The 72,089-nt window shown below is 44.1% G+C and overlaps 1 protein-coding gene across 2 annotated transcripts; it reads left to right on the plus strand.

The window, feature by feature from the left end:
- Positions 1–3,274: 3,274 nt before the first annotated feature.
- On the plus strand, positions 3,275–47,880 carry LOC147700342 (uncharacterized). 2 transcript variants are annotated; one of them, XM_086935710.1, is made up of 4 exons: positions 3,275–3,356; positions 4,192–4,234; positions 6,760–6,883; positions 44,254–47,880. In XM_086935710.1, the coding sequence occupies exon 4, from the start codon at positions 45,403–45,405 to the stop codon at positions 47,491–47,493; it is 2,091 nt and encodes a 696-aa protein (XP_086791836.1). In that variant the 5' UTR covers positions 3,275–3,356; positions 4,192–4,234; positions 6,760–6,883; positions 44,254–45,402; the 3' UTR covers positions 47,494–47,880. The 2 variants fall into 2 exon arrangements, with proteins under 2 accessions (XP_086791836.1, XP_086791837.1); XM_086935711.1 differs by lacking the exons at positions 3,275–3,356; positions 4,192–4,234; positions 6,760–6,883 and having other exon boundaries at positions 45,503–45,714; positions 45,884–47,880.
- The last annotated feature ends 24,209 nt before the right edge of the window (positions 47,881–72,089 follow it).

Genomic DNA, 72,089 nt, shown 5'->3' on the forward strand with positions numbered 1-72,089 from the left:
AGAGAATAAGCAGATATCGGATGTGAGGGAGAGGGACACCTGAGGAAATCTCACTGGGGCGCTGTTGGTACAGGTCCTGTAATTTGAAGGATTACAGACTTATTATTATTTTCACTTACTTTTATGTCCATGTTATATAGATTACAGTGGTGCAGGGGATATTTTGCACCCATATTTACAGCTCCCGACATTTACGCTGTCTGACCACTAGAAAATAAATTGCCACTTGTTGAACTTTACATAAGTGCAAAATGGCGCCATAGTTGGTAAAACGTAACAAACCCAGGCCCCTGTGATTATTGCCAATTATGCCGTTTTGGGGCTAGTAAAAGCTTCTTAAAATGAAGCCTCTTCTTATTTTGTGATCACAGCCTCCACATCCCACTCAGATGGGTTCGCCTTTGACTGTTGTTAATCTTTCTGTTCCTATTTTCGCTCTTTCATCAGTTCTCATTGTTTCTGACCGTGGATGGGTGCGGTGGTTCAAACAGTTCATGCTTATAATAATATTGGAGCAGCTGTCTTTGGTTCTCGCTTAAACATTTGTGATCTTTGCCTGCTGCTTCTGTGTTGCTTCATATTTCACTCCTGCGGTGCCTCGTTCCTGTTTTAGAAAGCACTGGGCAGGGATGGGATTTAAGAGAATGTCAAAATGTATTTTGTGTTGCTCTACTGCCCGTGCGTGTGGCGCTGGAAACTATGAAAATAAAATGAAACATACTTACAAACCCTCACTAGGGAGGGAAACAAGGAGTTAACTCTGCTTTTCCACAGGATCAGGCTTTTTCACAGTTAAAAAATAACAAGAACATTCACACCTGGGCGTGCTAAGAGGCGCGTTCAGCAGCAGTTAACACCTTCTCGGCTGTTGCTTAACAGGGCTTACACGTTTGCTCAAGTTACTTGTTCTGGAACAACGGGCACTCACCACAAACACGCAGATGGTGGGAAAAAAACACGCCAGCCAGCTGCTGTCCTCCTCATTGGTGGTACGTCACTGATGACGTTCCTACATGCTGATTGGAGAAAGCCGGATCAGCAGCAAATCGAAAATCCTCATTCGAAATGGGTGAAGACTTGCGACGTGGGACAGTAGAGGAAAAAGATAGCAAAGGTAAAATCTTAGGGAGGAGTGCGCGCCCCCCCCCCCTGGGATGGTGGCACCCCCCCCCCCACACACAGATTGAAGAACTCTACTCTAGAAGATCCAGAACACAGCCGTCAGACTGATCTTCAACCTGCCCAAGAGAACCCACATCACCCAGGACCTGGAAGACCTTTACTGGCTACCGGTCCAGAAGAGATGCCATTTCAAGATTCTGACCCACGCCTACAAAGCCCTCCACGACTAAGGACCTGCCTAAATGAACCACCGCCTGCACTTCCACCAACACTCCTCCCAACCCCCGGAGCCTTCACTTCGCACACCCCGCTCTTGCACAGATCCCTTGCATACTCTGATGCTGCACCGGAGGACGCTCCTTCCCCCACATCGCCTCCTCCACCTCTGCAAAGCACCCTTGCTGACTGACTTCAGGAAGGGGCGCAAGGCCCGGCTGTTCGACTGAAGCTCTCAACAAGCGCCTGGATGCCCTCTCGGGTGACAATCTGCACGCTACATGTATGACTTGATTGATTGATTCAATTGCTGCATAGCCCCAGATATCGCACATCTTCAAGCGTTAGTAGTTGAACTGTGGTTATTGAAGGTCGGTGTGAAAACGTCTTTTCAAATAAAATCCTGCAACACTTTATCATTGCAAACAAATAGGTCATCATTCTGTGTTATGTAGGATATTTTTTTTACATTTCGGAACCATTATGTTTTATATGGAAAAAACTAACTCAATACTAAATGAGGTGTAAGCTTTGTAAAATAGAGTAGACAAAGGCAACACACAGTGAAAACAGGTGAAACACTAACATGGATAAGAGGTGGTAATTTGTTCAGTGTTGTATTGGCTATGGATCATTGTGTCCTTGGAAAGAAATAGATTGAGACTTGTCACACAGAAGTATTGAAATGCACACACATACACCCAGAAAATATAGGAATGTCACACATGAAAAAAATGCAAATCTGACAGCCATGCTGACCCAGACTGTTCACAGAAACTCCCTTCACAGAGTGCCCCTAGTGCTGTGTGGAGCATGGGGTGCAGGCAGGCAGGGCCGGGTCTTATCTTTCCCAGGGTGGTAGTGTAGTAACACATGTATAGCATTTTGATCATCCTAACAAATGTGCAGAGCACATTTTCAAAGGACGTAGCACAGTTTCCCTGCGTTGTGCTATGGATTGAACTGCATCAGGTATTTATGGATAGTGTTTTGATGGACATGAGGACCAGAGTTATCATTTTATCGTGTTTGTCATTGCAACGGTGCATGGATTTGATGCGAAAATGGGTGAGAAATAAGACATTTAAACTTGGGTGCCAGTGTTTGAATGGGTACAGACTGTGTGAGTAAATTATAGTTTGTATGGCGATTGTTTTGATGTTCTGGTATGGAGAGTCTGTATGCAGAGTCTGCTCAGGCCACGCCAGAGCAAGTGTGTAGCTTTGTCTGTGCACCAGTGTAGGGGAAAAGTGAGAGAAAAGATGTACTCATCACTGCAAGTGCTTACCTGCCAGTTTTGGTCTGGTCTTTCTTGGATGTGAGCATAGGAAGTTCCCAGACATGAGATGATACCAGTGGTATAATGAAAGGTTGTATCCGCCCCAAGAGTGGTATCATACCACTCTTGGGGTGGGTACAATGTTTTATTATTTACAGCACGGGTGCTAATAAACATTTTTGTAGGAGACACAAAACATTGGTGTGCAGCAGTAGCAGCTTCTGCATTAGGACATTGAGCCTCCACCCTTCTGATTTTCAGCTCTGGATTTTTTTCCATCTGTTCTTACACGTAATATGTACTTTCCCTTAGAGCATCAATTGCAGTCAGGCAATTATGGAATGACCATTGCGCGTGTATGGGATTCTTTCTGATAGTGCTTATCTTTTTACTTTCTTGATTGTCGAAAGAGAAGCTGAAGGAGTGACCTCATCATGCCAATGCAATTTAGTCTCAAAGGGCTTTGCCATGATGCAGTCAGACCCTATGATACTTCCTTGGTCTCTGTTTGCTTTGTTTGTTTTAGTTCAGTAACACAGGCCAACTACACGTCTTTCTGAGTAATCACATGTTTTATTGTTCTCCATTCATCATATAGACTCACATTCTTTAGAAAGTCCTTAAAGTCCTCACAGGATTGTTTCTTCTATTTTCCCTAGGCTTAGGCCCTGCAGACTCCTACTTGGCTCCAGAGAGCGGCTATGGCTCCACTTCCAGTGGCCTCAGATTAAAGGAAAATGTAAGTGTCATTTTAGCACAGGTCAATAATAAAAATCTCAATGATTGGATAGCCGATTCTTCACATCTATTCCTGTTCTTTCCAACTGTATCTTTTCCAGCCAAGTTCTTTCTATGGTACACTTGTGTTTCTTTCTCTTTCTTTCGCCTGCCTATTTTATCCTTTCTTCTGCTTTGTTTCTTATTTCTTCACACTCTTTTCTCTTCACCTCCCATCACCACAAGAATAAGTCCATTATTTACATTATTTAGACCATCAAGCCATACTTCTATAAGAAAAGAAACCCAGTGATTTTAGAGCTCGCCGTGTTAGCAGGATTCTATGCAAGGTTTTCATGTTTTTGCCCCCAGTTGTCCTCCATGGTCTCCGCGTCAGCCTCTACCTGTACTCTTCCCGACCTGTTCCTACCCCTGTCACTTACTGGGTCAGTCACGGTCCTCATCAGAACCATGGTGGGGCCACAGCGTTTCCAGGTGGAGTGCAGGCTCCCGTCTCAGTTGTTGGTCTGCATTTTGAGGTCTACCTCTTGGCTCTGTGGTCCTCCTTCCCCCAACAGCAGCTCCTCAGTTTCGATTCCTCCTGGCTGTCATCTGTGCTGTAGCTCCTCATTGTGTTCCCTGTGCAGCCGTGAGTCGACTCCTCACTGGTGGTCCTCCGCTTCCCAGGTCTTGGGATCAAAGATTGCCAGCATGAGAGAACCTTTTATAGTCCTTTGTTTGTTTTCCCTCTCCATGTCTTTCCTCTGTATTGCTCTTTCTGTCTTCTAGTTTTTCCTTCTTCCCTGTTTGTCAGTCTTTCTGCTATTTCTACATTTTCCTCTCTTCTTCCTTTGCAGTTCTTTGTCTGCTGAGGGTATCGTTGGGACTCCTCCTCCTTAGGTACGTACTCCCATTCAGCTCATTGTTTCCTAAAGACCAAACTGCCAAATCATACATTGTTCCTTTAGCTCTCTGTAACCAAAAAATACAACTCTGTACTTCACTCTCCATACTACTAGAAAGACATAATTAAAACCATATGTTGAATAACTAGCACATATTCAACCAACATGTTGTAGGCTAGTTTAGCATATGTTTTACTCTTGACACACAAAAAACATGAAACCAATATATAGGCATTTTCATTAACGCTGTGACTAATGACTGCATATTTTAGACCCTGAGCGCACTACACATGGTTTACATTGCCCGGACATACATGTACTTTTCTTTCTGCAAGGCTATGGCAAAAGTTAATTGACACCAAATGACTGCCCACAGCTCAGATGTCCTATGGTGTATACAAGCTATTTTTTGTGTATTACCATACCGTCCTCTACGAGTTCCTCATACTCAAACATATGATGCTCAGCTTCCCTATCCACTCTACCAGCAAGGGATAATGAAACCCAAAATTCATAGGGAAGCCACACTTCACATCAAGGGGCTTAATGTAAAAAGCAAAACCTGTGCTGCTCTTATACATCTTTTATAAGTGACCGTCATGTCTTACCACCAGTTCTGGTGTCTTAATCAACACGTACACTTCAGCGGAATGTTTGTAGCCAGACTTCACTTTCACTCTCGCAATGCCAAGTCTTCAAGGAACCAGGCAGATACTTAGGCAGTGGACTCTCAGCTGGGGGTCATTTGTCTCTGTGGTTGTTGTGCTTGGAATGCTCTTCAGGCAGAAACTTGAGCCGTGGATTGTCAGATGGGGTCATTTGTCTCAATGTGGATGCGTTACTTGGAATGTCCTTTCAGGCAGATACTTAGGCAGTGGATTGTCAGCTGGGGCTCATTTGTCTCAATGTGGATGCGGTACTCGGAATGTCCTTCAGGCAGATACTTAGGCAGTGGATTGTCAGCTGGGGGTCATTTGTCTCTATGTGGATGCTGTGCTTGGAATGTTCATCAGGCAGATACATAGGCTGTGGATTGTCAGCTGGGGTAATTTGTCTCTGTGAATGCTGTGCTTGGAATGTTCATCAGGCAGATACATAGGCAGTGGATTGTCAGCTGGGGGTCTTTTGTCTCTATGTGGATGCTTTGCTCGGAATGTTCAGCAGCCTGCTTGGCTCTGGAAGCCAAATTAGTTTCCCAGTAAATTCAGAATCTTACTTTGAACTAATTGCTGTCGGAGGCATCTCATACACTCCCACTACAAGCTTCCCGAAACATCCAGTGAGGAGCTCTATTGCCCAAAGTATTTTCAGGCCAGTAATCGGACCTTTTATTGGAATTTGGGCCTCAAAGCATCTGTTAATGAAGGCTGCAATCAGACTACTTACTGGAGCAAAACACATTGGGAAAGCCAGTGAGTCTCGCTTTTGGGAGCAAGGCCAAAACAAATGTGTGTCAGTTTTAGATGCACACATGTATGATGCACAAGCATGAGAGTTTGTGGAAAAATTGAGGCAGAATGAATATCCTGATCAGATTATTACAAAATGCTGTAAGCGAGCCAAGAACCAAAACAAAGAAAGACAGAGATCCAATAGAAATTACACCTAAGATCAATCCTCTAACTTATATTATTGTTTCACATTAGGAAAATCTTTACCAAAAAAGCAGGCATATTATCAACTCCAGGTCTTTTAACTTTCAGAAACCTAGGTTTGCGCACAAAAGAGGCTGTAAAGTACGGGATCATTTGGGCCACACTCTAACATACGCACCACCCACTAGGATAAACTCAGTATTGTTGTACTGTTGTGGTACATTTTTCTTGTGGCTCCTGTAATTTGTGTCATCTGACTAGTCCCACTAAGCCCATTGATTTTGGCCTAGATAAACAATGGGTGCTGAGAAGACACACCAATTGTAATACAACATACGTGATGTTCATGATCGCTTGTTCATGGAATTTGAGATTTACTGGGACAACCAGTAGGAAAATCAAGGTCTGGATAGGAGAACATAGGAGCAAAGTCCAGTGTAAAAAGGTTACAACTAAGATGAGCAGTCACTTTTTGACACCTAATCGCACCATTGATAGCTTACAGTGTGTTGTTCTGGAGACGATGGGTAAGGGCAACAAGAAAATAGACAAACTTCTCTTAGAAAGAACTTTAGATTTACTGCCCCCAGATGTTCCAGATTTAACTCGATGGCAATGGTTGGCTCTTTGATAACAAGCAAATATTCGTAAAGTGCTACGTTTTTACACATTTTTATTTGAGAGAACCTTCCACCCCCTGTTCTGTGTGTAGGGTTTACATCCCTGTTATTTCTCTGACATGGACTATTGCTACATTGGATGAAGCAATAGCTGGGATTGCTAAATGCAGGGTTCGTTTTCTGTGTAACGACTGTGGCCACAGTCGCTATAGCACTCCTTCTGAAATGCTCCTTTTGTTTTTGATTGGCACAGTCTTTAATTTCAGGATTATAATGATTTTATTTCTTTGGTTGTTTGTTTGCAGACATTCATCTAACGAGGTACTCCTTGACCCTCTAATTCACCACATTCAATCTTTCCGGCTTCTATGACCATTACGTAGATCTCATCACCAACCCCACTGAGTGGAAGCTTTACATACAGTTCAGGTTTGGAACTTTACCTCCTACAACATTTACAGCAAAATGGTCTGCTTCCACTGAGTCACCCTTGAAGTGCCCTGTCTGTAAGACCTCGAGGGAGTCTGTTGCTCACTTCTTGTTTGCCTGCCCTGTATATGAAAGATCAAGGCGGTCTTGGTTAAGACCAGTCTGTGCCCAAATGGGCACAGCAAGACATATTGAAGCTCTCAGGATCCTGAGGACTAATTAAACCCACTTTTATTTGGGCAGCGGCAAAAGTCTTGGTCAAGGCCTGGCCATTGAGGTGTAAATTAATGGTCCCTTCCTCCTAACCCCAACTCACACGCTAATACTCTATGACCTATGGTATAATCTTTTCTCACCATTGCACTGTACGGGGGCTTTTATTTCCGACGCTCATGGTGGACCCTTAGAGGTTTTTGTAGGGTTGGTAATTTGGCTGTGCCCGTTGTGCTTTTCTTTTTTCCTCTGGTAGATGGTTGAGCCTAGGGCACAAGCTCAGTGGCACAGGTATCATCGACTACTGTGGATCCTACACTATGCTGTTGCTAGACCAGCTGTGCTGTGAGTTCTAAAAATTATTGGCTACTATGCATCTAGCATTTTAGGTAATGTATTTCATGATTATCTTGCAATTTATACTTTTGAATTTTTACTGCATTTCATTGCACAAACGCCCTGTCTCCCTGGCCGCTGAGGCTGTTACCAATCTGCTGCCTACTGAACACTTCTGCTTCAGAAATGTCCTTTTCCATTGGGCACTAAAATTGTCTCCCATCCGCTGCTCATTGAGGCCACTTCATTCACAATGCATTTTAAACTCTTGCACTGTGCATTTTGCCCATCTGTGTGAACCCTCTTGCAAGCTAGACTGTTTACTATCAAATCTGGACACTTGGATACCGAACACAAGAATTTAGTTTGTTCCTCCAATTTGTATTCTTTTAAACGTTTTATTGTTTTATCTTTCTGTAATTGTATTTCAATCCTTGCACTTTTTTGCAAAACTTTGATGGCTCATATTGCGGAAATAATGTTTGATACATTGTGAAATTAGAGGATGTCTCCATCATAATGACCACTTAGACCATGTTCCCTCCAATTGGTCTTAATTTGACCTGAATATGAAGACAACGTCACTCATTCACACTGACTCCTTTTTGGCATCCATCGGTCTGTTGAAAAACATCACATGGACCACTTTCCTCTTTCTTTTTGTTTACAAGAGAAATTGCATTGAGTCCTTCATCAATGACTTGGACTGCCACCTTGCCCATCCCATTTCACGAACAACGCGACGCACACATTGACACTACGTAGGGGGCTGGTCCTTATTTGTACATGATGACTGGGTATCCTTCAAGACATCTGCCACTGCGTTAAAACTTTAATATGTATGCACGGGTTTTAAGGTAACCATAGCTTGGACCGTTGGGCTGGTGCCTTTGATGGCTGTGCTGAAACCTAAAGCACCGCGCCCAGAGGCAAAGCGGGCACCCTTGCAGGAAAGCATGTTTATCCTGCAATAGGAGAAAATCATTAAAGAAAATAGTGCTCACACACTGTAAATAAAACAACACAAGTAAAAGGGCAATCAGTACTCCTGGGAGGTTACATACGTAGAAAAGGTGGAACTAATGAGGGACTTCTAATCCATTTCATGAATCAAAAACAACAATTTAGAAAGGACTGTAACATGAGCCAATTGAAAAGTTGAAGAGCTTCAAGTCCATTCCTGAATTCAGCATGTCTTGCCGCCCAGGCTCAACCTAAACATGAAAGTCCATCACATCAGACATTTTGTGTCTTACAAATTGTAATAAAGGGGAATACTCTATCCTTCCAACAACAAACCCATTCAATATCTCCGCGATTAGACTCTCTACGGCTTGAACACATGCAAATACTCTAACAGAAAGTCCATTACCTTATTCTCAAGGGTGCAGTGGAATTGGTTCTGGAGCCGGAAAAGGGACAGGGATGATCTCTCTGATCAGTTGCTCCTTGAGGGAGTGCTGCAGGCGGTGGAGGGGCAGGGTGGGGGCCAGTAAACTCCGGCATACGGCCGAACAGAGTTAAGTAAATAAATAAATAAAACGATTTGCATGCGCGTGCTGCAACTTCAAATGGCAATGCAGTGCGCACAATGTAATTTATTTTCATTTATTTGTTTATATTGGTTATTTACTTAACTCAGTTCGGCCATATGCCGGAGTTTACTACACCCCACCCCCTGCCCCGCCCAGCAGCACTCCCTCGAAGAGTCGCCACTGTGCCTGATATTTTCTGATCCCCAAAAATGATAGCAGGTTATGACCGATCCTTAACCTCAAGAGTTTGAACTGTTTACTCATAAAGGAGATGTTCAAAAAGCTCTGGTCTGCTAGTGCTGAATGCCGAAGACTGGATGGTGTTTGTCGATCTGTAGGATGCCTATTTCCACATTCCTATCCTGAGATCACACAGGAAGTATTTCCAGCTCATTTTAGGATCAGAACACTATCAGTTCAAAGTCCTAGTGCTTGTCCTCACTTCCGCACCACGAGTCTTCATAAAGTTGATGCAAGTGGTAGCAGCTTGGAGTTCTGGACTTTTTGGTTCTGTCCAGAGGTGTCAGGGAACAACACCCAAAGACCCCGGAGTTCCACCTGCCTTGGTGCGCAAATGAACAGAAACACGGGCTTCTCGATGGTGGCGTCAAAGACCAAAGGTTTATTACTGCAGGGACACAGAAGTCACAGAAACCACACATGGGCAGTATCTAGGAGCCTGTTCGATTTGTACAAAGAGGGTTGCTCCTTATATACAGAAAATTGGGCTTCGGGCAAATTCTTCACATGTTAGTACATTCCCAAACCTTTGTGTCCTAAACAATAAATATTTGGCGTTGCACAGGAATCGTCGACAATATCTGATGACACAACATTACGAATGAGAGGTTCCCACTTTTCCATCATAATCTCATGTCAACTTTTCATTCAGAACCCGGACCGCCTCATCGTAAATTTCGTTACCTCCCCCTAATAAAGTTTCAGAAAGAAAGGAACGGAGCCAGGTGTGGAAGATAGAAAAGTGGGATATGAGATGTTTGTGGGTTGTAAATGGGCAAGGCTACCGGCTTCGGCCGCCTAATCATGATCAGGACAATGGACACGAAGACCAGTTTAACAGGACTGGCCTCGGGCAGAGGAGGCAGCCCTTGTCGAGTCATGCAGCTACAGCGTGATCTGTTTTAAGGTGCACGTGTCATGAAAAAGGTGAATCTCCGGCTAAGGCTACGTGTCCTTAATCGAAATGAAGTGATCAGAGGTTATTGCGTATGTGAGGGCAAGAAACACAAAATGGCTGCCATGATCTAAGATGGATGCCATGGGTAGATCAGAAATGTGTTTGTAACATGAGTACTCTTGCTCGTAGCGTAGCGAAAACACCAGGATATGCTAAATGGATCATTTGCGGTTCGCTGATACCAATATTATGTATTTCCGACAATATTGAAAACACGGGTTCAAATCGTCACAGAACCTCAGACCCTCCTTTTGCCCTTACATAGGCAATTACTCAGTCTATGTCAGAGTCTAATTCTATGCTCATCAGGTCAGTGACATGCTGTTGTATCATCATCCTTTCTCGTGCCTTTTCTCCAAACGCAGGTGGTTTCCTAAAACAGGTTGCAGCACAAAGACTACACAGAGCTGGACCACACTGGATAATCAGGCAGCATGAGAAGAGGAATACTAAGATGACACCAATGACCATCAGAACCTTCCATCCCCACGCTGATATCAGAGTCCAAAACCACTCCATGAAGGACCAGTTTCCCTTGTCTACATGAATAGAGTCGGAAATTTTGTGTAGCTTCGAGATCGCCTCATAGACTGTTGGAGCATTATTAGGAATAAAGACACAGCAGCTCGATTGGATCATTCTGCATACCGCACCTCGATCTGCAAGTATAACGTCTAGAACCATACGGTTCTGCAACGTCATGAGTCTATCCGCCTGAAGCTCAGCTGTCAAATTGCTAAGGGCACCAGCAGTTTCGGTAATAGTAGATTCAACTACCCGTGTTAGCTGACGTATGTTTCTACTGTTGGCCATAGGCCCCCAGAACGGAAGGAAGCCTTTAAAGAAGTCTCCAGCTTCCTGACCAGCAGTATCTTCCTTGCTGAAGACACCTCTCGCTACTCTGGTCCTGTGGTAATCAGATGAAGCAGTGTATGTTGGGGGCAACAATCGAGCAATATAGCATGAACCTGAAAAGTCAGCAGGCAACCATGTATATGCTCTGTCTCGACAGATGAAGTAGGTACCCCTAGCAGTAAGAAAGGCAGGGGAAGAGTTAGCCGGAAACACATAAGTCTCTACGCACTCACTCCTCCCTAGCTGAGCTCTCGGATTTCTCCCATTACCTTGCAAACAGACCTGACCTCGGTGGGGTACGACCCAGATTGGAGTTGAGCTTTTACGCTTGCTTTCTCCCAAACTAAGGCGATACTCTTAAGAATTCCAACTTAAATATACTCGCAATTCGTCTCTAGGGTAAGATGGAGTATTATTGACATCCTTGATCATGTCAATAATTCCCTGTACTAAAGCTTTGTTGGCAGAGTTATATTTAGTGGAACGTGGTGGACGTGGAGGATAGGTTTCAAGGGCATAAGCAAAGATGGTTTGAAGGGCCTGAAATGATCCATTGTAGCTGAAAGGCAAAACCAGATAGGGAATACCTTTATCCATAGTGTGGGGTATCAAGCCACACACCCAGCAGTCTGTAGTGTTAACTACCAGTTGGTGTTGATGCAAGAGCTGTACAAAAGTGTTATTGATGAATTCAGAGCATCGAGCTTGCTCATGTTCAGGAAACGAGTGAAAAGAGTGTATAGAGGAAACAGTAGAAGTAACAGGATCAAGGGGAGGTACTGTAGTTACTGGTACAAAAATCAAACTCATACCGAAAACGATTCCACCCACCAACATTATCAAAACAATCAAAAATGTAATGGCACATTGTATTAAAAAACATTTGCTGTGAAGAATTCTGTAATGTCTGTTTCTGCGAACATAAATCACATTTTCTCGTTACAGCGCAGGAAGCTCCATCTTCTACAATCCGCTCGCGACCACTGATGATGTGTACGTAGATGAAAATGCCTCTATCAGCCCTGGGAGTTCCCAGAACCAACAGAAAGATCGACCTTGTGTCAGACCCCCGCATATTCAACTAGGCACACAGCCACGACCCTACGGCTACCCAGACGGCAAGGCAATTTTAAAAACAATAAACAATAGCAAACTTCCTGGCTGAAGGCAAAAGTTCAAAATTTCAAAAATATCACAATGGGCAGTTGCCTGCTTTATTTGTCCATATTACGAGGTCGTAAATTGTATCTTTGCTTCGCAGGTACTGTTTGATCGGCAAATAGCATATCACTAGTAGTTGTTGCAGTGTTCAAGTTCGCAGATGACAGAGTTTTTCCTGATGCAGGGGACAAATGTTCAGAGTTCAAAGGAGTCGTCTTTTCAGTAGGAGAGTCAGAGTTTGGAGTGTCGGTGATCAATTTGGCATCGCTGAAAGGGATGAACTTTGGCGTACGTTCAAATTCGGAGGCACCAATTCCCTTCTTCACCCAGTCGTCGTAAGGAAGTGGCAAATGTACACGCTTGACATGAGATGCGTGCACCCAATGCTTGCGACCAGCTACACGAACTGCTGTTCTTGTTGTAAGCAGGACCTGGAAGGGGCCGATGTATCTGGGCTGAAGGTTCTTCGTCCTCGCGAAGTTTCTGATCACGACTTGATCGCCGGGTTTCAGCTGATGACCTGGACTCTCCGGAGGCTTTGGCAATGCATCGAAAACCTGTTGGTGAATAAGACTCAATTTAGCAGTCAAGTCGTAAAGGTAGTCTATCAACATAGGGTATTCTAGAGAACAAAACTCTTTAGGCCTCGGCACACCCCAAATATTTGCCGGGCGGCCAAAGACTATCTCATAGGGGCTAAGCCCCACTCTAGAATGTACAGTTGCTCTTGTTGATAGCAAAGCCAAAGGAAGTGCGTCTGGCCAGGGTAAACCTGTGGATGCTTGTATTTTAGCTAGTTTCAGCTTGAGGGTGCCATTGTAACCCTCCACTAAACCAGCAGACTGGGGATGATTCGCACTGTGGAACTTCTGTTTTATGCCTAGGCCGGCACACACACTCTGCATAACTTTCCCTATAAACTCACTTCCGTTATCTGACCATACAATCCGTGGCATTCCATATCTAGGGAAATATTATTTGAGAAGAATTTTGGCAGTTGATAGGGCAGTATTGTCCTTTAGTGGGTATGCTTCGATCCATCTGGAAAAAGCACAGACTACCACCAGGACGTATTTCAGATTATTACAGCGATCCATGTGAATGAAGTCTAACTGAATCACTTCAAAGGGGCAGGAAGGAGGAGCGAAGTGACCAGCAGGAGTTGGGGTTCCCTTGCCAGGATTATGCATCAGGCATACCATACAATTTTTCACCACTCTCTCTGCACATTTACTGATCCCATCATTCTTCCAGACTGGAGCCAGCATCTTACAGATTCCTTTAGAACTTATATGCGCTACTCCATGCGCCATTGTCACCACTGCAAGTACATACGCATCAGGCAACATCCAACGCTGCTGTTCTGTCAAATCAATCCAACACCCATTCGAATCCAACTTGCCCGTACTTTCTCTCCATACACGTTTTTCTTCCTCAGTTGCCTCTTTCTGAATCTCTTTCACACTTTCCATTGTATCCTCACACATTCCAGACTCAGCAATCCATCTCGCAGACGTAGCAACATACATTCTGCTCATCATGTCTCTAGCTGTCTGTTTAGCAGTTTCATCAGCAAAAGCATTCCCACGACCAACATCATCCGTGATTGCTTTATGAGCACTGCACTTCACAATCGCAACTTCAGTCGGCAAGGTTAGAGATTCCAACAAGTCGTTAACTAGCTGACCATGTTGAATCTTAGTCCCATGGGACGTAATGAAACCTCTTTCTTTCCACAAACGGCCAAAACTATGGGCCACGCCAAATGCGTACTGACTATCTGTGAACACATTCACTCTCTTTCCCTTAGCTAAAGCACACGCTCTTGTTAGAGCTATTAATTCTGCAGCTTGGGCAGAATTCTGACTCACTCTTGCAGTCTCCACAATCGTCTTCAAAGTCGTTACTGCGTAAGCAGCAGTCACATCACCATTCTCTAATTTAAAACATGACCCATCCACATATAGCGTGCCATCTGGATCTGATAATGGAGTATCTCTCAAGTTAATACGTCCTTTTGTCTCTTCCTCCGTTCTAAAACAACAATCATGTGGCTCGGAATCACTCGACTCTTGATTAGCCGGCAACAGCGTTGCTGGATTCAATACATTACATCTTTTGATCTGAATATGACTTGCTAGTAACGTCAGCTCATAACCAGCTAGTCTCGCACTGGTAAGGTGTTGTGTCTTAGTTCGGTTCATGAGTGTATCCACTGCATGAGGAACCATGACCACTAGCATGTTGTTCATCACCAAACCAGCAGATTGTCGAATGGAAGCCGCAGCTGCCGCTGTAGCTCTCAAACAACTAGGTAACGCTCTAGCTACCGGGTCTAATGTTGATGAAAAATACGCACAAGGGCGTTGTTTATCACCAAATTTCTGCGTCAGAACACTCAACGCGCAACCTTCTCTTTCGTGAACATAGAGCGTAAATGGCTTACTGTAATCAGGTGTACCCAATACAGGAGCTGAACATAATGCTTTTTTCGTAATTCAGTAAAACTCTCCTGACATTCATCAGACCATGGCACCGGACTCGGAACATTTTTCCCAGTCAAAGCTACCAACGGTTTTGCTAAAAGGGAAAAATTTGGGATCCACTGCCTACAGTAAGAAGTAATACCTAGAAAGGCACGCACTTCTCTATGCGTGCGAGGAACACTCATCTGCGTAATTGCTTTTATTCTCTCTGGGGTCAACTTCCTTCCCTCCTTTGACAAGAGATGACCTAGGTAGGTCACTTCTTGGCAGCAGTATTGCAATTTCGAAGGTGACACCTTGTGATTCAAATTAGACAAATGATGTAATAACGAGATCGTAGCTGCTTTGCAAGTTTCCTTGTCATCGGCAGCCACTAGAAGATCATCTACATACTGTACTAGAGCAGAGCCTGGAGGAAGAACAAAGGTATCTAACTGACTTTTTAATGTTTGACTGTAAATAGATGGGCTCTCACAGTAGCCTTGTGGAGCGCGTTTAAATCTGAAACTTCGACCTCCTAGACAGAAACCAAAAATATCTCTGCTTTCCTCCGCTATCGGAATGCTGAAAAAGGCATTCTTCAAGTCAATGACTGAAAACCAAGTAGCTGTAGCAGGAATCAATGTTAACAAGGCAGTAATGTCTGGAACCACAGGAAACTGCGGAACCACAATTTTATTAACTTCTCTGAGGTCGATGACAAACCTGTACACTGGAGGTTTTGTAGGATCAGTTCGTTTCAAAATTGGTAATACAGGACTGTTACAAACATTTCCTCTAGCTTCTTCAACCACATCTTTCTTAATCAAATCTTGCACAATTAATAAAAGTGCACGCTCACCTTCACTAGATATTTTATATTGAGGAATTCTTGGAAATTTTACATTCGCTTTCAAAGTGACTACATAGGGTGGGATTTCTAAAAGGCCTACATCGTTAGGACCAGTCGCCCAAAGAGAATCAGGGAGAGAACGCAGCTCTGGCGGGAGTGCATCCATTGACAAGTACATCGGAGAGGTGGTTCTTTTACCCAATGTAAGCTGTACTCCTTCCGGAGAACAGTACAATGTCGCATATAGTCGTTTTAACAAGTCTAAACCAAGCAGATTTTCATTACAACCCGTCGTTAAAATCAGGGGTGCTTTCAATTGACACGGTCCAACAGAAATAGACAAAGGACCAGATATGGGGTTGTAAACAGGGGCGCCTGAAAAACCTACAGAAACATTTGTTGAGCCGGACAAAGGTGCGCCAGGGAGTTTCGCATGAATGATAGAACTTTTTGCTGCACCAGTATCCAACAGAAACGGTTCGACTACACCTGATGTTGCTACTGCGACATAAGGCCCACTCTGATCCACTGGAACTGATACTACTCCCTCTCTCTGTCCATGGCTGTCCTAGTACCCATTTTGCTGGAATCCATCATCCACTTCACAATAGTCTTCAACCAGATACTGTTGAGATCTATTTTGCTGGGCAGACTGTCCATTTCGTTGATCAAAGTGATTGGAAGGACGATCATTCGTCTGTGGAGGCATAGCACCTCGCCCTCGACCTCTAGAATTTTGCACAAAACCGCCACGACCTCTCTGAGCTGCTGCTGCATTATTTTGCGCTAAGATCGGACACTCATTCTTGTAGTGACCCTCTTTCTTACAGTACGCACACTGGTTCCACTGATATTGAGGTCTCGGTGAACTATAGTCTGTTCTTTGATACGAACCCTGTTGCGTAATATTCTGATTCATGCGAGGCGGATACGCCTGTTGCAAAAGAACTTTAGTTTTTAAATCTTTTGTTTTCTTATCTGATTTCTCTTTTTCCTCTTTATCTCTATTTTCATAATACTGTGCAGTTGCAAGTATTTGCGCAGTTGTAGAAACAGCCCACGCACTCTCGGAATCCTTTAATTTGTTGCATAACTCAGGTAGCAAGTTATGTACAAATTTATCCACAAACAGTCTCTGTCCTCCTTCTGTGCTCATATCCTGACCACTGTGATCTACAAAAGTCTCTTCGAACCTCGTGAAGAAGTCGGAGACACTTTCGTCTTTCTTCTGCCTGCATGCGGACAACTTGTCCCAATTAACACGCAATGCGGGCATCAGAGTCTTCATTAAGTCTATTATCCTACCTGGAAGATTAGCAATTAGAGGTTCGGGTTTTGCACCACCTACTTGCTGACCATCCGCTGCAATGATAGCTGCCCAATCACCACCTAGGGCAACTGGATGATTCTCTCTACGAATTTTAGCCCAAATTGGTTGCGGAACTACGTTACCAAATAACATATCGATGTCTGCTAAGTTCATTATACAAGCCTCAACTGTCTGTGTTAATTCCTTATAGTATCCAGCAGGATTCTTACGCGGATCTAGCAAGGCCTGTTTTACTGCTAGCACTTCAGCTCGCTTCCACGGAATGTGCATCCACACTCTTTGGAATTGCGCCGGAGCGGCTGCAATACCACGGACTGCATCAGCTTGCACAGCATCGCGCCAAATTGGAGGAACCTCCCTCATTGGATATTGGCGATTTAGCTTCGTCTTGCTTTTCTCTAAATCTCTCGGTGAACGAAGTGATGGATCATTTCTATAACTTAAAATCAGTTCCATCGCTACCTCTATATTTTCACCTACTATCATTCCTGCAGCAAACTCTTTCTGGACCTTAATTAAGTCTTCTAGATTTGATTCAACATCATCTTCTTCTATTTCCTCACGTAGCAGCGAGCACATCTCATCAAAGACATACCGTTGCGTTGGCTCTTTCCACTGCATAAATGTGTCTAGCACATCTCTCGTACTGTATCTCCTACTCTTTGAAATCCATCTGAGAGCCGTGGAATCTAAAATTCCCCGTTCTTCAGTACTCGGAAGCTGACTACGTCTTTGAACAGAGTCAGAAGTAGGAGTCTTAATTAAAGATTTATAGAAAGGGGTTAGAATGCTCGAAACAGAATCAGTGATTCTTCGACGAACAGAAAGTGGAGTCAACACACTAGCAGACGCAGAGAACACAGTAGAGGTAGGAACAGATAGCGGGACAGTAGAAGTATCGAGAAAAACAGTTTGTGGAGTAGTAGGTGTAAGCTAGACAGATACAGGTATAGAAGTCGGCAATCCAGGAGGAGGAGGAGCCGTAGGAACATTCACATTGACTACAGGAGGTACAGGAGCTTGATTCTGAGGGGCAGGAGCAGGAATACCAGGTTGTCCAGCAACCGGCAATTGTACATTCGGTAAAGGTGGAGCCGTAGCACCTTGTGCATACGGTGGAGGTGACCGTAACAAATAAGACAACAGAGGATCGTTTTCAGAATCCTCTAGTATCTTAGCTGTTTTCGATGGCAAGGCAGGGTAGCACTTGTCGATCGCTAAATTATGCTCTCTAATGGCCACCTCTATGGCCTTCTCTGACTCGTTGACTTGCAGCTGTTTAGCCGCTTGCTCCAGAGTCAACTCTTCTTGCTCTTTCTGTTCTTTCTTCAACCTTTTAATTTCTCTCTGTTTGGATTCTTTTCGCCAGTAACGGAAAGAATCAAACATTGCCGGCCGGGCTTTCTTCCTAAACAATTTCGCTTCTAAATTGTCAAGGATTTCGGTTCAAAACTACCATGCAGTGGCCAACTAAGGACACCATCTTTTTCAGTGTATCGGACCCACACCTCATTATAAGATATAGGACCCACACCGTGTTTACAATACAAGTCATATAGGGGAGTCCCAATCGGAGGAACCAGACATGAGTCCTCCAATCGTGAGTCACTGTTGCAACCAAAACAAGACAACATACAATTTCTCCGACTTACCATTTTGCAATCCGGAACACAGAACAAACAAAACACGAAACAGATATGTGCACCTGAACCAAGAACTTAGGCCTACCAAAACGAACTGATGTATCGATACCCAAACTAAACCAAATAGATTATCGTAACCAGAACAACCAGTGATAATCTTACGAAACCAAACCAAACCAAGAACCAAAAAGGATTTTAACAACCCTTACGAAGTAACCAGCTAACTATCACTAAATACTTAACTGAGGCACTGAAGACGTCACCAAGGAGAAACCCGTCACGTTTCGCTGTACTAAGGACTGCACCTCGGGTCCAAGACAGGGCGACGGTCAAGGCAACGGCCCACTGCAGCCGTCCTGAACGGGAACCCTCGTGGAAGAGAACTTCGGGCCACTTTTGCGATATGCCGGGATCGATGAAGTGGGGCGCCTCCCTCAGGAATCTTCACACGAAGCTTCTCGAACTCTTCAGGCTTTTGGACCGGTACCGAATGACGTCGCCCCACGTTGGGCGCCAATTGGAGTTCTGGACTTTTTGGTTCTGTCCAGAGGTGTCAGGGAACAACACCCAAAGACCCCGGAGTTCCACCTGCCTTGGTGCGCAAATGAACAGAAACACGGGCTTCTCGATGGTGGCATCAAAGACCAAAGGTTTATTACTGCAGGGACACAGAAGTCACAGAAACCACACATGGGCAGTATCTAGGAGCCTGTTCGATTTGTACAAAGAGGGTTGCTCCTTATATACAGAAAATTGGGCTTCGGGCAAATTCTTCACATGTTAGTACATTCCCAAACCTTTGTGTCCTAAACAATAAATATTTGGCGTTGCACAGGAATCGTCGACAATATCTGATGACACAACATTACGAATGAGAGGTTCCCACTTTTCCATCATAATCTCATGTCAACTTTTCATTCAGAACCCGGACCGCCTCATCGTAAATTTCGTTACCTCCCCCTAATAAAGTTTCAGAAAGAAAGGAACGGAGCCAGGTGTGGAAGATAGAAAAGTGGGATATGAGATGTTTGTGGGTTGTAAATGGGCAAGGCTACCGGCTTCGGCCGCCTAATCATGATCAGGACAATGGACACGAAGACCAGTTTAACAGGACTGGCCTCGGGCAGAGGAGGCAGCCCTTGTCGAGTCATGCAGCTACAGCGTGATCTGTTTTAAGGTGCACGTGTCATGAAAAAGGTGAATCTCCGGCTAAGGCTACGTGTCCTTAATCGAAATGAAGTGATCAGAGGTTATTGCGTATGTGAGGGCAAGAAACACAAAATGGCTGCCATGATCTAAGATGGATGCCATGGGTAGATCAGAAATGTGTTTGTAACATGAGTACTCTTGCTCGTAGCGTAGCGAAAACACCAGGATATGCTAAATGGATCATTTGCGGTTCGCTGATACCAATATTATGTATTTCCGACAATATTGAAAACACAGGTTCAAATCGTCACGGAACCTCAAGCTCCCTCGGAAGGAAGGTAATTTCTATAGCCCCTTAACTGAACAAATGGTTGATCACAGCTGAGTCTCCTGATTTGCTGCTTCACCACTTAAAACAAAAACTCAACTTTTGTATGAACTCGCTTTTTGATTAACAAAGCCAAGTCTCACCTGGCGCCCTCACAGCGCATGCTATTCATATGGACAGTATTGGATACCATATCAATTCGAGCCTTCCCTCCACCTCCAAGGATTCTGGATGTTAAGGCTATGATTCCATTGTTTCAGAATGGAGCAATCATTCCAGTTCTGGCAGTTTTGCGCCTGTTAGGTCTTCTAGCCTCCTGCATTCTCTTGGTCATACGTGCACTCTGACACGTGAGAGCTCTCCAGTGCTGCCCCCACGGGCAGTGGTTTCAACACATCCGAGATCTGTAGGCATGCATAAAGATCTCAAGGGACACATCAGTGGGAATGCAATGGTGGAGCAATAGCGACAACCTACGTCAAGGAAAAAAGTTTCACCCTCTTCCTCCAGTGACTACAGTTATCACAGATTGCCTCTCCCAAGGGTGGGAATCCCATGTGAAAGGACTGGAATCAACGTCTTACATATCAATCTTTTGGATTTAAAGCCTATACGTCTACCTCTCAAGTCTTTCCTACCTTGCCTTTGCGGGCTGTCGGTCCAAATTTTGACGGACAACACAATAGCGATGTGGTACACCAACAAACACCTCTGTTCTATGCAGAGGCTGTGAGACTTTGATACAGGGCTCAGGACCATCAAATTTGCGTAGTAGCAAATAACCTGGCTGGAGTTCTTAATGTACGAGCAGATCGTCTCAGCCAACGTCATCTGGCAGACCACGAGTGGCATCTTCACCCAAAGTTGATCCAGGACATCTTTCAATTATGGGGGACTCCTCTTGTGGGTCTATATGCACTCAAACGAACGCTCACTGCCCAAGATTCTGTGCCCTCCAGTATCCGATGCAGTGGCTTTGGGGGACGTGTTTCACCTCAAAGGGACTGCTCCACTTCTTTTTGCGTTTCCTGACATACACTTCATTCCTTGAGTGTTGAGGAAGATTCACTCAGACCAGGCCCAAGTAATCCTAATCACCCTGGACTGACCTAGATGGATGTGGTATGCAACCTTATTTATCTTACTCTCTGCTCCGTCTCCCTCACAGGTAGACCCCCCTGTCCCAGTCACAGGGGCAGATTCTACACCTCAACCTCCACCTGCATGCCTGGAGATTGATGGGGCAACCTGAAATCTTTCTCTCTATAAACTAAAGTAGTGGACCTAGTTCTATCTTCTAGACGCATGTCTACTAAATCTGTGTACTCTGGCAGATGGTCTAGATTTTTAAAATGGTGTGCTGATAAATCCATAGATCTCATTCAAGGCCATATCTACACTGACCAAATCAACCATCACTGTTTAAATCCCTAATTGTTTTATGATCTCTAAAGGGTCTTACAAATTCATACTCTCCTCCTTTTATTATACCTCAATGGGACCTACATTTTGTTCTTACTTTCTTAATGTGTTCTCTCATTGAACTTGTTCACACACACACATCAGGAAAGAGTGTCAACGAACTACAAGTGCTGAGTGTAAAACCAACCATTACTACCTTCTTTCTGGACAAACTGGTATTATGGTCCAGGCCTGCCTTCCTATCTAAAGTAGTTACTCCCTTCCACTTCTGTCAATCCATTACACCCTCCACCTTCTATCCTCCTGCTCATTCTATGTTATGTTATGTTAAATGAAGCTTGTATAGCGCACTGACACCAAAGGTTTCCTGGCGCTTGGAGACAGAGTGAGTGAGGGTAAGGCATGGGTGACGGAGTTTAACCAAGGGGGGGGAAGAGGTGAGTTTTGAGCGATTTTCTGAAATTAAGAAGGGAAGGGCTTGATTTGATGGAAAGAGGGAGGGGATTCCAGAGACCGGGAGCCAGGTGGGAGAAGCGACGGCCACCGAATTTCTTGGTTTTAGCTTTGGGAGTGACTAGCAGATGAAGATAAGCTGATCGGAGGTTGCGCGTTGGTCGATGTGGGATGATTAGAGATTTGAGAAACGCGGGACCGGTGCAGTGGAGGGCTTTGAATGTGAGGCAGCCCACCTTGAAGGCTGCCCTTTGACCTATTGGTAGCCAGTGCAGTCTGTGAAGCAGGGGTTTTGCCGATTGCCATTTGGGAGTTTTATGGATGGAAGAAGAAAGACTAGGGGACTTAACCCCTAAATGGTAACCAGCTTATGTATTGATAGAATAAAAGAGTTCAGACTCCATGATCAAATCGTCATAAGATGCATAGGGAAAGTGAAAGGAAAATCAATTCACAAACCAACGCTCTCAAGATGGATCATCCTGTGTATTAAAATCTGCTTCTCCATGGCTCAAAAAGAGCCACCTGAAGGTATTCATGCTCATTCTACTAGAGCTACAGCGCCTAATCTGCCCTTCACACATTTGCAAAGCACTACTGCTTGGATTCAGAAGTAAGAAGGGATAGTTATTTAGCTCTCTCAGTTCTACAGGACTTCTTGGTTCAGTCAGCCATGCTCCCACCTCTGAGTGTGGCACTGCTTCGGAAATCAATTTAAAGTTGAGGAATCTGCAGATAGATGTATCCATTAGAAGAACAAGTAACCAACCTTCGGTAACTCTTCCTTTGGATACAAAGTCTACCTGGAGGTTCCTCACTAACCCACTCTCTTCCCCTTAGCATGGTGTTCTATACCAAGCCTCCTTCTCATTTCTTCTTATAGCTGTTTACAAATGCTGCTTCATTTATACCTATTTATTTATTGCATTATGAATAATGCATGTAGCAAAATATTCTATTGATAATATTGAGACCCGCACCTTTCGTAGTACCTTGGTGTCATCGTTCGCCTCAAAGGCGCTATAAAAAATGAATGGTAACAGACGTCAGTATGCCGATGGAGGTGCTTTATGGCTCCAGTGATGTCACGCAGTGCTGCATGTGAAGCCGTCTTGTAATCGGCAGCCAGTGTCGGTGTGGGAGAACTATTGGAGAAGGCAAATAACGTGTTCATTTATGCACAGTTTATTTGGCAGGAAGGGTAGGTCGAAACTACTCCCAGTCACGCAAGGTCTGGTAAGGTGTGCCCTGATGTCCGGGGTAGAAGGGCAAAATAACAACAGCCACCACTTTTGGATGGAGGCATGCTAAAACATGCGACTTTCCTGGTTCAATTAACTGGAATATTTGATTGAAGGCAATAACATAAGAACGTTTCCTAGTTTACAAACAGAATGCAAATTAACACGAACACAGATGTATAAATGTATACAGTTGAGAAACCTACTCTAGGTAAAATACTTACTTTGGGGGAGAAATTTTTGAAGTTAAGTGCTGGGGATATTGGGATGGGGGTGGGGCTGGGGCTGTGTCCACTATATGGGGAACCCTTATTAATTATATGCTGCATGGTCTGCAAAAATGTAAGGTCAGAAAGGAGACATACGGAGGCACACTGGAAGATGTTGCCCCATCTTGTGTTAATCTGAGGTCATACTAGTCGACATTACCGGTGGCTCTATTGATTGCACCTATGGTATCTCTGATGTTGTCGTAGTGCTCCATTTGGAATGTAAGCTCATACTCCGTTTCGCCATTGTTAACATCCTCTGATACAAAAGTGTCCCAGTGCCCCTCTAGGTGAATAGACTTTGCTAGTATTGCCATGAAATTTGAAATTTGTCAGTTATGGAACATGTCCATACATGTTACTGGTAAGCGTTCAATAAAATGGTGCTTCAAAAGGAACTTTACCCCCTAATATATTATATGTTATAAACTTTTTATATCCTTAAATTATTTTGCAGAAACCCAACTTTTTCATTCATCAGGCCACCCTACTGTTTACTTAGGCACCGTCTTTCCTGCCATCAACCCTTCACACATAGTTTCTCCATATGGTACACTCAATCTTGATCTGGCTTCATTTTGTGTAACTCTTCACTGTGAAAAACTGCCTTTCACGTCCTCCCCTGCATTGTCCTGAATTAAAAACTGTAACAATGGAATGTGGAATTTTTTTTTTAAACAATACATTTTATTGAGTGTTCAAAAATAGATTCAGATAAAACCCTGGTTCCCATACATCCATGCATCCCATACATTCCAAGACCTCACCCCTCAGCCATCGTAGAAGTCTACCAGGTCCATAGGCCATTATCTCGCTGTACATTGTCCAGGACGGCCCAGAACTGGGCTCATGAAGGATACCCCTGTACATCCACCAACCCAATCATATTTTATAATGTTTGTGTAGACACCATCAATCCCCATAGATAGGGCGTTCTGGATTCATGCAGTGGTCCGGCCCCTTCCTCGGGCAAAGGGAGTTCGGCATCTTTCCATGCCATGGCTATATCACTCGTGGCCACCTCCAGGCCCACCCATAGCAATGCTGGTTTACATCTGTTGCTGTCTGTGTCAGTTGTAATGTGCAGAAGAACTAGTTTAGGATCTCTAGGGAGCTGCCAGCCCATCACCCTCCCCGGGCACAATAGCACCCCTTCCCGGAAGGAACCAACTTTTCACAGGCCCATACGGTATGCATAATGTCTCCTCTCTGAACGGAGCATCTCTGGCAGTTTGGTCATGAGACCAATCCCATCTTCCTCAGCCCGTCACATGTGTATTGGGCCTTATGCAGGTATTTCTGATGTATTGCCCTAATCTGTTACGCAGTCACCGCTTCCTTGGGGAGCACCCAGGCCTCTCTCCAGTCATCTTCCAGCTGGGGGCCCATGTCATGTTCCCACTCCTCCCGCAATTTTCCAAAAGAGTCCTGTGAACAATTTGGTCTATAGACTGCTGAGATCTTATGACCTCAAGTCCTCCATTAAAACTCTGGCCTCGCTCATGCTGTAGTCGAGAAGCTCAACCAGGTCTTTTATGTGAGGGATAAGAGCACACAAGCTGTTCGGAAGGCTAAGGAATTGACTACAGTGGAGGTTATATTCACTATTAAGCTCTGTAAATGATTTCAATGTAACTCTGGACATGGCATTCCCTAACTTTGAGATTGTATGGCATCACCGGAGTCCCAATAACCCAGACATCTGCCCCAGTCAATACCCCAACTACAGGGGTGTCTCCCATGCCATACGACACATCCAGAGACCTAATAGCTTCTTTCCAAACCTTAAACTCCACTGTCATGATCAGAGGGAGAGAAAAAGGGGTCTCTCCACCATAAAGCATGCGGGATACCTTTGTCCTCTACAGCACCCATTTGTTAGAGGTAGAAGGCTAGTTCCCCCTGGATATCAAACCACCATTCATTTATAATAATTAAATGGATGCCTATGATAGGAAGCCATTAAAGCTGCTATACCTCCCTCCTACATGGATTAGAAGCATTTTGACAGAGCAATTCTGGGTGGGCAGGCAGTATTTCCCCAGAAAATCTTGCAAGATGGCATCCATTTGAGTGAGGAGGTAGCAGGGAATAATATATGGCTGATTTTGCAGTTGGTATAATAAGCGGGCAAGATTACCATCTTAAAGGTGACTTCCGCCCACATCGAGCGATCAGCGCTCTAGCTGCAGCACGCAGAGGGGTATTTAGCCCCCTCGTCGCAGTGAGCGCGCAGCGGTCGCGCGCAGCGAAGCGCCTGAGACGCGCCAGAGAGAAGCCCGTCTGCGCCCGTCCGCGACCGGACGGGACCAGGGGCCATGGCAGTAACATCATTTGAACCTAAGGTACCCAGGTTGATCTATTCTTCACAGGCTCTAATGTGTTTAAGAAGTAACCCACTTACTCTATGTAAGGAAAAACATCATTGCTCTCCGGAAGGGCCGTTTTCGTGTAGGCTATGTCTACACCAATTCCAAATAGTAAGAAATGTATGCCCCCACCAACACATTAAACACACACCTACTGTACTAATTCAGGGTGGGAAGAACTTACTATGCAATATAAGGTCTTTAGCAAAGCATTATATTGAGGTCTGGGATCTCATTTCCACACATAAAGCCGACCTGTGTTTCCTTACGGAGACATGGCTTAAACCCCATTCCATCCCGGCCATTACCCTTGGTATACCGGAAGGTTATAAAATCATCAGAATGGACAGACCCAAGAAAGCCGGTGGGGGAATAGCAATTGTTCACAAAGACAACATCTCGGTTTCGGTTCTAGACCAATGGTGTAATCGGCCTTTGAAATGATGGTTTTTAAGATTGGTTTGTCAGCCAAACACAGTAGAAAGGGAGCTATGGTTTATCGCCCACCAGGCCCCATAAAAGGTGCCTCTAAACAGTTAGTGGAAGCACTTGCCCCGCATGTTTGCCTAGATTAAGATTTTCTGCTGGTTGGTGATTTTAATATTCATAGTGAGATAGAAAATAATAGTGAGGCCCAATCCTTCCTGACTGACTTATCTTTAATAGGACTGAAACAGCGTAATAGTGGACCTACGCATCTGGCAGGTCACACTTTAGACTTAATTCTCTCCAATTTTTCTGGTATTGAATGCTATGCGCCTAAACAGTATAATTGGACAGATCATTTTGTGCTTGAGTTTTCAATGCCGGAGATGGGTACATGTTCCAATCTCCCTGTACAAATTCCGCTTACATGAAGGCAATGGCATAAAATAACCGATGAAAATTTTAAAAAGGCTTGTTCCTCCTCTCATTCTGGCTACTGATGACATTAACACTGCACGTTCAAAACTGGACTCAGCCACTAACACTGCGGTGCAGCAGATTGCTCCGCTAAAAACATTTAAAAAGTGTCTTACTAGGAAACAGGAGGTTTGGTTTTCGGAAGAACTGCGAAGCCTTAAGCGCATAGCTAGGAAGACTGAAAAGATATGGAGAAAGTCGCACTTGGAGGAAGACAAAATCAATCATCAGAAGGCTACAAACACCTATCATAAAGCCATTCGTTCTGCACGTAAGAACTATGTCACCTCGCAGTTAGAGGCAGCAGGCAACGATTCGAAAGTACTCTTCCAGATTGTAAATACCTTTTTAAAACCTATGGCATGCGAAAGTGCGGATATGGCATCTCAACATCTTTGTGACAACATTTCGAGTTTTTTTACCGAAAAAATTGATGCTATCTATGAAAAGATAGAGGCACTTATCCCAGCCATGGCTAGCCAGGATGATCACATACTGGTGCAAACAGTGTCCACCAATCCCAACACCTTTGATAATTTTCCTGAGATTTCTTTGTCAGAGGTTGAGAAGCTGCTCAATGACATTAAAAGTGGGAGCCCGTCTGATTTACTACCAGCCAGGTTAATGGGACCGTTAGGGAGAACACTTGGTCCTGATATTCAGAGACTGGTGAATCTCTCATTAACAACAGGAAGTGTCCCACGGGAATAGAAAAAGGCCCTAGTCAGACCGATTAGGAAGAACACCTCCTCCCCTTGGACCAACATGTCTAATCTTAGGCCGATCTCCCTGCTACCTTTTTTGGGGAAAATCATCGAAAGGCACACAAATAAACATCTGTCTAACTACCTTGAACAATCGGGAAGCCTTGATCCCTCACAGTCAGGTTTCAGGCCAAAATACAGCACTGAAACGGCCCTGCTGTCGATAACGGATGATCTCCGCATGTACCAGGACAGTGGTTACTCCGTTGTCCTGGTGCTGCTGGATTTATCGGCAGCGTTCGATACCATCTCACACAACATCTTGATCGAACGACTGACTGTGAATGGTATCGGCGGCAAGGCACTGGACTGGATAAAGAGCTTTCTCTCCGACCGCACCCAATGTGTCTCCATGGGTGAGTTCAGGTCGGAAGAGGTTAAGATCACCAAGGGGGTTCCTCAGGGATCTTGTTTGAGCCCGACTCTTTTTAACTCCTATGTGGCCCCCTTGGCAGATATAACCAGAGCCTTTGGTTTCTGTCCGGTGTCCTATGCTGACGATACGCAGCTGCTTTTTCCCTTCAAACAACTAACACCGGAGGTTATACAATCTTTCTCTGAGGGGATGAAAGCAGTATCTCGGTGGATGTCTTCCAACTTTCTTCAATGTAACGTTAGCAAGACCGAGGTGATGCTTTTCGGTGAAGCCAGGGTCCAATGGTCCCCTGATTGGTGGCCACAAGACTTCTGGCAGGTGCAAATGAAGATGCACTAGACCGCTTGCAAGTAGTGCAGAACACAGCAACCAGGCTGGTTCTTAATGCCCCCCCCTAGATCTCCATCTAAACCTCTGCTGAATAAACTTCACTGGTTGTCCATACGTCAACGAGTGAAGTTTAAGACCTGCTGTATTATACATAAAGGTCTACATGATCTAGGACCGGACTATTTGGCCAGAAAATTTGTACCATATGTCCCTACTCGCACTCTTAGGTCTAGTGAACAGTTGCTGCTGAGTGCACCCAAGATCAGTAGAACTAGATTGGGTGGTAAGGCCCTGTCTGTGGTGGGTCCTATTTTGTGGAATGCGCTTCCACTTTTACTGAGACAATGCCCCGACCATCTCCTTTTTAGGAAACAATTGAAAACTTTCTTGTTTAGTCAATACTAGCTAAGCCAGTCTTTTGTGTTAGAATTAGGTATCTGTTTCAGAGGGTTTTAGAATTTCAATGCTACTGCTCTTACTTGCGTACCAGCTGTCTCAAGCGCGGAGATACTCCTGCTGGAGTCTATTCCTAGCGCTATACAAACCTGCAAATAAATAAATAAATACATTGAGGAGCACCCTAAGAAGGAGGGAGGGAGTGCTGACCAGAACTCCAGGTCCCTGGTCATGTGAATCAGCTGCAGTTGAATGTCTCTGTTTTGGGCCTTCTGCATATCCTCTGTAATGTATACCCTGATGTATTTACATTTCTCAAGAACTGCACACACCCTGCCCTTTCCAACAGTGAAGCGTGGCATCCAATGAGATACACAGGAATTATCTTTGTTGATGAGGATGCTGAGAATTTCCGAAAGATCTGTGTGATCTGGAGGACCCCGGGGAGCTGACTGCTGAGGTTTGTCAAGGAATGTCAGGACCTCATCCGCATACAATGCCATTCTGTCTGACACCCCTGTTCCAGACTCCTAGGAAGTGCATCAATATTCAGCTATTTTGCCAATCACCATGATATCATTGTTCCTTTTTTCCACCCAATTGGTCCCATGGGGCCGGCAGCTAGCCACCGCAGCACGCACTGACCCACCAACTTCCCTCTGTCTGGTTTGCGTTCTGCAAACCCAGAGCAAGGTGTTTTGGTGGTATTTACTTTGTAGAGCAAATCAGGGGTTTCATTGAAAAGTTGACCAAAGTGATGAAACGTAGCACTGTGCGCTACTTTGCTTCGAGGGTTTGTTCCACAGGTGGGAAGTTGGCGTTTTCATTTTACCACCCATAGGTTGTGATGCAAATACTTCAGTTCGCAGTTTTAGCCAAAGATGTACACCAAACATTATGCTTCCTTGAGGCAGGCATAACGGAGGAGAACAGTTTACATTTCTCTATGCTTTTCAAACTTTGCATGTGTGCTGCATAATACAGCACACATACAAAGTAGGTAAAATATTAAAGAATAGCTTTTGAACAGGAAAGCTCTCCAATCAGTATAAAACCTATGCCTGGTAGAATGCACACCCTCTTGCACCATGGTGCACAGGTGTGTGTGAGTGTTGGTGGATGGCAGCCTGAAGTGCACCAGGGCTGGGTGACAGAGAAACAGTGCCATATCTTGGTAGATAGAACACTGTTTTTCACACTCCCATTGACGCAATGCAGTGCTGCAACTTTGTGACATTGCGTCAAAATTTAGCACTTGTTTTCCTTAGTTTTTAGTTATCAGACTTTCCTAGATTCATCCTTCAAGCCAATTGGAAAGGTGTACTTTGATAGCTCATTTATCAGTTAATATAAATGTTACCTCTTCTTTGTCCGGTACATATTCATGCACATCTGCACGGTCTAGTTGCCATTGATAATTTAGGACCGGATTCATCATTTTGAGGACAGGCTTTTACTCCCTCAGGGCAACTGAGTAAATTACTCCATCCTCGTCAGCCAAGTTCCGAATTGACTGCCAAGCCGGTGCTAACAATGGGGAAACTAATCACTTGTTGGAGCTCCTGTGTAGACAGACATTAACAAATGGGCACTGGATGGTTACCCCCAGCTCTTTGGGAAGACCCAGGCGATACTAGAGATGTGGTTACAAGTGATTATGGAGCCTCCCCGTGAACCCTTGTATCCATGACACTGCAAAGAGGGACTTTGGGGCTCAGTCAAGGGAAATCCCTGCAGGTACTCTAACTCCCAGCAATCCCCACTTTTGTCCCATCCCCACAACTGCATGGCCCTTGTGATGCACTCAGGGCTTGATATGTTATCTGTATGCCAGTATTTCCAAAAGGAATAGTTCAAGAGTCAAGGCCCATTAGACCATCAACCAGGGGGAAGTAACTCTTCCTGCACTTACAATGTCACTCCTAATAATCAAGTGGCAGTGTTGACCTCTTGGAACCATAGGGTCACTTGGTTGATTAACAAATCCTTGTCTTCCCTGATATCTGGGCTCAACATGGGGACTTGTGTGAGGTAAGCCATGGCCAGAAAATCCTGTGTTTTTCTGGGGATATAGATGCTGTTATGGCTCATCCCTCTATAGCTTGATAGTTGAGGTCTTGCAGTAGGGGATCTCATAAACCCAGTGTTATCCCGCCCACACCCTGGGCGTACATTTACAGCCTTCTCCAGCAGACCCACCCTAGGGAAACAGCCAAGAAAACTCACCCGCACCTCATTAATGCATGACCAATGACAGGGAACAGACAGGGCATTGGGTCGGTAGAGTAGGGTTAACCAAAAGAGGCTGCTTTGGAGTAGCTGTTGTAGCTATAGCATGCAAGAAAATAGCCTCCTGGTGTATGGAAGAAGACCCCACACTATTTCCTCTGCCCCCCAGATCGACTCAACTGCTTTCCTCTGGTGTTACTCTTCTCAAGGGTCATCCATAACTTTCCATTTCTTCTCTTACTGCTGAGTGGCTACATATCCCCTACCCTGCCCCCTTTTTCTGGGAATATTACATTTAAATAATATATATCTTTCTCAGGGAAGTGGAGGTGGCCACCCAGCCATTAGAAAATAAACAGAATGTTATGCATAAGATATGCGGATGCATCAAACAGTGCTATCAGTTAACGCCACTGTGTTCACACACGCAGGTAGGGCTCACTGCCTATATGGAGCCCCCCATTCGCAGTGGTTTTGCTATCCCCCTTATTAACTTGTGCTCTCTGATGCACTTCTCGGTGGGGGGCCAAACGTCCTTGGGTCGGGCTACGCACCAGCATCAATTCATAATATGCCAACAGCTGTTCCTGGCAATAAGCTGCATTGTGTAGCCAATCCTCCCTTTTTGGAGTGTGACATCGGCCCCAATGCATCGCAGCCCTATGCTTTGCTAATAATAGGCGAATCAAACTTAATCTATACACACCTCAGAAGAGACATCTCTGACATAGCCCAGTAGTGCAATTCGCAGTGAGCGCTCAATCACATACTCAACAATACCCTATATCTTGTCGAAGGTCTCGGACAATGAGTGCTGTATGCTGAAGCAGCTCCACACACGTCGGAGAGAGCCTCCTTGGGGAACCGAGCTTCGTAGGCAGCGCGCACCGAGCATCGCAGGTAGTGTGCATCCTCGAGTAGGCCCATTTGTGTCATCTCACCGGTGTGGTATGCACAACTTTTAAATGTAGAAGCGCAGTCTGTAATTGGGAGAGGGGGCTCTAGATTGAGCGCAGTAAAAGAACTGATCATCAGTAAAATTAAGAGCCAGATCCGTTTCCCACTCCTGTCTAGTTCGGGGGATGCACACCGGTGAGGTCGCCTGCATTTCAGCATAAAGTCTAGTTATCAATCTGTGCGGATTGGGGGACATGAACATTGTTTCAAGTACTTGAAATGTAGGGGGTGCACTGGGACGCAGTCATGAAGTGTTCTAAGTACAGCTGATATTATGTGAATGTGTCCAGTAAGGTAGCATTAGACCCCTGAAGGGTCTGCTGTGGAGTAACAAAAGTGCCCTCTGGATAAAGTGTACTCATGTTCGTTAATTGACGATTTCGCAGCCGAGACCAGACGCCTGCATTCTGTTAAGAGGATGAGCGTGGCTGGGCATATTATCGAGTACTTTGTGTCCATTTGCATCAGGAAACGCTTGATAGGCAGAAAATCTCTCCGGGCAGCCTGCTCAGCAACAGTGAAGTTTGAGAAGACTGGTATGGTATAACACAGGGTCTGCTGTTCCATGGACACACGCAGAACAATTTACCATCCTTGACAATTTAGTAGGCGAGCTATGATTGGCCTAGTATTCAGACAAAATATCACCATACTAAAATATCATGATATGGCAATATATAGTCAGCAGGGATATCGTTGTCAAGAATATTGATTTTGAGGTAAGTTATATAGATTTTTAAAATTATAGTTTAAAATAGTTATTTAATTAGTATATAGTTTAAATGTATATGATGTAAATTTTTGTGCAGTTATTGTTTGTTTTTAGTTATATTTGTTACATTTTAATAATTATTAGATTTAATTAATTTTTGTGATTTTTAGTGCCGTAGTGGGTTGTGGGTTTATAGGGGTATAGGGTGGAAAGTAATTTAATTCTAATACATCTATGACTATTTTTCATTTAATATTTAATTTATATATATTTATTCATGCTAATTGTGCTAATTTTTTTAATGTACATTTTATGTACCGGTTGTAGGGTTTATAGGGGTAAAGGGTAGTGAGTAATTTTTTTTATTGAATAATTAGTTAATTAATATTAAGTAAGTTATAAATATGTTAATTGTTTACTTATTTTTTTGGTGCAGGTTGTCGGAAAAATAGGGGTAATGGGTAGGAAGAAAATGTATTTAAATTAACCCGTTGCGTGGGTGTGTGCGGAGGACGGCCAGGGGCTGTACGAAACACGCCCACTCATTAATTCCTCAGCACCGCAGCAGAATTTGCACCGCGGTCAAGGGGGTAATAATTAATTGTTAAACACTATCAATTATTAATTGACAGTTATTTTAATTGCGTAATTCTTTTTTTTAAGTTTAATTGCAGGTGTGGGTTGGGAGGTTTATAGGGATAAAGGATGGGAAGTTAATTAATTAATATTTAGTTCTTCATAAGTGTTTAATTGATAATTAACTGTTAATTGTGCAATTATTTTTTTTCTGTATTTTTGATGTGGGTTGTGGGTTTTATAGGGGAATGGGGGGAAGTAAATAACTTATAAGTAATTAATTTTTTTATAAATATTAATTACTAAATTGATGATTGTGTAAATAATTTCCTTTAACATTTTACGAGCGTGTTTTTTGGGGGTATATTGTGGGAAGTGAATTAATTATAACTATTTTAATTTTTTAATTTAAATTTTGTTTAGTTAATTAAAACCATAACAATTATGATGAATGTCACACACAATTATAAAATTTATAAATTTGTCGCTAAAAAATGTTACAATGTTAAAAAATTCAAAGCATTAATTGTTCATATTGTTTTTATACGTTTCTCAAATGCCTGCAAGAACTTCACCAGCTTGCAGTGTATTCTTGGAGCAGTAGTATCCAGGCTTCCAATAATGGCTGATCTACATGTTCGTAGTTTCATGGACCGTTAACTTTCCTTTAGGTGTGACCGTTCCTTGGATAGCATCTTACAGTGACAAATTATGTGTATTAGGTCCTCTTTAGGGCTACCACACAGTCGACAAGAAACGTTGTCAGGCAATTTCTAGGCAGGTTCATTTGCTCGTGTGGGAAAGTCCCCAAGTCTCAACGCCATCAGCTTTTTCTTAATAAAAATAGAATAAGTTGTTTCCAGGTATTTTGCAGCTGTCAATGTCTTATAGCCATTTATCACAGCCCATGAGTGCGAACGATGGGAGAACACTTCTTTGTCCAAGATTAACGAACGAAGTTGGGCCACTTTATTTAGGGTCTGTTTTAGGACAACAAATGACAGATTATTATCCCATAGGGTTTTTGAGCAAGTTGTCTCCAAAGCTTGCATGAGAAATTGATTTGCTTTGGAATTCTTTTGGGATTTAAACTCTTGCCATAGGTAGGTATTCAGATTGTTATTACTTGCTTTTTGCTTGATCTGATACCAGACCTTAATATACGAGTATTGTCTCCCCGGGATTTCGTTTTTTAGTCCAAATTCAAGTCGCAATTGCGCTGGTGATGTCGTGCGTGGGAGACTTAATACTTTTTTGTATATTTTAGTTGTCAGGATGTTTAGTAGATCGGCATCCTTTCCGTGCATTGCCACACTTGCATAGGTCAGGGTTGGGAGGATTTTGTTTGCCATTACGGTTAGAAGGGGTTTGAGTGATGGCCCTTCCAATTTTTTTGCCAAGGTACTTAGTCCAAATATCAGAGCACCCGCTCTTTGTGTCAGATAGTTCTTCTGTTCTTTTAGGTTAAGTTTGTCATCTATATAAAATCCCAGATATTTGTAAACCGAGACTTTCTCTAGAGGTTTTCCTTTTAACCATATATCATGATGCAATCCACGGCGGTTAGTAATCAACATGGTTTTAGTTTTTGAAATGTTTAATGACAACTTGTTTGCCATCAAGAAGTCAGACAGTTCCGTTACTAATCTGGTTAGCCCCACCTTTGTTAGGCTCAGGAGGACAATGTCGTCTGCATAAGCCAAGTGCGTGAGCTGTAAATCGCCAAGTTTTGGTGGGTGGGCATTGCAGTGGTTCAATTTCGCAGAGAGATCCGAGATAAAGAGGTTAAATAAGTGTGGCGCAAGAACACACCCCTGTTTGAGGCCGATAGTTGTTGGAACTTTTCTCGACAGTCGTGATCCATCACCAATTTTTACTTGCGACCAAGTTTCAGAATAAAATAGCAACAAACCCTTTAGGATACACTCAGGAATTGCCCATGATCTCAATTTCGCCCACAGCAGATTACGATCCACACTGTCGAAGGCCGCCTGAAGATCTATAAAACACATGTTCAGATCCTGTTTTCTACTCGTGCACTTCTCCGCGATCATAGTTATGGATAGGATATTTGCTGTTGTTCCGATCCCTTTCCTGAACCCCGTTTGATTTAGGGGAATCAGTTCTTTCTCACTAGACCATGCGACCAAATCATCCAAGAGTAGAGAAGCAAAATATTTTGCCTCTATGTCCTGCAATGCTATCAAACGATAATTGTTTGCTAAGGATCTGTCCCCACCTTTATAAATTGGCGTAAATATTGATCCTTTCCAACTCTCTGGTACTTGGTTCATGTTCTGTACGTCTGAGAACAGTTGCACCAGGCAAGGTCCCCAGAATTCCGGAGCATATTTATACGCCGCTTGTGGGATGCCATTCGGGCCTGGCGCCCCACTTGTTTTTCCTTTTTTGATTCTTTTAATTATTTCTTCCGCCGTATATGGATTATTCTTAGGGGGTCGAGCTTATTAAATCGCTATGGTCTCTAAACAACGATTTTAGGTGTTAAAATAGGTTGATGATTTGTGCCAACCGTCTCGGTTTGCTGTATTTTTCCCACAGATTTAGAATTAGTAAGTGTGTCGGATTTCTGGAGGTTTTTATCAGCAGTTTTGGACACTGATTTACCTCCTTTAGCTGTTTCATTATTTGCTATTGACTCTGTCTAGCTTTCAGATTTACCAGTTGATTTTGGCAAACATTGGTTCAAATTCGAAAAGATTGGATATAATCCACTATCCTTGTTTGGAATGACCCCACTTTTCTTATTTCTGGCTTTCCTCTCTTTTTTCCTTTGTCTCTTGGTTACCGTTGGCTTTGTGGTCTCGTTGTTTCCAGCGTCGTTCTCAACTATTATGTCAATGACATCACCTGTATTAGTCTTAGCCAAAGCCATGTTAACCTCATTGGTACAGGTCACTTTTGTAATCTTTTCATCGACCTGTAAGTTTAGCTCAGGCTTGGCACTGGTCCTACCAACCTGCGTCTCGTCTGCATTAATTAATCTTTGGTTTAGGGTTAAAATCTGTTCTAAGATGACTGGGAGAGTATGCAATTTGTCCAAAACGGGGCCACAGAAACAGGAGGATTGTATCTGATACGTGTGGGCTTGAGCTCTTGATATTAGGCTATTTAAGTTGTCCAGCTTTGTATTTATCCCGGCAATATTGGTTGCAATAATGCTCATTAGATCGATTTGGATGTCCAATTTATCTGATTGCATTGTCGTAGTTGTTACAGATGTTTGCAAGATTTTTAGAAGAGGGGCAACCAAATTCACAAAAGCCGAGTCCATTTGCGATTTAGTCATGGGTTCTTCCTTAGTTGGTTCTTTGTGGTTTATGTGATATGTATTATTCGTTGATGATAAAGTCTCAGACTCCCTGGCACCCATTGGTCTCTGTAGATGTTCCATGTGCCCCTCGTCTGCCAGATGATTGACCTCCATGACACTCTCGGTTGTTCCTCCCCCCTCTGACTCCCCTTTTCCTGGGAAGGACCCAACCGACATGTCCTTCCAGTCGTCCTTGTCTGACACTGAGCATGTTTTGTGACTAGAACAGGCCACTTCCGTTGAACCCGTGCTGTAGGCTTCCCCAAAAGCTGTAGGCTCTGTTAGATCCGGAAGAGCTTGACTCAGTCTTACAGTTGTTGACAGATCTGGGACTGCGGATTTAAGGATGTCTTTGATTTGATCAACGGGGAATTGTGAACTAATGCTGCTATTGTGACTTCATGATTTTTTTCCCACACTCCTGTTGATTTTTCCTTGTTACATAAACTCTCCATCTGAACAGTATGTTTACTTATATCACTCGATGGATTATTAGGAGTCACAAAAAAGTTTGAGGAGGCTTTGGTTGGGGTATCCCTGTGATGGGTCTCAGTTGTGGGCTCTATCGGTGTTAAAAGGCCCTGGACTCCTTCCGTTGATGAAAACACTACATCCCCGGGGTCTTTCAAATACTGGAATCGAGCGCATGATGAAGTTTTGTTTTGGATTGATTTTTCAAACAGCGAGGCGATTGGTGAGATCAGTGGATTTTGTATAAAACTTTTTGCTTTATTGGCATTCTGTTCTTCCAGTCTTTTTCGTTTGAGAGTGCCTCGTATGGCTAGCGTCTTATCCCCTGGAGCCTTCCTCACTTTCCCAGTCCTCATGATATAACCAGCAAAAATGTTTTTATTGACTTGTCTTTATTTTTCTCTTGATCTTTGACTTTGTCTTAATCTTTGGCTTTATTATGTCTTGGACCTTAGGTGTCGCCCTAGCCCAGGCAATACAAGTATTGAACAAACCCCTTACTGCAAGATGCTCACGAGGTAACTCAAGCCTGGTGGTACAGACTGCGCAATCCACACGCAATCCACACGCCCTCCCAAGCCTGTCTGCACCCTTCGCTCCCCTACCGTGTAGCCACTTCGTACACCGCACCAGGCACAACACTAGGAGAATCTGGTGCAGCTGCCGTCAGGGAAACCACGTTGCAGTGATTGCGGGATAACCAGTCTTTAGTAGAGGCAGAGCAATAGAGCAATAGAGCAGTTGGGGAGTCTAGTTTGTCTCACAAAGTTACTGCATTAACAATACTCGATGATTCCACATTATCAGCGCTACACGTTTTTCTAGATTGTTCAAAGGACCCAGTCTCTAAAACTCTATGACTGAGGTTGAGACTGAGGCTGATTAGAGGCAGCTTGCACACTTTTGCAAAAGTCTGCGAAATCATGCAAGCGGAACACACGGGAGGACCTCAGGTGAAGCAGACCTAGTCGGATTCCCTCTCCTGGTCACACCCCCGGCTCTTACTTCGCGGCTGCCTCTATCGGCAACCGCGCTCGCCTCACCGCCTCACTGCCTCTACCAGATGCCTTGCTCGTATCACGGCTTGCACCGGCTCCTTATGCCGACATGTATATACCTTGCCTCACCTTTTTTTTGCTGCTCGCTGCCTGTGGGATTGTGTAATGACGATCCTGCGATTCTGGCTCTCTGCTGACTGTTTGGTGCAAACAACGATTGAAACTGGTAAACGATACCAGGGATACAGCTCGCCGATTTGAATGGTCCACAGCAGCCTGACTCGGCTTCTCTCTATAACTATTTACTATTTAATCAGTTTGATAAATATTTATAGTGTAAATATGTTGTTTTTTAAAGTTAAGTTTTATGTGCAGGTTATGAGTTTTGTGGGGTAGGGCGGGAAGTAACTAAATTAGATGTATGTAATAAATATTTTTTGTTCATAAATAATTACTAAATAAAAAAATATATTTGTATGACAATTATTTTTTTATTTTATTTATAGTATTTGTAGTTTGTGATATGTACTTAAGATTGTAATACGTTTTATATGGTTTTATTTTTAATATTAAATATATAAAGTTTTTTTGTACATATTTATATTTTTCTTTTTTTAATTTGTTTTGAAATTATTTTATTGTACTCAAGATACTTTGTTTTTAATGTTTTTAATGTTGTACTGAAGAGTGGGAATAGTAAATCTTACCTCCGGCAATCCAACTCTTTCCATACTGTTGCACATATTGGAGCGGAAATATTAAATTTTACCCCTCCCCAATCCAACACTTTCCCTAGTGCAATGGCCCAAGGGAGTGGACAAAATGAAGCTGAGTACCCCTTTCATTTGAGGATCTCAGAGACGAGAGGGATGGTGTGAGATGGGAGCTCATGTTGTGAACAAAGGTCAGAGGCGACAATAAGGCATTAGCCATCATTAGTGAAAAAGGTGCAGTGACTTTTTTGCCTAGTGGCCCACTGCATCACATTTATGAATGTTTTACAATAAAAAGTAGGCATGGGGCTCATTTTCCTTGCTGCGATCATCCTCCTCCCTTGCGACTCCCCAAATCCTTCCAATATAATTTTAGTTAGGGGGGCAAACTTCAAAATATTTTGCTGAGGATGGCTCAGAGCAGTTTGAAGGCCTCTGCTCTAAACTATTCGTGTTGAAGTTAATAGACGCACCATTATCAAACACATAGCTAATCTCTGTGCATCCAGCAGGGAACATTAACACACTATAATGTGGTAGCCCCTTCAATAGCACGTTAGGACAATATAGGCATTGCCTGGCCACTTTCTTTGCCAGTGAATGTACAGATATCATACACTTTTACATGCCACCCAATCATCATTCCTTCTAGGATATCTTTTTTTATCCTGAAAATGACTCAGTTGTGTTGTCTTTTATTTTCATTGTAACATTATTTCAAAAGTACTTTATTCGGTTTACTTTTAAGAAACCATAAAAGTGCAAGTTACAAAATACAATTCTGACATTAGGTTAAAAATGCACAAGATACAAGTTACCCAGAATAAAACAATGATGATAGTTTTTGCTTCAGCAATTACAGAGTGGCAAGGACATCAGAAAAGATTCCAAGAAAATACTAAAACAGGTTAAAAATCCAAGCTTTTTCTGTACTTCAATGAACATTTCAGGAAACCGGCCAAGAACGGGATACAATCAGGTTTTAACAGTTGCAGGTAATGTAGGGCGGGACGTACTTGCACAAAGTTTAGCTTTTTTAAAATAGGTTTTAGATAAAAAGCCCTTGGGAATTTATAATATTTACAAAAAAACATAAAGTGCAGCAGATCCTGAGGAGACAAATTGTCGCAGCCACAGGGTGCTAGCACTTTCCCCTTATGACAACCCCTTGGGACTGCTAATAAAAGATGTAAAATGTTAAACCTAAACCTGATTAATAAAAAACGCTCGTATGCATTGGGCCATAGTGGAGTGACCTGGACGAAACCCATACTGGATATCTGAGATAATCTGGTTGTCCTCAGCCCAGGTAATCAATCTCTTTAGTATAACTCCCCCTAGAACTTTTACAACGCAGTCAATCAGGGAGATAGGCCTGTAGTTAGCAGTTCATTTACGATCTCCCTTTTTGAAAACTGGGACAATAGTTGAAACTCCTCAGGATGATGGGCATCCTTTTATTGCCGCAGCATTTCCTACAGCTGCCAAAATCGGGGCCCAAAAGGGGGCCTTCTTATTTGTAAGGTTATTGATGCCCTCCTCCATTTCGTTCACTGTGAACACCATTACATCCTTGCCAGACGTCTTCTCAGGCAAGGCTAACTGGGTTGATGTGTTTTTAAAAATGTTTACAAAGTGGGACACGCATTCATCCTCTGTAATGTTGGAGCCCACTTCTTTAGCCTCTCCCACTAAAACGGTGATCGATTGATTGTGTTCCAGAATCTGGAGCTGTGCGAAAAAGGTCAAAGGGTCTAGAAGGTCCCCCCATAGTGCATCTTTCAACTCCGCTTTCCGATTAGCCTGAACATTTTTATAGGTAGTCCGGAGTGAGCTAATCAGGGTTCTGTCCCTTAGGGATACTTTCAGAGCCGCCTTGAGATCTCTCGCAGCTTTGGAGCATAGGTGACAGAACCATTTAGGATCACTAGCCACACGAGGTCTCCCTGGGGCGAATAACATTTCTCCCCCCGTAGAAGCAATCCCTTCAAAAGCTTTAAGAACTCCTACAGCCGAAGAATCACCACGAAGACAACAAGAGAATTCTGCTGCACAGGCGTTCTCCAGTGTATCGTGGAAAAGGGACGGGATTACTTGGTTCCATTTGATCCTACTGGGTCAAGCAGTAGGCATTACCATGCTACAACCGATTTAATGGAGGGCGGTGGATCAAATGGAACCAAGTAATCCCGTCCCTTTTCCACGAGGCACCTTCGTTCTCCAGTGTATCGTGGAAAAGGGACGGGATTACTTGGTTCCATTTGATCCACCGCCCTCCATTAATCGGTTGTAGCATGTTAATGCCTACTGCTTGACCCTTTTTTCTTCATAAGGCTCCCACCCATAGTCACACAAACTGGATTATGGTCGCTGTGGCGCTTGGAATAATAGAAAAGCCCTGGAGAAGAGAGAGAATGGTTCTGGACACCAATATATGATCTATAAATGATCCAAGTCCTCTACCTTTAAAGGTTGGGTCCCTTTGTATACTTAACAGCGGAGCGTAACTCATCGCGGAGGATAGATCGTGCTCATTTAACATAACATTGAGAGCATTTCCCTGATTAGTATGCTCAAAGTGAAGGCCCGATATCAAGGGGCAGCCCAATGTCCCTATGGTGTTTAACATGGGGTCACCACACGGGTGCACGTTAAAGTCGCCAGCGATGAGCATATTCTTCCTGGTGGAGCCACACCACTGCATGATGTAATAATTCAGCTCAGTAATCCCGCAGCCCCGTCTTTATGAATGGTGTTATAGAAATTTACCACACAGAGACTGCAGTCTTTTTTCCCCAGAGCAATAGCCTGTATATTTCTGTTGTCGGAAGGATAGGCCCTGATACTGCATCTTAAAGCCAGCGATGTAAAAATAACCAGTCCTCCCATTGCTCTGCCACTGTTCGATCTTGTTGCCGGGACAAAGAAAGCTCTGTACCCCACCAACGAGATGTTGCAATTGGCATCCCACATCTCTTAAAGGCAAATTATTGAATAGTTGCTGACAAACTGCACCAATAAGTGGTCTGAGACCTTTCCTGCCCGCCCTGCAATATTCCAGGAGAGTACATTGTGATCCCGGGTATACTCCAGTATACTGGGGATAGTCTCTCCAGGAAGATCAAGCGATGTTTTTTCGGAAAGATTAGCTACACAGGGGCCCGCTTCTGCAAGAACAACAGGTTTTTCTGGTATAACTTCCACGGGTACAGGCTCTATCACAGGGCTATCTATTAGGGGAGGGTAAAGAGTCATGAGGCTAGTACTGTTCGTGGGATTTAATATTTCTTGATTCCCACGCAGTCAGTCACAGTCATTGAGACCAGAGAGGACTGCGTATCTGTTTGGGCCCACCGGAAGCGGGGAGTATCCAAATCTGCCCCTCATGTAATCCTCAATGGGCCTTGAGAATAGTGGGTTAATCCCCATTTGACCTCTATTGTTAGATATCTCGTTGTGATGATTCCTATACCCAAGTTCAGGTCCACCCTGCGACCCAGTCCTGTAAAAAAAGCCTAAAGGTAAAATCTCTATACCCTGACCCCTCTGTGAGACTCCTGCCTCCACTTCCCTGAATTTCCTTTCTACTTGTGCCGGGCTATTAAAGTTTATCACTATGCAGTCTCCATTTCTAGATTTTCTTGAGCTTCCCAGCCGGGATACTCGCCGGGCCATAATTCTGTTGTTCCCCACCATGTGCCCCTCTACGGTGTTACGAGACAGCCAGTGAGTGACCTTGTTTTTAAGCTGACTGTAGTCCTCTTTAACCCCCGCGGGAGAGGCGGAACATTTCCCAGTACTATCACCATGGAGGTAGATTGTGGAGGTAGATCAATAATGGGGAGATTGTCCGCAATCCTAGTTATCCTGTTAGTGTATGTATTTCCATTAGCCTGAGTACCTGAAAGCATGCTATCTTTCTGGTGGTTCATATAGACTCCCTCAGAGTATAACATTCCCTCATCTCCTTGAGGTTTCGTTTTTAAGTCCTCTGGTCTGTACTCCCTGTTAGTCAGGTTCCCTCTCTCCTTAGCATTGTCAGACGGAGTTATGATCAACTTTTGTGGGGAATATTGGTTGGACTCAAACCGTTTTCTTGGTTGTGTGACTTGACCCCCGTTTTTCATACTGGCTGACAGGCTTTCCAGCATGTGAGTATTATCTAGGGTGGTCTGTTGTAACTTCCCCAAGTTCTCATTAATTATCTTCAGTCACTCAATGAGTGGAAGCATGAGTGACTTTAAGATCTGTTCTACCTGTCCAACTAGTCCTCCATCACCCTGTATAGCTGGTAACAGTTGATTGGGTTGCTGTATTATACCGTTAGAGGTAAATGTAGATGGTTTGCTATTTAAAGTGGCGGAGGCATTAGCTGGTATAGAAGTACTAGGGAGAGATAGTTTTACCGCTTTACTAGAGGTTTTAGGTACCTTTGAGCATCTACCTTTTTGTCCACCCCCGCCCCTCTTTCTTTTCCCTGGATGGTTTGGACGTATTACTGGATTTTTTATGGTGGGACATACTTGGGCCATCATGGGACGTGTGTCGGGTAACCACTTTCTTCAAGGGATGTGCTACTACCTAGTGAGGTGTTTTGCCGAGGTCGTGATGTTACATCCGTCTGGGTCTGTGCTAATCTCTAACAAGCTAGTACCACTAGGTCTCAGGCTAACTGGATGTTCTGGGGTTCTAGCATTCTTGAAGTGACCCATCGAGGACCGTTTTGAGCTAGAAGATTCAATGGAAAGCCGCTTTTCTGTAAGCGCTATTTCCCGTTCTAAAACAACCGCTGCTCTGGTGATGAAATTATCTAATGTTCCAGTGATGCTGCCCCCTATGGGGTTTGACACTGCCCTTACCCCCTTCCCGGGTCGAAGGGACATAGTTATCAGTTGGGGGGGTTACGCGTAGTGGGCAAAACAAATACAAACACGGGCAACAAAATACACCAAGCAGAAATGACAGTCTTGTTCACCTGGGAATACTTTCGCCTCAGGATAAGGCACGTTAAAGGGATGGCCCATCCCGGCCTGTGACGGCCTTGGACGGTCCCGCCCTTGTCCAGGGCTTCTCCCGGGACGCTCCCGCGCGGGGATCAGGAGTGGCTTAAATAATAAAAACCGTTATGGGCGTTACTCAGTCCCGGTCCAGGTGTGTTTCGAGCAGGTAGTCCTGGGACTTGAAGTCCATCCCAGAAGATCCGGCGTCTCTCGCCAAGCCCAGGATGAACAGGGAGCGGGCACTACTCAGTTAACTCTCCCGCAGTTTCAGGACAGCAGGTAATATCCTTGTAGCCTCATACTGAAAGCTCCAACTTATCAGGGAAAGAAACCTCATGCGCTGCGGCACCCGCGGAGCGGGTGCGACGAGGTCTGATATTGAGCCTGGGGCTGTGGGCGTTACTCAGTCCCGGTCCAGGTGTGTTTCGAGCAGGTAACATCATTCTTTCCTAAGCTGTGAACATGACAAAGTAAAATGTATTAATTGTCTTGCTGTGCCATTGAATTGAGCCAAAAGTCATTGACCAAGGCCAGCAAGGTCAATACCATTATGTGTGGTTACCTATGCTACTCTTCAGATGAACGTGGACTCTGGTATGTACTGGACTGTTCTTTTTGGAGCTGGATCAAAGCTGATTTCCTTAAGAATGATTAATGTCTATAGTGGCACAGTTAGCTAAAAACATGGGCTGAAGTGCTACCAAGTGTTAATTGTTTTACATTTCATCGAGACATAATGTGTACTCTGCTGCTAAAAGATGACAACATTACAGGTATTTTTGTATCCACAGACAGGCGATACCTGTGCACATAAGATGAAGATTAATAAAGAAAATATGACCATGCTGGGAAGCTATCTGATACACGAAACAACCAGAAATGATGTCAAACAGTAACTAGAAATAAAACGACTCAGTACAAGACTAAGAATCTCGTACACAAACGGACCAATCCTGCAAGAACATCAAGTGAAATCCGGCGGCTTCAAGAGTCTGAGGGCATCCATGCTGCGGGACCTAAAACATCCAAATGAATTAAAATCACCAAAAATACACTGGTAAAATACATCCAGTATAAAACATGCTAGATACCACCCTTTATTTTAGATAGTTTTCAAGTACATACAACAGTGCTCCCTCTCTAACAGGATAATATAAATGCTGTGGTGTTAGTCCATCATAAACACTGTTTTGGCTGGACCTTACAATCTGTAGAAAGATACAATAGGTATGCAAAACATGAATTAGGAAGCAGGCTTCTGAAGGTTCAAAGAAAAAAGTGTTTGGCTACTTGCAATGCAGAACATTGTTCTAGAACAAAAAGACTTGGTAATTAGTTTTGTTCTTTGTGTTCATGTATTTCATAAGTTGTTGGCCAAGAAACAGACTATTTAGCTAAGCTATGAGTTTTACTCTTTGCTCTAATACTAGGAAATTCTAAACGCATGTTGAAGACACAGCTACTCAAAGAAAGACCATACATATGTTTCCAGGTTTGTAAGAATCCCAGTAATTATTCAACATTATTATTAAGAACGATATTCTGCAAGCACTACACATATGCAATACATATTAAAATATAGTTATTGGTTCAGGATCCACAATAGTCAGTTAGCAAAGACATTAACATGATTTATACCAAATATAACGAATGCTTAGACTCTAAACCCGAAAGAAAAAAACATACAACGCAAGACTAACTTTGGCTTCTCCTTAATACTAAAGCAGCATCACCAAACATGCACAGGGAAAAACTCATGAGTACAGAGTGAATGTGGGAAAAGTGTTCATCAGCCAACACAATTAAGGGTTCGTAAACAAACAAAAAGAGAAGTAATAAAATAAAGGTTCTGTGGGAGAAGAGTTTTGTTAACTCCGCATTCCTGCACTGCCACCAGTAACAACTCTATAGAAAATATATTGAAGTGTAATAAATGTAAGATGACTTCTAATGAGGCATCAGCTCTGTGGGGCAAATATCAGACAGATACAGCAGAAAATACAGACGCATGCAGGGAAAATGGAAAGAGCTTTACTTTCTCCGAAAAACAAAAGATCCATCAGCGAACACACGCTGGGAGAAAAACATATCCTTGCAGTAAATGTAGCAAAAACTTTACTGATTTATCAAAACTAAAGGTCCATCAGCAAACACACACACAGGGGAAACCATACACATGCAGCGAATGTGGAAAGGACTTTGCTCGAGCATCAGACCTAACCATTCATCTGCGACGGCATACAGGAGAAAAACCATGCACTTGCCAAGAATGTGGAAAGAGCTTTAGAAGATCCTCACATCTAAAGAGACACCACCTAACACATAGGGTGGAAAAACAATGCACAGGCAGTGAATGTGGACAGAGCTTTACTGACGCATCAACTTTACCTAACCATCTGCAAAGGCATACAGGAGAAAAGCCATATACTTGTACTGAATGTGGAAAGAGCTTTACTCGTTTATCAGATATAAAGATCCACCAGCGAATGCACACAGGGGAAAAACCTTACACTTGCAGTGAATGTGGAAAGAGCTTTAGTAGATCTACGGTTCTAACGAGACACCAGCTAACACATACAGGGGAAAAACCATACACATGCAGTGAATGTGGAAAAAGCTTCACTCATGCATCTACCTTAACCAGCCATTTGCAACAGCATACAGGAGAAAAGCCATACAGTTGCAGTGAATGTGGAAAAAGCTTTGCTCGTTTATCAAATGTAAAGAGCCACCAGCGAATGCACACAGGGGAAAAACCTTACACATGCAGTGAATGCGGAAAGAGCTTTGCTCGTTTATCAACTGTAAAGAGCCACCAGCGAATACACACAGGGGAAAAACCATACAAATGCGGTGAATGTGGAAAGAGCTTTACACATGCATCAGTCTTAACCATCCATCTGCGAATACATTCAGGAGAAAAACCATACATTTGTAGTGAATGCGGAAAGAGGTTTAGTAATTCCTCAAATCTAAAGAGCCACCATCTGAGACACACAGGGGAAAAACCATACACATGCAGTGAATGTGGAAAGAGCTTTACTGAAGCATCAGGCCTAGCAATCCATCTGCGGCGGCATACTGGAGAAAAACCATACACATGCAGTGAATGTGGAAAGAGATTTACTGAAGCATCAAATCTAACCATCCATATGCGATGGCATACAGGAGAAAAACCGTACACTTGTAGTGAATGTGGAAAGTGCTTTCGTACATCTACAAATCTAAAGAGCCACCGGCTAATGCACACAGGGGAAAAACCATACGCTTGCAGTGAATGTGGAAAGAGGTTTACTGAAGCATCAAATGTAAAGATACACCAGCTAGTGCACACAGGGGAAAAACCACACATTTGCAGTGAATGTGGAAAGCGCTTTAGCAGATCTACACATCTAAAGACCCACCAGCTACTACACACAGGGGAAAAACCATACACATGCAGTGAATGTGGAAAGAGCTTTACTTATGCATCTGCCCTAACCATCCATCTGCGAAGGCATAGAGGAGAAAAACCATACACTTGTAGTGAATGTGGAAGGAGCTTTAGCGATTCCTCAAATCTAAAGAGCCACTGTCTGACACACACAGGGGAAAAACCATACACATGCAGTGAATGTGGAAAAGGTTTTACTGACGTATCAACCCTAGCAATCCACCTGCGCCGGCATACAGGAGAAAAGCCATACACCTGCAGTGAATGTGGAAAGAGCTTTGCAGGAGCATCAGACCTAACCATCCATCTACGATTGCATACAGGAGAAAAACCATACACTTGTAGTGAATGTGGAAAGAGCTTTCATACGTGTAAAAATCTAAAGAGCCACAAGCTAACACACACAGGGGAAAAACCATACCCCTGCAGTGAATGTGGAAAGAGCTTTACAGATGCATCATATGTGAGGATACACCAGCGAATGCACACAGGGGAAAAACCTTACACTTGCAGTGAATGTGGAAAGCAATTTAGTAGATCTGCACATCTAAAGAGCCACGAACTAACACACACTGGAAAAACCATACACATGCAGTAAATGTGTAACAAACATTGCTTGCTTATCAATTATAAAGAACCTCCAGTGCATGCACAGGGAAAAACATACACATGGAGTGCATGTGAAAATGTCTTCATTTGAGCATCAGTCCTAACCATCTGCAAAGGCATGTAGGAGAAAAACTTGCTCTTGAATTGCATGTGGAGGAAGATTTAGTAAATTCACACCCCCCCAAAGAACTACCATCTAACGCAACAAAGCCATTCTAATCTATAAAAATGTTTTTTAAAGCTAAATCCAGTGAGCATGAGCAGAATTAAATCTTCTGTGAACTCTTCTAAAGAACTTTTCACAACAGTGAAGAAGTTAAGTAAGCTATCAGACCCTAAAAATATTACAGCCAGTCAAGATCTTTGTAAATCAGTGATCTTTGTCCGTCCTGCTCCTCGCAGAAACGGTCGCTCCCCCCACCTCCCCCTCCTGTTGGTATCGTATGCGTTACTGCCTCTCTCCTGGAAAGCTTTCTGTCCAGTGCTAGAATTTAAATTGATTGATTGTGGGCAGCGCTTGTCTCGTACTACCGGCGCTATTATTGTATTACTGCCTCTCTCCTATTTAAATTGATTGATTGTGGACAGCGCTCGTGTCGTACTACTGGCACTTGTATTGATACTGACCTGCGCAGCGCTCGTGACCTGGGAGCTTTAGTGCCACTGCAATTGCTTTATAATTAACATTGTGTGCGTAAATTAAGCTCTTGCTGCCTGAGTATTTGTTTACTGGTTTATGCTCAGCCATTTTGTTGTGACCCCTTGCAGACCCTCCCTGCACCTTGATCCCGCCTCCCAGCTGACCCTCCCACCCACAGAGGTAGAGCCTGTGCTCACCCTCGTGAAGAGCTGTGTCCGTCCTGCTCCTCGCAGAAACGGTCGCTCCCCCCACCTCCCCCTCCTGTTGGTATCGTATGCGTTACTGCCTCTCTCCTGGAAAGCTTTCTGTGCAGCGCTAGAATTTAAATTGATTGATTGTGGGCAGCGCTTGTCTCGTACTATCGGCGCTATTATTGTATCACTGCCTCTCTCCTATTTAAATTGATTGATTGTGGACAGCGCTCGTGTCGTACTACTGGCACTTGTATTGATACTGACCTGCGCAGCGCTCGTGACCTGGGAGCTTTAGTGCCACTGCAATTGCTTTATAATTAACATTGTGTGCGTAAATTAAGCTCTTGCTGCCTGAGTATTTGTTTACTGGTTTATGCTCAGCCATTTTGTTGTGACCCCTTGCAGACCCTCCCTGCACCTTGATCCCGCCTCCCAGCTGACCCTCCCACCCACAGAGGTAGAGCCTGTGCTCACCCTCGTGAAGAGCTGTGTCCGTCCTGCTCCTCGCAGAAACGGTCGCTCCCCCCACCTCCCCCTCCTGTTGGTATCGTATGCGTTACTGCCTCTCTCCTGGAAAGCTTTCTGTGCAGCGCTAGAATTTAAATTGATTGATTGTGGGCAGCGCTTGTCTCGTACTACCGGCGCTATTATTGTATTACTGCCTCTCTCCTATTTAAATTGATTGATTGTGGACAGCGCTCGTGTCGTACTACTGGCACTTGTATTGATACTGACCTGCGCAGCGCTCGTGACCTGGGAGCTTTAGTGCCACTGCAATTGCTTTATAATTAACATTGTGTGCGTAAATTAAGCTCTTGCTGCCTGAGTATTTGTTTACTGGTTTATGCTCAGCCATTTTGTTGTGACCCCTTGCAGACCCTCCCTGCACCTTGATCCCGCCTCCCAGCTGACCCTCCCACGCTCCGCCCCCTCCGCTATCCATTTAAAGCAGATGTCCCAACGCGCAGCGTCCACGCGCCCTGGCCGCGCCGAAGGTGCGCCAAAGGTAAGCCCGTCTACGCCTGGACCGCGCCCAGCGCCAGACCCCCTGGCCCCCGTACCTCCCACACCACCCGCATTACTTACGATGCCACCACCCTCCTAGCCCTTAACCCCGGCCGTCTCCGCAACTGCGTCCAAGCCGCTCCTGGACACACCCATGGACCCTTCTCCTGCAACTCCTGCAAGTTCGACGGCACCAAGAACAACTCCTCATCTACGAACACACAACAGATATCCGACCCCAACCACCTACAATGCATCCTGCTCAACACCCGCTCAGTCCACAGGCACGCCATCGACCTCTGGAATCTACTAGACACCATCTCTCCGGACGTCGCCTTCCTAACAGAAACATGGATGAACGCCTCCTCAGCCCCAGACATCACCATTGCCATCCCGTAAGGCTATAAGATCATTCGTAAGGACCGTACCGGCCACACAGGAGGAGGCATCGCTATCGTCCATAAGAAATCCATCCGCATCTCAACCAGCTCAGACGTCAATCTCGCCAACACTGAACACCTTCACTTCCAGATCCACATCGACCCCAAGACCACACTCAGAGGCACCCTCCTTTACAGGCCACCAGGACCCCGCGCACAATTTAGTGAAGACATCACAGACTTCATCACTCCACACGTGCTCCCCTCCGAGGATTACATCCTTTTGGGAGACCTCAACTTTCACCTTGAAAAGAATAACAACCGCAACACCACCACCCTTCTGGACAACCTCGCCAACCTCGGACTCATAACAACTTGTCACTACCCCCACCCACATCGCAGGTCACACACTCGACCCTATCTTCACCTCCAGCAAACATGTCTCCTTCAGCCACACCACAGCTCTCCTTTGGACTGACCACAGCTGCGTCCACTTTACCTACAACAAGCCCACATCCAACAACCACCCCCAACCCACTCTGCAAAGAAACTGGAACAAAATCACCATCGACCAGATCTCCTCATCGCTTCTTCTAAACCCCCCAGCCCACTCCGCAAACCCCGACCAAGCAGCCACCAACCTCACCCAATGGTTATCCAACAGCGCCGACACCCTAGCACCACTGAAAAAGCGACAAATTAAACTAGGCAGCAAGAAGGCCTCCTGGTTCAACGATGATCTTAAGAAATCCAAGAAACTCTGTCGCTCCCTCGAGAAGGCCTGGAAAAAAGACCCAACCACCAGCACCAAGGACGCCTTCAAAAACGCCACCCGCATACACCACCAACTGATCCGGAATGCCAAGAAAGCTGCTTTCAAGGACCGACTAGATAGCAACGCCCACAACAGCAAGGAATTATTCAACATCGTCAAGGAATTTACCAACCCCTCAGCCAACTCTAACGACATCACCCCCTCTCAAGCCCTCTGCGACTCCCTAGCCTCATTCTTCCACAACAAAATTGCAGACATCCACAACAGCTTCGACAACCGACCCGATGGCCAACCCACCCAACCCCCTGCAGGACCCCCACCCCCCTTGAACATCCTCAATGACTGGAAGCCAATCTCCACTGAGGACACCATCCGTCTGATGAACTCTATCCACTCAGGATCCCCCACAGACCCATGCCCTCACCACATCTTTAACAAAGCAGACTCCATTATAGCACCGCACCTCCGAGACGTCATCAACTGCTCCCTCAACTCCGCAACCTTCCCGGAAAGCTGGAAACATGCCGAACTCAGCGCCCTCCTGAAGAAACCCACAGCTGACCCCACCGAACTCAAAAACTACCGCCCTATCTCACTCCTTCCATTCCCGGCCAAAGTCATCGAGAAAGCGGTCAACAACCAGCTCGCCGCATTCCTCGAAACCAACAAATCCCTCGACTCCTCACAATCCGGCTTCCGAGCCAAGCACAGCACTGAAACCGCCCTCATCGCAGCAACAGACGACATTCGAACTCTACTGGACAATGGAGACACAGTCGCCCTCATCCTCCTCGACCTCTCCGCAGCCTTCGACACGGTCTGTCATAGCACCCTTTTACAACGCCTCAGAAACGTCGGAATCCAAGGAAAAGCACTGGAATGGATCACCTCGTTCCTCACCGGAAGAACCCAGAGAGTCCGCCTTCCACCATTCAAGTCAGAGGCCACTGAAGTCCTCTGCGGCGTACCACAAGGATCTTCACTCAGCCCCACCCTCTTCAACGTATACATGAGCCCCCTCGCGGTCATCGCACGCCAACACAACCTCAACATCATCTCCTACGCCGATGACACTCAACTGATCCTATCTCTCACCAGAGACCCTAACACTGCCAAAACCAACCTGCACGAAGGAATGAAAGAAGTAGCCGACTGGATGAAGCACAGCCGTCTGAAACTGAACTCAGACAAAACAGAAGTCCTCATCCTAAGCACCTCCCCCTCCGCCTGGAATGACTCTTGGTGGCCAGAAGCCCTTGGAAAAGCACCCATCCCGACGGACCACGCACGGAACCTGGGCATCATCCTGGATTCCTCCCTCTCGATGAACAGACAAGTCAACGCCGTTTCTTCATCTTGCTTCAACATTCTTCGCATGCTCAAAAAAACATTTCGTTGGATCCCCACCGAAACTAGAAAAACGGTCACCCATGCTCTGGTCACGAGCCGACAGGACTACGGAAACACCCTCTACGCCGGTACCACCGCAAAACTCCAGAAAAAACTCCAACGCATCCAAAACGCCTCAGCCAGGCTCATATTAGACATCCCACGTAAAGAACACATCTCTGGTCACCTGAAAAACCTCCACTGGCTCCCCGTCAATAAGAGGATTACTTTCCGGCTCCTGACCCACGCACACAAAGCACTCTACGAAATCGGACCCAAATGCCTCAACACACGACTGTCCTTCTACACCCCCTCCCGCCAGCTACGATCCTCCAACCAAGCCCTTGCCACTGTACCTCGCATCAACAAAACCACCATGGGAGGTAGATCCTTCTCCTACCTGGCAGCTAAAACCTGGAACTCACTTCCCACTCACCTTCGCCTTACTCAGAACCACCTAGCATTCAGAAAGCAACTTAAAACGTGGATATTTGACAAGTAATTCCCCACCCTTCTTCAAGCGCCTTGAGACCCTCTGGGTATGTAGCGCGCTATATAAATTTATTGACTTGACTTGACTTTTTCAAAATAAAGTTGAAGCAGTGTACAACACATTTTCTCTTAACCTTTCTGTCAAAGAGAGGGCTGAAGAGGAGGATGTTAGTCCTTCTCTGGCAGCAGCTTCTTTGTCCTATGGCTCTCCAGGCTTTAGAAGCCAGCATAGTACCAAACTAGCTCAAAAACCGCCTCAGAAGTTAAAACACTGGAGGAAATGCAGCATTGATTTTATTAGACCTCTCTGCAGCGTTACTTCGCTGTAGATATTGGGTGAAAAGTATTAACACTTCTAAAATACTATCTTTCTGACAGAGAGCAGCTGGTGGAATTTAATGGTTTTAAATCCACTTCCTTCTCACTACCTTGCGGGGTACCACAGGGCTCTTCTCTTAGCCCTGTGGCTATGTGACTCCTCTGGCCAATCTAATAAAGTGGTGTCCAATGATACTCAAATTGTGGTTTCTCTTGTCAGCAATCTAGATGACAGAGCACCCAGATTCCATGACTGTATGCGTGAAATTGGGAATTGGATGTCCGGCAACTGCCTGAAACCTAACTCGGGTAAGACGGAGGTTCTGTTGTTTGGAAAGAATACATCTTTCTGGTCAACAATATGGTGGACACAGGAGTTAGGAGAGCTCTCTTTCCCAGTCCCCTCAGTAAACAATCTTGGAGTTTACTTTGAGGATAACCTCTCCTACGAAGTACATGTGAATTCAATCACTTCCCCTTGTTTATTTTACGTTAAAATTATTGAGGAAACTTTTTTGTTTTATCCCATAAATTTGTGGTCTCTGCACTTATTTAGTCGAAAATTGATTGCTGCAACACACTTTTTCTTAATATTAAAAAAAATTCTTAAATAAACTTCAGACTCTTCAAAATGCAGCTGCCCGGCTACTATTGGCCATTTCTAAATATCAATCTGTATTGTTTGCTCTTCCTTTGTTGCTTTGGCTTCCTATAAAAAACTGATTTCAAGTTTCTCAGTTTTGCCTTCAAAGCATTTCAGTGGTTGAGCCCATAATTTAAATATTTTAAGCAAAGTTTCCAGTGGTATGTGCCCGATAGAACCCTTTGATCATCCTCCGCTCATAACCATGGGAATACCAAAGCCATTAGAGGTACCTGGGGCCGTAGAAGTTTTGTAGCTGGTACTATGAGGCTATGGAACTCCATGCCACCAGATTTTAAGGAAAAAACACAGCTTCTCCTTTTCCGTAAAACCTTAACAATATGGCTATTTAACAAGTAGTGTTTTTATTCTTTTGTCCTTTTCTTTTCCAACCCAACGGAGCACTAGCACCTAAACACCTTTGGGTAGTCACTATATAAATTAAAATATCATTTAATTTCACATGGGAAAAACCTTATACATGCAGAGGATGTGGAAAGGGTTTTACTCAAGCATCATACCTAACCATCTGTCTGTAATGACATACAGAAGAAAAACCATACAAATGTAGTGAATTCTGAAAGAGCTTTAGTTAATCCACACGTCTGAAGAGTCAGAAGCTAAAACACAAACAGAAAAAAACCACACATGAAGTGGTTGTGAAAAGAGCTTTACTCAAGCAGGAGTCCTAACCAGCTATCATTGTAGACCTACAGAAGAAAAAAATGTAAATGCAGTGAAGGCAAATGGGCTTTGCTAGCTCAACATCTCTAAATTTCCACCAGCACTCAAACACAGGAAAAACAACATAAAATATGTAGGATGCTTCAGTCATTCATCAATTGTAAGTCACTGCCTGCAAACTCACTGATGTAGTAAATGAGGGAAGACGTTTTATGATTTTTTATGCCTAGTGGTCAGTTAGTGAACAGATAAAAGTAGAAATAACATTCTGTTGTAAGGGATATGGAAAGAACTTCCATGCTTTTTTGCAACTACGTGTGCATTGGCAAATGTGCACACAGGCAAACTCATAGATTAGCATCGAATAAGGTGTGTTTCAGTCTGTCATAAAATCATAAGTCGCTGCCAGCAACACATACTAGAAAAATATTTCGGTCACAGTTAATGTGGAATGGTTACATTTACTTTGCAGAGTTTTAAGATTTATGAAGAAACAGTGTCTAGACCTTGCCAATGTCAAGTAAGATTCAATTACTGCACTTTCTAGCTTAGGAAAAACACAATATTATGTAGAAGCTACACTCCCACCCAGGCTGTTGCCTTGTGCATGCTGTAAGCAGAGATATGTCTTTGATCATATCACTTGGTATATTGGTATCCTTTGACATTGTTGACCTTGGGACACGTTTTTTTATTCCATTAATGCACACGGGAATGGCGGATTCCTTCATGAATGATGTAAACATTAAGGTCCAGGTATATTTCAGTGAATAACCTTTGTTATTTTTGTAGGATAATATTCGGTAATCATTTATTACTGTCCTATATTTCCATTATGGGGTTTTGATGATATCATAAATATGAGCAGATCCTTTAGATGGGAATGTAGAGTCATGCAATAAATGTTAGCCAATGTGTATTTTTCAATGTTGCATGATAATTTTGGGGTTGATAATGTATTATTTTTAAAATGGGAAATAAGTGAAGACTGCATAATGTTAGGATAGGTAATGCTGTTCTCCACAAGGTGTAACTAAGAAGTAGCATTCATTAAAATAAGCATCGCCAGGTTTTAATTTTCACAATTGGAATACTGAATTCACAAGGCGCAATAGTAACGTTCTGTAAACTGGTTTGAGGCTATTTGCTCGCAGGTGAAACCCATGAAATGTCTCCTGAACCACATGAGGTTTGTAAAATAGTACATTACAGGATTACCTGCTATGTTTTTTTTCTTCTGTTAAAGCATGGTATAATTTCATTGCTCGGATCTGTGAATTATGTATCCTTGTAAATAGAAGAGTAGAATGTACGATGTTATAATGTAAATAGAAGAGCACAATGTGTCTTTTTAGTGTATTATTTCTTCTTTTAGTAATTATGATGTGTAGGGTGATCAGATGACATCATCTCGCAAAAACCTTTCACGCCTTTATAAGGTCTGTTAGTTTCCAATGAAAAAGAACTGTGATCACATTACTTGCAATGCACTAAAGTATTAAAATGAATCCAGACCTGGCAAGCACCATCCACTTGACATTGATTTATCAGGCCATCCTCGTGGTGTCTCAGTATTCATATTATATAGAAAAAATGTATTTCAAATGCATTTTTTACTTTAAAAAAATGTTTGATTTCACTTACTGTTGGTAATATTGTCATATCTGTAAACAGCATTCCCGTTTAGAAAATCTTCCTCTACTTTGTGCAAGGATTACATTTTTGCATAGCTATGGTATTCTTTCAGCTTTATTGGGCGATACTGCTAAATGGATCCTGATTTAGATCCTGGTAGGGCTTCCGCCATCCCACTGCGGCGGCATTTCCAAGTATTCTGACGAACCAACGGTATTCTGCCAGCTGTACTTAGATGTGTGCTGGCTGAACCGCCCGTCTGTCGCATAAGCATCGCACCTCCTACAACTCTGTGGTCTTGTCTGCTGACTAACAGTACTCCTTTGCCATCAGGCCGGGTGTATTTTGCTGAGCCGATTTAGATGTCCCTGCTGTTCTGGCTTTTTCCTAGCAAAAAACACAGTTGATGGACAGAATGTAGAACAATGTCATACATTCACCCCAGTACAAGGATCTGGGCCTAAATCCATCGTTTTTTTGCACTCCACACCACCCTGGGTTAGACACTGGCTATATGCAAATCAGCTCTGACTCTGTGCCTCATGGGAACAGTCCAGTCCGAACTACCAAGCCATGTCTTTCCCAGACTGGAATCAAGCATCCAAGGACCGGTTTCTGGCTATCAGCCTTCATCAGCCTGGATAGTTTGACTCCAGTGGTGTGGAGAGCCTGGGACTCACGTCTGAGTATACCCAGCCCACTCGGGGTGAAAATTGCAAAAAACACAGTTGATGGACGGAATGTAGAACAATGTCATACATTCACCCCAGTACAAGGATCTGGGCCTAAATCATCGTTTTTTTGCACTCCACAACACCCTGGGTTAGACACTGGCTATATGGAAATCAGCTCTGACCCTGTGCCTCATGGGAACAGTCCAGTCCGAACTACCAAGCCATGTCTTTCCCAGACCGGAATCAAGCATCCAAGGACCGGTTTCTGGCTATCAGCCTTCATCAGCCTGGATAGCTTGACTCCAGTGGTGTGGAGAGCCTGGGACTCACGTCTGAGTATACCCAGCACACTCGGGGTGAAAATTGCAAAAAACACAGTTGATGGACAGAATGTAGAACAATGTCATACATTCACCCCAGTACAAGGATCTGGGCCTAAATCCATCGTTTTTTTGCACTCCACACCACCCTGGGTTAGACACTGGCTATATGCAAATCAGCTCTGACTCTGTGCCTCATGGGAACAGTCCAGTCCGAACTACCAAGCCATGTCTTTCCCAGACTGGAATCAAGCATCCAAGGACCGGTTTCTGGCTATCAGCCTTCATCAGCCTGGATAGTTTGACTCCAGTGGTGTGGAGAGCCTGGGACTCACGTCTGAGTATACCCAGCCCACTCGGGGTGAAAATTGCAAAAAACACAGTTGATGGACGGAATGTAGAACAATGTCATACATTCACCCCAGTACAAGGATCTGGGCCTAAATCATCGTTTTTTTGCACTCCACAACACCCTGGGTTAGACACTGGCTATATGGAAATCAGCTCTGACCCTGTGCCTCATGGGAACAGTCCAGTCCGAACTACCAAGCCATGTCTTTCCCAGACCGGAATCAAGCATCCAAGGACCGGTTTCTGGCTATCAGCCTTCATCAGCCTGGATAGCTTGACTCCAGTGGTGTGGAGAGCCTGGGACTCACGTCTGAGTATACCCAGCACACTCGGGGTGAAAATTGCAAAAAACACAGTTGATGGACAGAATGTAGAACAATGTCATACATTCACCCCAGTACAAGGATCTGGGCCTAAATCCATCGTTTTTTTGCACTCCACACCACCCTGGGTTAGACACTGGCTATATGCAAATCAGCTCTGACTCTGTGCCTCATGGGAACAGTCCAGTCCGAACTACCAAGCCATGTCTTTCCCAGACTGGAATCAAGCATCCAAGGACCGGTTTCTGGCTATCAGCCTTCATCAGCCTGGATAGTTTGACTCCAGTGGTGTGGAGAGCCTGGGACTCACGTCTGAGTATACCCAGCACACTCGGGGTGAAAATTGCAAAAAACACAGTTGATGGACAGAATGTGGAACAATGTCATACATTCACCCCAGTACAAGGATCTGGGCCTAAATCCATCGTTTTTTTGCACTCCACACCACCCTGGGTTAGACACTGGCTATATGCAAATCAGCTCTGACCCTGTGCCTCATGGGAACAGTCCAGTCCGAACTACCAAGCCATGTCTTTCCCAGACCGGAATCAAGCATCCAAGGACCGGTTTCTCGCTATCAGCCTTCATCAGCCTGGATAGCTTGACTCCAGTGGTGTGGAGAGTCTGGGACTCACGTCTGAGTATACCCAGCACACTCGGGGTGAAAATTGCAAAAAACACAGTTGATGGACAGAATGTAGAACAATGTCATACATTCACCCCAGTACAAGGATCTGGGCCTAAATCCATCGTTTTTTTGCACTCCACACCACCCTGGGTTAGACACTGGCTATATGCAAATCAGCTCTGACTCTGTGCCTCATGGGAACAGTCCAGTCCGAACTACCAAGCCATGTCTTTCCCAGACTGGAATCAAGCATCCAAGGACCGGTTTCTGGCTATCAGCCTTCATCAGCCTGGATAGTTTGACTCCAGTGGTGTGGAGAGCCTGGGACTCACGTCTGAGTATACCCAGCCCACTCGGGGTGAAAATTGCAAAAAACACAGTTGATGGACGGAATGTAGAACAATGTCATACATTCACCCCAGTACAAGGATCTGGGCCTAAATCCATCGTTTTTTTGCACTCCATACCACCCTGGGTTAGACACTGGCTATATGCAAATCAGCTCTGACCCTGTGCCTCATGGGAACAGTCCAGTCCGAACTACCAAGCCATGTCTTTCCCAGACCGGAATCAAGCATCCAAGGACCGGTTTCTCGCTATCAGCCTTCATCAGCCTGGATAGCTTGACTCCAGTGGTGTGGAGAGTCTGGGACTCACGTCTGAGTATACCCAGCACACTCGGGGTGAAAATTGCAAAAAACACAGTTGATGGACAGAATGTAGAACAATGTCATACATTCACCCCAGTACAAGGATCTGGGCCTAAATCCATCGTTTTTTTGCACTCCACACCACCCTGGGTTAGACACTGGCTATATGCAAATCAGCTCTGACTCTGTGCCTCATGGGAACAGTCCAGTCCGAACTACCAAGCCATGTCTTTCCCAGACTGGAATCAAGCATCCAAGGACCGGTTTCTGGCTATCAGCCTTCATCAGCCTGGATAGTTTGACTCCAGTGGTGTGGAGAGCCTGGGACTCACGTCTGAGTATACCCAGCCCACTCGGGGTGAAAATTGCAAAAAACACAGTTGATGGACGGAATGTAGAACAATGTCATACATTCACCCCAGTACAAGGATCTGGGCCTAAATCCATCGTTTTTTTGCACTCCATACCACCCTGGGTTAGACACTGGCTATATGCAAATCAGCTCTGACCCTGTGCCTCATGGGAACAGTCCAGTCCGAACTACCAAGCCATGTCTTTCCCAGACCGGAATCAAGCATCCAAGGACCGGTTTCTCGCTATCAGCCTTCATCAGCCTGGATAGCTTGACTCCAGTGGTGTGGAGAGTCTGGGACTCACGTCTGAGTATACCCAGCACACTCGGGGTGAAAATTGCAAAAAACACAGTTGATGGACAGAATGTAGAACAATGTCATACATTCACCCCAGTACAAGGATCTGGGCCTAAATCCATCGTTTTTTTGCACTCCACACCACCCTGGGTTAGACACTGGCTATATGCAAATCAGCTCTGACTCTGTGCCTCATGGGAACAGTCCAGTCCGAACTACCAAGCCATGTCTTTCCCAGACTGGAATCAAGCATCCAAGGACCGGTTTCTGGCTATCAGCCTTCATCAGCCTGGATAGTTTGACTCCAGTGGTGTGGAGAGCCTGGGACTCACGTCTGAGTATACCCAGCACACTCGGGGTGAAAATTGCAAAAAACACAGTTGATGGACGGAATGTAGAACAATGTCATACATTCACCCCAGTACAAGGATCTGGGCCTAAATCATCGTTTTTTTGCACTCCACAACACCCTGGGTTAGACACTGGCTATATGGAAATCAGCTCTGACCCTGTGCCTCATGGGAACAGTCCAGTCCGAACTACCAAGCCATGTCTTTCCCAGACCGGAATCAAGCATCCAAGGACCGGTTTCTGGCTATCAGCCTTCATCAGCCTGGATAGCTTGACTCCAGTGGTGTGGAGAGCCTGGGACTCACGTCTGAGTATACCCAGCACACTCGGGGTGAAAATTGCAAAAAACACAGTTGATGGACAGAATGTGGAACAATGTCATACATTCACCCCAGTACAAGGATCTGGGCCTAAATCCATCGTTTTTTTGCACTCCATACCACCCTGGGTTAGACACTGGCTATATGCAAATCAGCTCTGACCCTGTGCCTCATGGGAACAGTCCAGTCCGAACTACCAAGCCATGTAGGGGGTCTCTGTGTACAACTACACAGATGACCTTCAGCTCATCTTTGATCTTTCTCCACACCCCTGATTCTCTTCCCAAGTTCTGTTCCACTTTAGTTTTCATTTCTGACTGGATGAGCCCTAACCATTTGAAGCTCAATCCAGACAAGACTGAACTTGTTCTCACTGGTGGCCCCTCCAACCCTTGGTCCCCTGCACATTGGCCCCTTTCTTTTGGTCCCCCCCCTGTACCCGCTTCCTCTGTCCGCACTCTTGGCATTAAAGTCAGTCATTACCTATCCATGCACAGTCAGATCAGCTCCGTCGTGTCCTCTTGTTTTCTCTCTCTTCGTTTAATTCGGAAAATCTCACGCTTTTTTTCTACCGATGCACTTAAATCCATAGTCATGGCCCTTGTCACCTCCCGCCTTGACTATGGGAATGGCCTGTACGTGGGCATACCTGCTTACGAATCCCGCCGTCTACAGGCCATCCAAAATCAAGCTGCTCTTCTAATCCTCTCCCTCTCTAAATCTTCTCATATCACCCCGGTTCTCAAATCACTTCATTGGCTTCCTGTTCATTTCAGATCCTTCTTCAAACTGGCCTGTCTAGCTTTTCGGGCTCAATCCCGTTCTGCGCCCCTGTTCATTACCTCTCTTGTTTCTTCTCATGCCCCTGTTCGCACTCTTCGCTCCTCCTCTCTTTCTCTTCTTCATATCCCTCGCTTCCGTAAATCCAGAACGGGGGGCACCCGATTCTCAGTCCTGGCCCCCCAGTTCTGGAACAGTCTCCCTCTTTCTATACGCTCCATCCCCATCTACACTCACTTCTGCAAAGCTCTTAAAACTTTCCTCTTTTCTCAGGCATTCCCTTCTTAATCTCCTTGGGTCCCCTCTGTTGAGTTCTGATCAGGTCCCCAGAGCCAGGAAGCCGCTCGGCCACCGTGCGCTCTATTAAATACTTTATTCATTCATTCATTCATTCATTCATTCATTCATTCATTCATTCATTCATTCATGTCTTTCGCAGACCGGAATCAAGCATCCAAGAACGGGTTTCTGGCTATCAGCCTTCATCAGCCTGGATAGCTTGACTCCAGTGGTGTGGAGAGCCTGGGACTCACGTCTGAGTATACCTAGCACACTCGGGGTGAAAATTGCAAAAAATACAGTTGATGGACAGAATGTAGAACAATGTCATACATTCACCCCAGTACAAGGATCTGGGCCTAAATCCATCGTTTTTTTGCACTTCACACCACCCTGGGTTAGACACTGGCTATATGCAAATCAGCTCTGACCCTGTGCCTCATGGGAACAGTCCAGTCCGAACTACCAAGCCATGTCTTTCCCAGACCGGAATCAAGCATCCAAGAACCGGTTTCTGGCTATCAGCCTTCATCAGCCTGGATAGCTTGACTCCAGTGGTGTGGAGAGCCTGGGACTCACGTCTGAGTATACCCAGCACACTCGGGGTGAAAATTGCAAAAAACACAGTTGATGGACAGAATGTAGAATAATGTCATACATTCACCCCAATACAAGGATCTGGGCCTAAATCCATCGTTTTTTTGCACTCCACACCACCCTGGGTTAGACACTGGCTATATGCAAATCAGCTCTGACCCTGTTCCTCATGGGAACAGTCCAGTCCGAACTACCAAGCCATGTCTTTCCCAGACCGGAATCAAGCATCCAAGGACCGGTTTCTGGCTATCAGCCTTCATCAGCCTGGATAGCTTGACTCCAGTGGTGTGGAGAGCCTGGGACTCACGTCTGAGTATACCCAGCACACTCCGGGTGAAAATTGCAAAAAACACAGTTGATGGACAGAATGTAGAACAATGTCATACATTCACCCCAGTACAAGGATCTGGGCCTAAATTCATCGTTTTTTTTGCACTCCACACCACCCTGGGTTAGACACTGGCTATATGCAAATCAGCTCTGACCCTGTGCCTCATGGGAACAGTCCAGCCCAAACTACCAAGCCATGTCTTTCCCAGACCGGAATCAAGCATCCAAGGACCGGTTTCTGGCTATCAGCCTGGATAGCATGACTCCAGTGGTGTGGAGAGCCTGGGACTCACGTCTGAGTATACCCAGCACACTCGGGGTGAAAATTTCAAAAAACACAGTTGATGGACAGAATGTAGAACAATGTCATACATTCACCCAAGTACAAGGATCTGGGCCTAAATCCATCGTTTTTTTGCACTCCACACCACCCTGGGTTAGACACTGGCTATATGCAAATCAGCTCTGACCCTGTGCCTCATGGGAACAGTCCAGTCCGAACTACCAAGCCATGACTTTCCCAGACCGGAATCCAGCATCCTAGGACCGGTTTCTGGCTATAAGCCTTCATCTTTTTCCTAGCAGCAGTTTGTTGACTAAGTGAGTCCCTGGGGAAGTAGAGACTGGTAAGTACGACATATCTTACCTGCCTATTCATATATGTGTTGTGTTTGGTTACAAAAAAAAGGTAATGAATTATGCTCCTTTTTATTACATATTGCATGCCACACAAACCACATACACACACTAATGAATGAAACAATATTAGTTTTTTTAGTGTCAATATAAGTGTGTCCATTTTACCTTGATATGTTGTAAAATCAACACTACTGCATTAAACATAAGAAAAAAAGTCGTAAGTTAGAGCAATGCAAAAATACACGAGGCTACAGCAATTGTAAACAAACTATTCACAGTAACATAATAGTAAAAGTAGTTTACCTTCGAACCCGGCGACAACAGTGTCGTCATGGTCAAGTCAAAGCAGCAAAGGAGGGACCTGGACAATGGGATTACAGACTGAAACAGAAGTGGAGAGCATTACTTTTTTTTTACATTTATACCCAATATCCTTTGATTCCGCCAACTCAAAGTAGAAGGTATTCCTTCCACAATTGTCTCGGATGAAAGGCATGTTGTGATTACTTTGGCGGTAACCTTGGCTGGAGTCCCGCCATCAGCTGCATTTGCCTATGACGCCTTTGACGCGATTGAAAAATCGTTGCTGTGTCGGCGGGACTGTGGTGATCTTATGTACATTGACCCCATACCATCTCAATACGGTGGGCTGATCAACAGGAACTAATCTGCCAAGATCTAAATCAGACCCTTAATGCTAATTTATTTCTTATTAAACAGCAATTTTTACTTTCAGATCACTGTGTCTGTAATGAACACTGGCACAAGAATCCTCTTGGGGACATAAATGAATTTCTTTTATTTTGCCAAAGACAAGCCCGTCGATGCCCGGATCGCACCTTGCGCCAGATCCCCTGGCCATTTTATCCCAGAACAATTGTCAGTTGTCAAATACTCAAGGGAAGAACTGATGGCACTAAATACACCCGGAAAGGAGACCTAATGTGAGACTTTTAAACCCTATCTTGGTTCTGCTCAGTGCGTAGTCTGTAAATTGATTCTGTTATGATACCATATTAATGTGCTGTTCTGCAATTTCACAACAAACCACTCATGAACCCCCTTCTGACTTATTTAGATCCAGCCTAGTCAATGCACGCTGATTAGTGAAGCACAATTTAGACTTTAGAAAGTTTTTAAAAACGCACAGGTTAGATGTAATAATATTTATCACAGAAACCTGGGCAGACTCTTCTGTTTACCTGGATCAAGCCCAAGCAATCCCAGTCGCCTACTCTATCCTCAGGGCTGACAGACTTCATATATGTGGAGAGGCCTGGACATAATTTTTTGGGAAAAACTGACAGTATCAAGCTCTTATGTAGGCAGTGGACTAGACTGTGAGCTTCTAACTTGTCATCTCAGGCTCAGCAAGACCTACTCCTATAACGGCGAGCTGTTTATTGTCCACAGGGCACAAAAACCTCCTTCCTCAATAATTTAAGCCTATCTAGTCAGATTTCTCTATATTAAGTGATTTTAACGTTTTACCTAGAAAACCCAGATGACCATGAAACTCTCTCCCTGATTGATACATTTACCAACTTTGATCTATACCAGCAGGTAGCATTGCGCACCCAAGATAGCAAATAATCTTGATGCCATTTTTACGAGCAACCCTCATCTTAAGGGGACAGAGATATTGCCCTTGTTATAATCTAACCACAAAACAGTAATATTTAATATCAAGGCACCCAGTTCACAATGCAGCTACAATAATCATTCTTCCTTAACAGAGGATGAGCCTGGCATAAGATTGCCCCCCTTGAATTCCAAACACTTTTAATTAACTCTGTTAGCTGTTGATCTCTAATTTAGCTGCTTCTACCTGTGCCTCACTCTACTATTGAGGAAGCAGCTACTGAAAAATCCTTCTCCAACAGAAGAAATAATCCTTCTGAACCATGGTTCACCAACACATTAAGACTACAAAAACAGCTCTGCAGTAAATTAAGGAAGCATACAGCTAAGTATGATTTGCAACATAAAAAATCTATACCCTGGCTATTACAGACAATAGAATTTTAATCAAGGGTGAGAAGACTAAATACTTCTCTGTCAAAATGTCACAATCAAATAAAGAACTCCACTAAAGAGCTATTTGCCACTGTCAAAAGCCTGGCAAAAGTACCAGAACAAATGCAAAAAATATGCAGCGCTGACTTCTGCAACTCTTAGGCTACATTTTCCAAGTCCAAAGTAGAAGCAGTCTACAATTTGACAGCATGCAGAAGGCCACAAATTCCACCATAATTTCAGATACCCCCTTGTAGTAATAAGGCTGGCACGAAGGTGATGATTTCACGCCTTTATTTGTAGTAAGCTAGACAGGAGACATAGGAAAATCTCCCAGATCCAACTGCTCTCCGAAGCGCTTTGAATAATCGAACAAAGCAACAAGGCAACCAGGCAACCGAGAACATTCTAATTAACATGACATAAGCATTAGAACATTGAGCTCCAGCTAATGGCTACAGCACTAAGTAAAACATTGCAGAGAATACAACGTATCCTCCTTTCTCAATAAAAAACAAAAGAAAACAAAGTACAAACCCCCCGCCAAAAAATAGGCAGATCAAAGAAATCTAAACACGATATCTGCTGGGAATAGTTCTAGACTTTGTGCTTCTCCTAACAGGAACCACAGGGGGTACAAGAGCATCATGACTTACAGAAGAGTTAGAAACCTCAAGTGGTACATTCCTGACTTTAACAATCTTACCTACATTCCACCACTTTCCATCCTCAACTTGAACAGCATTCCTCCCCACCCATGTAAGAGAGATGTGTGCACCAAACTTGCTTTGTCCTTTGTTTAACATGAATGGGAGATTTTACACGCACAAATCTCCCACAGCAACAGAAACAGCCTTAACGCCTTTCTTTTTGTCATACCATGACTTTTGTTTGGACTTGAAAACAAAACATTCCCTGACCACATCCATGAGACAATCGACATCAAATATGCTCTTAACCCATATATTCCTCCAAGCAGGTTTAAAGCTAGTGTTTGCCCTTCTTCCTGTTAAAAGTTCAAAAGGAGATACTTTGGTCGTGGAATGGGGAGTCGTCCTATAGAACCAGAGCATGCTATCTAATGACTTTACCACATCACAATTACTAGACTTGGTCCATTTTATAGTCACCCACCACTCTATTAATGCATTCAACGAGACCGTTAGACTGGGGGTGATAAAGAGCACTCCTTACATGTTTGATATTGCATGACTGTACAAAAAACTGAAAAGCACAACTTACAAATTGTGTCCGATTGTCCGTGACCATGGTCTCAGGAAACTTTCCCTCATAAACCCCTGTTTAGGGAAAGATATGATCACTTCAGAAGAGGGTTCCTTGACTAGTTTGATTTCGGGCCATTTTGATCCATAATCAACAAGCACCAAAATAAAACCAGAGCCAGCTGACAATCTTTTGAAGGGACCCATTATATCCAACCCGACTTTAGTCCACGGTCCGGACAGACACTCTACCCCCGTGCTTGACGAACGGATTCCTCCATTTAGGGTAATCCTTATTGGGAACAAAACAGGTGATGGACAGAATGTGGATCAATGTCACACATTCACCCCAGTCCAAAGATCTGGGCCCAAATCCATCGTTTTTTTGCACTCCACACCACCCTGGGTTAGACAATGGCGATATGCAAATCAGCTCTGACCCTGTGCCCCATGGGAACAGTCCAGTCCGAACTACAAAAGCCATGTCCTTCCCAGAACGGAATCAAGCATCCGAGGACCGGACTGGTTTCGAGGTAACACCTCTCATCAGCCCGGCCAGCTTGACTCCAGTGGTGTGGAGTGCCTGGGACCCACGTCTGAGCATCCCCAGCGCACTTATGGCGGTAATTGCAAACAAAACAGGTGATGGACAGAATGTGGATCAATGTCACACATTCACCCCAGTCCAAAGATCTGGGCCCAAATCCATCGTTTTTTTGCACTCCACACCACCCTGGGTTAGACAATGGCGATATGCAAATCAGCTCTGACCCTGTGCCCCATGGGAACAGTCCAGTCTGAACTACAAAAGCCATGTCCTTCCCAGAACGGAATCAAGCATCCGAGGGTCAGAGCTGATTTGCATATCGCCATTGTCTAACCCAGGGTGGTGTGGAGTGCAAAAAAACGATGGATTTGGGCCCAGATCTTTGGACTGGGGTGAATGTGTGACATTGATCCACATTCTGTCCATCACCTGTTTTGTTTGCAATTACCGCCATAAGTGCGCTGGGGATGCTCAGATGTGGGTCCCAGGCACTCCACACCACTGGAGTCAAGCTAGCCGGGCTGATGAGAGGTGTTACCTCGAAACCGGTCCGGTCCTTGGATGCTTGATTCCGTTCTGGGAAGGACATGGCTTTTGTAGTTCGGACTGGACTGTTCCCATGGGGCACAGGGTCAGAGCTGATTTGCATATCGCCATTGTCTAACCCAGGGTGGTGTGGAGTGCAAAAAAACGATGGATTTGGGCCCAGATCTTTGGACTGGGGTGAATGTGTGACATTGATCCACATTCTGTCCATCACCTGTTTTGTTTGCAATTACTGCCATAAGTGCGCTGGGGATGCTCAGACGTGGGTCCCAGGCACTCCACACCACTGGAGTCAAGCTAGCCGGGCTGATGAGAGGTGTTACCTCGAAACCGGTCCGGTCCTCGGATGCTTCATTCCGTTCTGGGAAGGACATGGCTTTTGTAGTTCGGACTGGACTGTTCCCATGGGGCACAGGGTCAAAGCTGATTTGCATATCGCCATTGTCTAACCCAGGGTGGTGTGGAGTGCAAAAAAACGATGGATTTGGGCCCAGATCTTTGGACTGGGGTGAATGTGTGACATTGATCCACATTCTGTCCATCACCTGTTTTGTTTGTAATCCTTATTGGGGCCTTAGAGTCTGAATACGTGCACTTCGGCAACCTTTGTAGGTTTTTACTCTTGGCATGGAAAAGTTGTGAAAATTAACTGATGTCAGCGCGCTGGGGTGGTGCCTATATAGGCACAGCATGTCACATTCAGCACAACTGATTCTGAGCTACTGAATTCCACTTACCAGCACACAGCGGTATTGCTTGAATTTTTTTCAGATCCATTCTGATGTCTGGGGAATATTTAGGCTTTCCTGTTTTCAGTTTCTATTTTTGGTAAAATCTGGTAATGTTTTTTCACTGTTTTCCAGTGATTTCAATACCTTAGAAAAAAAGTCATTATTACGGTTACACGTTTGTTATGTTATTAAAATTTATAAAGCGCACAAATTCCTAATGGTGTCTTGGTGCTAGCAGTCCTGAGCGATCTGGCATCTCTATAAGTTGAATAGGCAGGTTTTAAGAGCTGTCCTGAAGACTGTCTGGGAAGGGAGAGTTCTGATGGAAATGGGAGGCTGTTCCAGAGCTTCGTAGACTACTCTGTGAAGCTCCTGCCGTCCCAGTTGGATTTACAAAATCTGGGAAGGAGCATCAGTTTCGCCACTTCCGAACGAAGGCATCCGTTTGGAGAATAACAGCGCAGGGACCGCCTCAAGAACTGAGGGCCGGTACCATGAAATGCCTTATATGTAATGCATATGCCCTAAAATTAAAGCAACTCCTAACTGGAAGCCAGTGCAGCTTCTGAAGATACTTTCCTACTGATTGAAACTTGGAGATCCTTAGTAGAAGCCTTGCAGCAGCATTCTGAATCATCTGAAACTCATGTAACTGCTTTTCGGGTATGCCCAGATAGACCCCATTGTAATAGTCCAGTTGTCAAGGACTAGAGATGTAAACACAGTTTGTCTCTTATCTGCTGGAATAAAAGGTAGGATTTTCTTGATCACATTAAGTAGAAAGAAGCTAGATGAGGAGACAGCATTGACCTGTGCCTCGAAGTTCAATTTCTCATCAATAATCACTCCCAGATTTTTTGCTTTGGGAGCTGGAAAAGGTACTTCCCCCAATTCGTCCGGCCACCATATCTGCGACCAACTTGGGGAGTAGTTGCTGAAAAGGACTATCTCCGTTTTTACGGAGCTCAGCTTGTGGCAGTGTGAACTGATCCATGAGCTGTCTGCTAGCATACAATCCCTGGATCCTTTAATTGGCGGCATGCTGTTTTTTAAGATGAAGACTATTTGAGTGTCGTCCACATAAGATGTTCGTGCCACACCAAAGGATCTGATTAGCACTGCTAATTCTGATACGTAAATATTAAAAAGAGTAGGGCTCATTGAGGAGTCGTGTAGGACCCCACAAGGGAGAGCAAAGGGTGCGGATTCGTAGCAGCCCAAGGCAACCGATTGTGCTCTGCCAGATAGGAACGAAGAAACCAATGCTAGTTTGTTATCCTGGACGCCAAGAATATTAAGACGGTTGAGTAACAGATTGTGGTCGACCGTGACGAACACTGTCGATAGGTCTGATGTATTGGGCCTCAACCAGACCCGCTAGTGCAAGGGGTTCGCCCTTCTCAGCACAAGTCCTCAGACCATTAGGAAGATGTTGGCACGGAAACTATAATACAAAATTAATTTTTATTAGACCTCATGAGGTGGTACTATGATTCAAACAGCACCCTTCGGCATTGCAAGAAGTAGCACACCGAGCTAAAAAAGCGTGGTTTATTTATACCCACACAGGGGCTCAAAAGAAGGCGGTACGAACACAAGAGCACAGTTTATGTACATAAAAGGTAATATCGAGAGGTACAATCGATCAGTGGGAGGAGTTATAGGTTTGGAGACTGAAACACAAGAACTCCTTTGTGGAACTTATCACTAACAGATTTAGACCCCTCAGGATACGTGCAGAAGCAGGGGTTGCTAAATATAACTTGTAGCCAGCAGATTTCAAGCGCCGTGAGCAGGAAGATAGGACAAAGCACATGGCCGACACGAGGCAGCATGCATCAAACAAAATGGCTGCCGGGAATACAAAATGGAGTCCGCTAAATGTCAAGTTAACAGCTAAAAATAAGATGTCTTCTGCTAATGCTTAATCTAGTCACTGTCAAATTACTTCAGACGACCCTTTCAGCATTAGCTGAAAACATTTGCCTTTCTAGGATAATCCAAATACTCATCTTGTATATCTATTCGCATCATATTGGCCACTTCCTTATCTAATATGTGCTGTGCTTTCATTTTCACGATATTCACTTTAGTTGGCATACAAGTAGTAATAAACATGGAGCATATCATCGGGCTGCAATGAATACACATACAGCAGGTAAAAATCACTGCAATTGCGATACATAGAACAGTCAATAGTTTCCAACCCCACGCAGTGACAAGGGCCCAAAACCATCCAATTCAATTCAATTATTTTATTATGATTTGGAATTCCGAGGAATTCCACATAAAATTACAAAATAAGACATTCTTTCATACAGATCAATATATAAGACATAAAAGAATACAACTGTAATTTTCCTAAATTACACACAAAAGTATGTAATACTTTTCTTCATTAATCTCTTCACTACAGTGGGCGACGAGGTACAGTGTCTAAAGCATTTTTCTTAAAATTACATCCTCCAATGTTAAGTAATCTCTTTCCTACACTAAATTCAACTCTACCATGATCAATAAATTCTAGTAGAGTACACTTGCAGCGAAAGCGATCATTATCAGGAGGGGAGCACCACTGGATATCACCCTGGTTTACTAAAATAATGTAATTACATTTAAACTACACGTAGGTCAGAAAAATGTACGATTAACATAGAGGTATCCAATTACGTAATCATTTAAAATCATTTTGTCAGAAGATGAACATGGAATAATATTAACAAGAAAAACTATTTTTTTTAAAGTACTATAAAAGTGCTAATGCATTATAAAGTGCTAATCAAAGTGCAAATGCATTAAGATTAAGTGCTAGTGCATTAAATACCATATTCCAGGATAAATCCTACAGATGAGTAACTAGCAGCAATGCATCTAAAGAGATGCACGTAGAAAGATAACTATCATACAGGTATGCTAATACACAATAAAAGTTGATAATCATTTAACATATTTTTAAACACATTAAAGTGCTTGAAGTGCCTAAAAATTGCTAATGCATGGGATAATTTCACACAATACTATAAAACCTACGGGTCACCCTACCCAATAATTTTTATAAACATTTAAAAATTCTTTAAAAAAGCAACATTTTTAAAACATATCTGTTCCGAAGGGGGAAGCAGGAGAAAGTTGCGTGCCTGTTCTGCTGTGGAGATTTTATATTGTAAAAAACCGTGCCTTAAGTATTTGCTGCGTATTGAATCAAGTGCTGGGCTCACAATCAAAACATGATTAAGATTTTGTATACCACTGTTGCATAAATCACAGAGTCTTTCTTTTTTGGGGATACCCTCCCAAGCACCTGTTACAATCCTCAAAGGCAGCAGATTCATTCTTAATAATAGAATCACTCTGCGAACTCCGTGCTTCAGGTTCCAGAGAACATACGGCTGAGGATTTTTAATGATAGAGCTCTCCGCAATGCAATCAACCCTTCCATTCATGCGGCATATTTTCAGATCTCTTTCTCGTGATATCACATATATGGTTTTTTTGATTATATGTTTTAATGCTAATGTATCTAAGACTGCTGCCCCTTCAAAGTCTAAACCAAAAATGCTTAAAGCCTTTAAATAATTTCTAAAAATTGCACTTTTCCCCAACATATTAATACAAATTTCCTTATACAATGCTAACCTTAATATATTTTCTTGGGCGTTTATCAAAGTGTTACACCACCTTAGGGAAGCTGCCATTGATGAAAACATATGTTGAAAGAAGGCCAAATTCGAGCCTAGGAGCCGCAATTGATGCAGCGTGACTCAGATTGCATATTTGGCGCCAGATTTTACCTTCCACTTTCTCAAACTTAGCCCACTCACATTCATCAATTGTTTCACTAGCGTAATTCAACGTCGGAGGGATCTTTATTTTGTACACTGTAATCGTATGCGAAAAATGTCTTTTCCCGCATTGCGAGTACAAGCGATTAATTGCAGTTGCTTGTGAGACGGCTTTACTTTTGCAGTGATCCATATGTCTGTTATCAGAACACCTATTAGTAAAAGGTTTTCCTAAATAAGGGTAAAATTTAACTACTTCCATTTTTTCATCTCCCAAAAACCATTTCAAATTTGATCTAACCTTACAGCCGTTATAGCTAAAAATCATCACTTTACTCTTTGAAGTGTTTATTTTTTAAAATATTCCTTAGTATACCTAACTAAGTCCGACAGACGTCTCTGCAACCCAATTGGGGTTAGATCCATAATTATTGCGTCATCAGCATACAGCAAACAACTTATTTTCAGGTCACCCACTTGAGGAGGATCCCCTTTACTCTCCCCTACCCGACTTGGAAGGTCATTTATGTAGATTGAGAAGAGTAAAGGGGCCAGGAGGCAACCCTGCTTCAACCTGTTGTTAGTAGTGATTTCTTTAGAAAGGCCTTGGGTCCCCCCTAAAAGTACTTGGCTCCATGTCGACGATTGAAGAGCAATTATTACTCTTAACAGGTTCCCTGGGAACCCCATTGT

Source organism: Lissotriton vulgaris, chromosome 8 (genome assembly GCF_964263255.1).
Source record: "Lissotriton vulgaris chromosome 8, aLisVul1.2, whole genome shotgun sequence".
Taxonomy (NCBI): Eukaryota; Metazoa; Chordata; class Amphibia; order Caudata; family Salamandridae; genus Lissotriton; species Lissotriton vulgaris.

Coding starts and splice junctions, on each gene's coding strand:
- LOC147700342 (XM_086935710.1), top strand. CDS start 45,403: ATGACTTCTAATGAGGCATCAGCTCTGTGGGGCAAATATCAGACAGAT.